The 60,948-nt window shown below is 51.9% G+C and overlaps 1 protein-coding gene across 4 annotated transcripts; it reads left to right on the forward strand.

Annotated features, from left to right (window-relative positions):
- Window positions 1-3,830: 3,830 nt before the first annotated feature.
- PAX8 (paired box 8) lies at window positions 3,831-60,709 on the forward strand. 4 transcript variants are annotated; one of them, XM_061210754.1, is made up of 12 exons: window positions 3,831-3,935; window positions 4,271-4,378; window positions 34,829-34,994; window positions 36,869-37,069; window positions 38,449-38,537; window positions 38,820-38,945; window positions 39,185-39,357; window positions 43,656-43,776; window positions 44,232-44,438; window positions 51,206-51,307; window positions 58,020-58,106; window positions 59,559-60,709. In XM_061210754.1, exons 1-12 carry the CDS (start codon window positions 3,839-3,841, stop codon window positions 59,633-59,635), a joined length of 1,554 nt encoding a protein of 517 aa, XP_061066737.1. In that variant the 5' UTR covers window positions 3,831-3,838; the 3' UTR covers window positions 59,636-60,709. The 4 variants fall into 4 exon arrangements, with proteins under 4 accessions (XP_061066737.1, XP_061066739.1, XP_061066738.1 ...); XM_061210756.1 differs by having other exon boundaries at window positions 44,311-44,438; XM_061210755.1 differs by having other exon boundaries at window positions 36,872-37,069.
- Window positions 60,710-60,948: the final 239 nt, after the last annotated feature.

The raw sequence follows: 60,948 nt of genomic DNA on the forward strand, positions 1-60,948 counted from the left end.
TGCCTTCTGCAGATGGTGAAGTCAGGGGGTCCGAAGCTCTGCCCTGGCACTGGCCCTTCCCCTCTGCCACTGGTTCTGTTTCCCTCTTTCTGGGCCAGGGACTATTCATTGCTCCGCTCACAGACACCCCCGTCCCACGGAAGCTCCCACACCCACCCTGCACCCAACGCACGAGCACACGCTCACTGGCCCTTTCCTGCTCAACGGCTCACCTGTCCATCACCCAGCAGCTCACACAGCTGTTGGAAGAACTCACGGTGCTGCTGGGAAAGGATTAAAGGAACCAACATCTACAACAAAATTTTAGAGGAGTGTTACCTCTACCCTTCTTGGAAGTATCGCCCTGCCTTTGTTGTCTAATAATAATTAACTTTTGTACAGAGCTGCAGTTTTCAAAGGGCTTTTACCATCATAATTCTATTCACCGTCACAACAAGGCTATGAGGTGGGTCTCACCCTCCCCACTCCTCACTCGCACCCACATCCTACAGAAGAGGAAACTGAGGCTCAGGGAAAGGGAATGGTCCCATTTCACACAGCCAGGGCTGAACCGCTTGTCTTCTAACTCAGAGTAAAGAGCTGCTGTTTCCTCCCCAAAGGATGCACTTTAGTCCCGGGATTGTTTACCATGTAGGGGAAGGTGACATGGCAGGTAAGCAGGGGGCAGGGATCTCCCCCAAGGCTGTTGGGGGCAGGGATCTCCCCCAGGGCTGGCCTCTGGGCAGTTGGCACAGAGAAACTTCTGAGACTTTATATCAAAGGGGATGAAGAGGTCCTGGGTCCCCTCTCCTGGGACACAGGGAGGTGAGGGGGAAAGAGAGGCCCCTGAACCAAGCAGAGGTTCAAGGGCCTGATCCAGAAGGAGGCAGGATTCCACCTGCACAGTTAAACACCCAGCCCAGAGACAGTGTAAACTCTGAGCTGCTTATTAAAAGACCCCAAACCCCTTCCTTCCCAGCTCTATCAGCTAACATGACCAACTCATACTGGTTTCCCTGGGACAGTTCGGTATTTTAGCACCCAAAATCCCACATCTAGGGAATGTCCTCAGTCTCAACCCTAACAAACCCTACCACCAGTTCGGTGGATTTCATCTGAACTGTGGAAAGAAAGACCATCTTTTGAAGCTTCAGTGGATCAACTTAGAATTTAAAAATCACAGAATAATCACTGGGGTTAGGCAGCTACCTGGGATGTATATTAAACTCTTTGACTGTTGAACTGCAAGATAATTCATTTCTACAAAGAAACACTTAGATCTGTGGCCAGATCTGTCAAATTTTTAAAGGAAACCAGAGTTACTCTCTCTTCTCAATTTATTTTCATATTCTTGGAAAAACACTGAGTTTAAAAAATCATAACTGGCTTTCAATCACAGGTTGCCAGGTGATAGTCTCAGCGTGAAAGGCTTACAGACATCAAATCTGAGAAGAAGGCAGAAGAAGGTGTTTTAGTTTTTAAAAGCATGTCCTCAATTTCCCATTGCTCTGAGTGTCATAGTCAGGATGCTAAATTTATTTGGAAAGTTTAATTACATCAAAGGAAGGCTTGAGATGTTTATGCTTAACTAAAAGGATCATGAATTTTTCTTGTTTGCAAAAAAACAGTGATAAAAGGCATTTTTAAAAATTATATGTATATAATTACATATGTATCATTTCAACCTCTACTTTTGCAAAGGGTTGGAATACTGGTTAATAACCGTTCTCTTGGCCTTAGTTGAAAATAATTAGGTCCTATTCCAATCCCACTGTAATTAGAAAGCAGGACCAGACCAAGAGGCAGTGGAGCTCCCTGTGTTCTTACTGCTTGTTGGCTTGTTGGCTTTGGAAGAAGTTCTCTGTGGAGCCCCCTACTGGCCATCAGCTGTCACCTGCAGTCTGGGGAAGGGGTGCTCTCAAGGTGTGTGGATGTGTTTTATGCATATTAAGTTTTCATATTAAAATGAATTTTTAAAAAATGAACTCACAATTGGGACCTGACTGTTTTGATAACTTGCTGTTTTTGTCCTTCGAGAAGTTTTGCTAAACGGGGGGGAGGGAGGAGGGGACCTTGTTTTGTTGAACAGGAGGAAAGCATTGGCAAGAACGATGCAGAAGTTTTCAAGGTTATGGGTATCTGTCAGCCCCTCAGCTTGGGCAGACGCTCTGAGGTTTGCAGAACTGTTTGGATGAGGGCTTGTCAGGCTCACCCTGGAGCATTGCCTCCGCAGTGGGAGGGGAGCCTGGGTGGACAGTCTCTGCCGTGGCCCCCGCACTCCACCGCTCCCCTACGGACAACAGGGCAGGCACCAGAGCAGCAAACTGGCCTGTGGGGTCCATGGGACCTACACCAAGGCCCACTTTCATCCCAGCACCTTTCTTCCCTCTCTCTCTGGGGTGCGGCAGGGAGGTCTGACCAGAGAAGTGGAATATCTGGACATTTTGAAACCACAGAGCGATTTTAAATAACAAGTTCTGAGACGCATTTAAAACAATAAAGCACGAATTGTTTTTTTGTTTAGAGCCACGTATGGGGTGGAGGATCCATTTTGGAACATTCATAGTGTTTTGCTTGTCATAGAATCATTAATTTCTGCTAAATCGAGAAACGAGCAAGGCTGGGTGGGAGGAGGAAGTGGATTAACCTGAAAGAGAGAGCTTTTGGTTTTAATTAAGAAAAATTGTGTGTATTCACACACCCGCGCACACATCCCTCTGAATCACCCCAGTTGCCTCTGCCCCATCCCTTCCCTCTCACTCCGGCAGCTCTAAGCCTCTGTACCCCAGAGCTGTCCCCACCACCCAGGCCAGGGACATCACACCTCTCAGATATAATCCTGAGTCCAGAGCACAGCCTGAGATTGGGGAGCACCCAGGCCTTGCCCCACCGGCCTGCTGGCGCTGCAGGACATTTGTTCACCAACACAATCTTCCCTGTACCCGCTTCCCCCGACAGAAGAGAAGACCTGTGAGGAAGGAAGGGGGCAGCTTTCACCCCCTCTAAGGGCTTCTCATTCCTACCCCAAGGGAGCCCTTCTTATCCACACCCAGGCCCACACGGCCCCAAGGCTGCTGATTCCTGCAGACAAGAAAGGGTTCAGCTCTTCCTGTCCCTTTCTAACACCCTTCCACGCTGAGTTGAAATCTAGGCCCTCATGGCCCGTCCTCTGGACTCTTCTCCCAAGTTCAAAATCCTCAGGGAGCAAGGAAGGAGGCTGGCGGCTGTGTGTTTAGAAGGAGAAAGGTGTTCCTGTGGAATAGGCTAGGTGACCATTTTCATTAACTTAACAATGTGAGGTGTGGATCCTGGCTGGTATGGAAGGAATGGGTCCAGGGGCTGTTCAGGATTTTGCCCTGGAAGAGGTCCACACCAGTGGTGAGAAGGTTAGACCATCTTGCCTCCAGCCCTGAGAATAGGCATCTACCTTAAGAACCAAGCATATAAAACAAAGTTCCTTCCCACAAAAGAAAAGGTGATCCCCTGAGCAGACTAGGGGTGAGAGGAGGGGACGCAGGGTGCACAGAGGTGGCATGTCTCTCACTTTTGGTGTCACTGACCCCGGGGGGACCCAGAGACCCTCATCCTCAGGCCCTGAGGCCTCCATCGCCCACTCCTCAAATCTTTCCAGGCCTGATGAGTTAGGGCCCAGCTGCCTCCCTCTCCTTTCTCTCCACTGGAAACAGAAGCTCCAGCGAATGTTTCTAACTCCTGAGTCCACTCAGCCATGTCCCCCTTGCAAAATCCTCCCCTTCCTGCACCCCCCTGCACCCAGCCAGCCAATCCGCGGCCTGCGAGCCTCTCCAGACCCATCTCTCCGGGCCCTGGCGGGATAAAACCGGTCGGCGATGCCGGGTGGATGGGAACAAACTTCGGAAGGAGGAGAGACGCGGGGCCCAGGGCACCCTCGCGGGCGGACCCGGGCAGTGAAGGCCTGTGGCCGGCCGGCCGGCCAGGTATGCCGCCCAGGGGTTGACTGGGAGAAAGGGGTGATTCGAGAAGGGAGAGGGTCCCAGGAAGCCCGGTAGCCTTTTTGCTCTCAAGTTAAACTGGCTAAGGCTGGGGCGGCAGAGGTAGAGGGCACCGGGCTGGAGTTTGGGGCTGCTCAGAGGATGCCAACGCCAGATCCTCCGGCCGGGCTCATGTGTTAGGCCGGGCTGAGGTTGGCCACACTTCACCTAAAATTCCTGCGACTCCTGCCTCGCGATGAGAGCCTCAGGGGTAGGGCCTGGGGAGGAGGTCTAAGGCAGCGGGCAGGGAGTCTCATGCCCCTGCCCCTGGGTCTGTGCAGGGCAGCGGCGTGGCGGTGGGCGCAGCGGCGACCTGCGTGAGGAAGCCCTGAGCCCTCGGCGGGCTGCGAGTGACTCCCCGGCGATGCCTCACAACTCCATCAGATCGGGTAAGGACGCGGAGTGGCCGGGACCCCCGAGCCTTCGCGTCGCCGTGCGTCCGTGCGTACGCTCGGGTCGGTGGGGCTGGGGAGCGTAGGCTCGCGGCTCGCTGGACCCCGTGCGTGGGGGGCGCAGCTGGGGACGCCTCCGGCCTGGCTCTCTCCGCGGCTGCCGACTCGCCGCTCTCGGGCCCTGAGATCCCTCCCGGCCCTGCGGAGCTGCCCTCCGCCGGCCTGGGTTTCTGCGGACCACCCGGAGCGGCGAGTACCTCTCCGTGGGGTCCGAGGGGTGTCCTTCGCGCCCCAGCCGCGTCTTGCCTGGCCCATGAGAGTGGGCATCCTGCACGCTCTCAGGCCCTGCGCCGCGGCCGTGCTGGACTTGAAGCTCCCCTGCCCCCGACCTCTAAGGCCTCGTCCCCGGGTGCGCGCAGCTCTTGCCCTTGGCTCCCCGGGTGGGACCGTGAGCCCAGCGCACCTCTCCAGCCAAACGGAAAGGAGCCCGCGGTCCGGGGCCTGGGAGCCGAGAGCTCACTGGGGGGGGGCTCTCGGACTCCTCCTGGCCCAGCACCGGGCAGGCGGCGACCCGCGCTCGGGGCGTCCGGCCTGCGAGGACTAAGCCCCCCACGGGCCGAACTCCCCTCCCCACCGGCGTCCGGGCCCAGGCCCTTCAAAAGCGCCCAGGGTCCCTGGCCGCGACTCCCGCTCTCTCCCACCTCCTGGCCCAGGCCGGGGTGGTCTGTGCCAGGAAAGCAGCCGCAGGGTCGGGGCCGGGCGGCGCGGTGGGCACGGCCGGCCAGGCGCTCAGCAAGTGTGGACAGCGGGCAGAGGCGCGGCCTGGCCCGCGGTGATGGATGGAGCTGGGCCGGCCGCGGGGAAGGCGATTTATGGGGCCAGGGCGCAGCGCTATCGATTTGGGCCGGTGGAGTGAGAGGAAATCAATATTTCAGATGAATTCTCGGCGAATATGAAGTCCCGCTCGGCAAACGGGACATTTGTTATAATAAGGAGGGTCGGAATCGGGCGCGGCGCGCGGCTGAGATCTCAATTTAGCCCAGAGCGCCGCGGGTCCGAGCTGCGCCCGCGCTGCTTCGGGTCTGGGGGCCGAGGCTCCACCGGCAGAGGCGCAGGGGCCCCCCCGGGGCGCCGCTAGGTTTCTCCTTCGGGTTCGCTCTACCACCGGAGACGGAGTCAGCAGCACGCTCCCTCCCCACCCCGGTGCCCCTAGGAGACTGGGGCCACCGCCGTCCTGGCCGCCCTCTGCGGGCGCCAGGCCTCCAGGGGCGCGGAGTGGAGACCTCACAGCCCTTCCCCGGGAGCGGCGGGGTCGGCGAGCCAGGGGACCGAGGGGAGCGCCTGGCACCCCTTACCCCGCCCCCACCCGCGCCCGGGCGCCACGCAAGCTCCTTGACCACATTTGGAGGCCAGGACCAGGTTTTAGTCCCTTAGTCTTTAGCCAAACGGGGGTATAACGAGAGACGTCAATCCCCTCGCCTCGGGATCATCAGGACGGTCTCCGAGGCCGAGCGCGCGGCGCCAGGTGCCAGATCCCACGCCAGGCTGGTCCCGGCGCTTCTGCTGGGCTCTGGGTTCCTTTCTCACCCCCAAGCCCCAGCCAACCCCCGACCTTCCCCTGACCTTTCTGGCGGTGATAGGAATGGGTGCTCCCGGACCTCGAATTTACCCCGTGCTGGACCAGACCCTTTCCTCTATGTCGCTGCTCGAGAAATAAGACGATGTCACGGTCCCTTGGGTTGGCTTGATTTTGTTTTCGCTACCGATTTTCATTACAGAAGCACTCGTTAGAATAAAAGGAAAGAAAGAAGGAAAGAAGAAAGGACACGATTATTTTTACTTTATTTTTAATCAGCAACAGACCCAGATCAGGAGACACAGCTTTTCCATTAGCTCCGAGGCAATTCGCCCTTGGGTTTGGGGAGGGAGCCGTCCACCCCTGGCAGGGCCTGGGACAGAGGTAATTTTCTGTCTAGAGGAGCCAGAGGGGCTTCTTCTAACCTCTCCCCAAAACAAATTAAAAAAAAAAAAATCTGAGGCAGAGGGAGGATGAGACTTTCTCCTTTACTTTAATTTAGTGCTAATGAAACAGAAGAAAATTGCCTAAAACATAGCTCAAAATGTTCAAGACTGTCCCCTATTTCTTTTCTAAATCCTCTCTAGGCAAACCTGAGCGAGAGACCCTCTGTCTTTCTAATCAGTTGACACCATTGCCTATATTTAGAGCTAAATTCATAAGCTGAGCCCTCCTGTTTTTATAAGCCCATTTCTCTCGTTAAGTCTTAGCGACGTCCCTCTTTTCCCCAGGCACTTCCATTTCTGAGTTCGGCTTTGCCTGGGCCTTGCCTGGAGAGCGCCCCTTGAAGCTTCCCCTGGAGCAGAATCCGGGGCGAAGGCGGCCGCGGGCCTTTTTTCGCGGGAGCGAGGCCAAGCGCACCGTTTCCAAAAATCCGAGACGCCCGAGAAAAGTTTTGCGCGGCCTCTGCCTCCCAGGCCGCTTGGGCTCACCCTCTGCGGCTCGCTCTCGGCTGATCTTGCTTCGCAGAGAGCTCTTTAAAGAAAAAAAAATATATTATATATATATTTTTTTTTCTGAAGGGATGTGGAGAGCGAAGAGTGAATGATTCTGACCTGCCGATGGTCAGCAATGAAATGGTCTGTAAAATCTACTGGGAATTTTGTAGCATCAGGGAACAAAGATCCTCTAAAGCAAGAACGTTTTTTTAAATAGTCAAAGATGCACGAGAAAAGCCACATAAATATTAAAATGTAAACAATACTGTATCCATGAAGAAGAGAGTTTAGTAAAAAGCAAGCAGGTTGTCATTAAAAGTTATGCGCAATAACTTCCGAGAAACCCTCTCCCCCAGCTCCTGAAAATAGGTTATTCAAGAAGTCAAAGGAGACTTTAGATCAAGGAGGAGCATATCTCTAACTTCCTTAAATCACAGATTTAAAACCCCTGTTCCCTCCTCTTGGTTTTAAAAAGAGGCAAAGGGAGCCAAAGATCTATTTTCTGCCCAGGTTTCTTGCCTGGGTTAAAAATAAGGTCTCAGGATGAAAAACAGTCTTGAGGAACTTGAAGACCATAAAGAGGTATTGGGGTTCCTCAATTCATCTTTGTTTCAAGATGGTCCCTCCTCCCACCCTCCTCAATACAAGTTAATTAGGAGATAATTTAGCTACCTTGTGAATTAGTTTTAAGATAAGTATCTTTTCAAGCTTTGTCACTTTAATTGCCCTACTGATTGATAAGAAGTAATTATTTCTAATTGACACTTTTTGATGTTTATTGGAAGCATTTATTTGGGACATTTTGGGGGTGGAAGGAAAGTTAATTAATTTTATCAGTCTATACCCGAAAGGACTCTACCTAATTTTGCTGAAGCGGACAAAGGAAGTGAAGAAAAACAACACAAAAATCAATCTCGGAATTTTAATTATTAAGAGATATTTTGGTTCAAAGGAAAGCATCTACTATTATAATAACAAGTCAAAACTTTCTATTTATGACCTCAAATCTTGAATTTTAATGTGGCACATGTTTTATGGGTATGCATTTTCCCAGGGATATACTCATGGTCCCTTTATATGCTGACTTCCTTTTGGAGGTTACTCAGCTTTGTAATTAATTTTTGTGAATAGTAAGATCAGTAGAACTCAGTACACTCAGAATAAATGCCATCACTTTTTGTAAGAGCTAACTGTAAGAAAGATTTACTAATAGTCATCCTTGTTCTGTAATTATTGATAGAGTTGGGTATAAAGGTGAAACTTTACTTACAGTGACATGCCTTTTCATACCTAAACCTCAAACCTCGGAGTAAACAGTTTAATCATTGACATCCTCCAGAATGTGTTACCGTGAAAGAGAAAGAAGGGAAAGACTAAAGAGAAAAAGAAAGACACTGAAAGGAGGCAGTGGGGGAGGGGAGGGGAGAGGGGAAGAAGGTGGCTGGAGAGAAAAAAATGAAAGAACTTATTTCAGAAACGATGGTAGCCTGGTGCACGGAAACTTTGCCATTCATTATAAGGAACTCAAAATTCTACCTCAAAACATGTCCTTTTGAATGCAATCTCAACCACAGTCCCTAAGCCACCCCTAACCATCACTGGAACCCCCCAATTTTCTATGCATAAAAAAGGCAGGATCCTTGGGGACCAGCTGGTCTGGATTTTGGGTGCCTAGATGTCAAAGTTTGGATTTGGTGTCCGTGAAAAGGAAGCAAGAAAATACACATTGTCCGCTGGCGGCTTAAAAAGAGATTGAAGTGTTGTTTATTTTTATTGTTCAAGCCCCTGTGATCTTCATTCCTAGTTGTGTACCCACAAGTCTTTTCGTGGATTGACTTGTGACTCACTGACATAGGAAAACATTTCCACATTAACCCAAAGTGGAGACACACGCTCCCGCAAACCCATGCACGCCTGACATCAGAGCGGCACCATCAGACAAGATGCTCTCCTGTGCCCGTTTCTTCAGCCAGTGCCTGTTTCCATCATTTATGTATAAAATCTTGTCTGCTTTTAATGATGTTTCTCCCAGATTACGTGGAGCTGCAAGAATGAGGAAACATTTTAAATGAAAAAGAAATTCAAGACGTACAAACAGCAGATAATATCGCATACCAACCTCACTATTAGTGAAACTGAAAAAAATATATAAATAATGCAAAAAAAAAAAAAAAACCAGCAAGGGAGAGTTTAGTAATGGAAAATTCCCCCGCAATTAAATGAAACAGTAATTTAGTGGAGATATGCCTGGATGAATTAGCATTTATTAATTGGTTCTCATAAAAACAATTTGTGTGTGTGTTTGGGGGTGGGAGTGTTTGAAGTATGGATTTTTTTCATGGGAAAAGTTCCTCAAATATTCATATCGAATTATGTAGTGATCACAGTCTAGTTTGTGAAAAATCCCAATTCTCTCACTGGCGAATTTCACCTGCACACGGGGAGTGCGGGGGTAAGGGAGAGGAACCCCCTTTAGATCCAAAGAAGGAAGCTGGTTCCCTCTTCTCTTGGGACATTTCCAGGCGTGAAACCAGTTGGCAGAGTCGGCTATGCTTAGGAACATCCAAACCGGGTCCTGAGTAGGCTCCCAGGTGACCCATCTCCTCTGGGACACAACTGACTGAGGCAGAGGGAGGCTGCTTGGGGGCTCTGCTCCTCCCCACCCCAGCTTGCTCCAGCATCCTTGCCAGCTCAAGCAGGAACTGCAGTTTGTAATCTCAGCGAGGCGCTTGCTAGGGTTGACTGGTGCGGGGATGTGTTTACTTTCTCTCGCCACAGTTGGTCTGTCTTCAGTTCTAAGCATTTTAAAGCTGCTCTATTTATCAATCCAAGAGGTGCCGACTTCTCAGTTGCGTTGAGAAAGCTTTGAGCTCCGAGGTTCTGAGTACACAAAGAGCCAAAAGATAAAAGACGCAATTTCGTTTAAGAAGGAAAAAAAAAAAAAAAAAAAAAAGATGATCTTAAAAGGAGAGGGCAGGGGAATGTGCCCCCATTTCAGATTGCAGTTTGCTTTTGTTTTAGTTGAGACTTGGGGAAAGACTGAGTTACCAGCCCCCGGGAGCCCGCACTCCCTTCAGAGATAGATCTTGGGGGGTATAATGCACTCTCTAAAAAGAAGAGAATGCAATCCCACACTCAGAGCTCTTTGGGGGAGTGATTCTTTCTGGAACACCTTAGCCCAGGTTCTTTTGGAGACGGGGCTAAAAGATAGTCTGCTTAGGAAGTGTGTACAATGCCTGCTTCCAACAGAGGTGCTAGGTGTTTCTCTCTGGGGGAAGGAGGACAGAGAAATACAGTCCAAGGGTCTCCTGGTTCCTGAAAACTTCACCCTCCCAGGCCAATCTCAGTTTCTCCAGTCTACAGTCAGTGACCCTGGGATAGAGTTTCTGGGTCAGGGTAGAGTGGGCAGGGGTATCCACCCTTCCTTATGTATCTGCGGTCATGGCACTTTTAAGTAGATCTTTGACCATTTGTAATTATGTCCTGAGGTCCAGAGTTAGGGCTGACAAGCCTGTTTGGGTTTCTGAAAACCCCTCCAGACCTCTCCCTTGGCCAGGTGGCCCAGATGAGCAAATGTCTCTTACCTGGACTAGGGATCAGAAAAATCTTCATGGGAACGTTTCTATTTTAAACCCACAATTCATGTCACTGAGTCTGGGCTTTACCGTGACTGGGGCTCCTTCCCCAGGAAGAACAAAGGGCCTGGGTAGAACCCAGTGTCTCCTTGCTGAGGCATGTCCAAGATGAAGGGGAGGGAAGTTCAGGAGTCCCCCAGGGATATATGGGTCCTGTTTCTGTGTTAATTCCTGAGGATCCTCCCATAGTCCTGAATGCCATATAAAATGCCAAGGATTGCCAAGGCTCAGCACAGCCAGCCCACAGCCGCTCCAGCTCCGCCCATGCCACGCTCATATCCAAAGACAGAGACCCAATACACAAAGTGCTGAGCACGCCCTGGCACTTAGTGAGCCCTCGGTAAATGGAAGCTCTGATTATTATCTCCAAGGGCTATTTCAGGTATGGGATTCTGCTGGGAGAGGGCACATCCATTGTCTCATTTAATTCTCAGGAGTCTACCAGGCAGGTTTGTTATGGACGTTTTTACAGCAGAGAAGAGAACTGATGCTCAGTGAGGCTGATCTGACTCCAGCTGCCTCCAGCTGCCTTTCCACTGCCCCCCTTCCCAAAGTCCAGCTCATCAAAACTCCCTGTAGCACTAGATGGGTTCACGCTTGCAGCTCCATTGGGAACTCGGGCCAGCATCCTTGGTGAGGAGGCTCAAGGACTCCTACCAATAGCAACAGGTAGGACCTTCAGTCTGTCAGCTTGGTTTCTTCATCAGTGTCCCTAAGGCTCCAGCTCAATTAAAACAGGCTGTCTCAGTCTTCCCATCTGCAAAATGGGAGCAGTGGTCCCTATCTGGTGTCCCTCCTGGAGGTCCTGTGAGGTGGAAGGAGATGGTCAGCCACTAGAAAAGGCAGAGAGAGGGAGCTTTCTTTCAACACATCCCCCCAGGCTGCTGTGTTTCCACCTGCACAAAAAAAAAGCAGTTACCCACAGGCACCTCAATAAATTGTAGGCCAGCAGGTGTACTCCCTTCGTATCTCCAAACCACACTGGGCCTCCCTGACTGGGTGCATTTCAGAGACTTTGGAGTTAGTGGGTGTGATGGAAACAGCTCCAGAGTTACTGGGAAGACCCACCCATGAAATCAGGGGCTGTCACCAGGTGCCCCATCCACAGGCAGCAAGTGGGGAGCACTTGAGGTGCTGGATCTCATTTCCCCAAGTTTAGGTTCATTCCCTCTGCTGCTTCCTGGGGGGTCCCTCTCACTCAGGGGTTCAAAATCAAGTCGTCTGCTCCTTTGGAGCCTCGGCTGAGGTTCCACTTGTACCAGTACCTGGAAAGGGTGTAAATTTTCATGTTGCCCCTTTAGGCTGTGGAGAGTAGCCCCCCAGCTCCTGGCTGGTTGCATTTCTTGGATGCAAACCCATCTTTTTTTTTTTTTAAATCAGGGTTTTTCAAGCTGTTTTTTTTTAATTAATTAATTTATTTATTTATTTATTTTTGGCTGTGTTGGGTCTTCGTTTCTGTGCGAGGGCTTTCTCTAGTTGTGGCAAGCGGGGGCCACTCTTCATCGCGGTGCGCGGGCCTCTCACTATCGCGGCCTCTCTTGTTAGGAGCACAGGCTCCAGACGCGCAGGCTCAGTAGCTGTGGCTCACGGGCCTAGTTGCTCCACGGCATGTGGGATCTTCCCAGACCAGGGCTCGAACCCATGTCCCCTGCATTAGCAGGCAGATTCCCAACCACTGCGTCACCAGGGAAGCCCCCCAAACCCATCTTTGATTTAAGCAGAGAGCGAGATGGAGAGAGAAAGACCACTTTTTCCCTCCCTTCTTTTTCAACTGTTCTTTCTTCTCCTGTCCTCAGCCCCAGTGCTCATCCGTGTTCTCTTTTGCACTTGTTTCCCTAAGTGGCCTTGGAGTGACCTGAGTCATTAGTGCTAATTAGCCCACTGCGAGTATTGCTGCTGTCAGACCAGCACAGCAGAGGAGTCGGGAGCTGGTTGGGTGATGCATGTAAGAGAAACAGCTTAATCTACTGTCATCGTGTGAACTGCATGTTTGCCCACTGTATGTGTTGCGTTTGATTCCTCAGCTTCTCTGGGAGAACTATTATTCCTCGGATCAACTCAGGGGTGGCCGTGAGGCATCAAGAGGGCAAAAGACTTTTGAAGTCACTGTGAAGCCAGGCCCTGCGGCCGCCTCTCCATCTCTACAGGCGGCAGGAGGGGCTACGCCTCAGAGGCTTTGCCTGTGAACCAGACCTTGCTGCTTTCTCCCTGTGTGACGTTAGGCGAGTCAGTTGTCTCTCTGGGCTTGAGTTTCCTCTGTATAAAACACGGGGATATTGCAGGGTTTCTAGGAAATACTGAAAGTGAAACCAGGATCCTCCCCTGGCACATAGCAGCTACTCAAGAATTTTTCCCTGCTCCAGTACAGGGGTCCCCAGGGAGGAGGGTCTCCCAAAATTCTCCAGCACAGATGTCCAAACATTACATTGTCTCAGTATTTCCTCTGAAACTCTCCATTAGGAACTTGAAACCCAGCGTCAAAATTTTGCTCCAATTAAGATTTAGGACAGACCTTTTAATATTCCACCTGGATAAAATAATAGGCCTACACCTAAGGGTGTTGGATTCAGTGAAAGAATTCATGGGAAGTGCTGACTCAGAGCCCTGTGGCTATGATCACCTGCTACACCAGCCCAGTCTGGAAAAGGATTCCTTATTTCATTTTACCAGAAAACCCAATCACAGGGGAATCAGTAGGCTCATGATAGAATGGGCTGCCCGTGGACTTTATGTTGGAATTCAGAACATTCTAGGGTTTTGGTAGAACTGGTCTTAGGAAAGATGAGCTAGAGTGGGCATGCATCTATGTTATGTGTGTAGCTGAGACAGGACCACAGGGAGATGTGCCTTGAGTACTGGTTCTTAGTTGACACAGAACCATATGTCTATTTAAAAAAAATAAAAATCCACAAATCTTCTATCTTCTTCTCTCTTCTCTCTCCTTCCTTCCAGCCCCACCCCTACCTCCTGTCTTATATTTTCCAACTTTGTGTAATAATAATCCAGCTTTGGCACGATAGCAAACCCTGGTTGACATTTAAAAGTCTGGCATTAGCTGAGCACCAAGTCCCTGACTCCAGCTCTGTTTTGCTCTTTCCCTCGAACCTGAGATTGCTCTTGATGACTGTCAAAATGGAGGTGGCAGGAATGGGGTGATCTCCTGACATGTCCTCGGGTGCCTGGCTGTGACTTCCAATTGGAGGAAGAGGCTGGGAGGGAGGATGCTGGGGCAGGAGAGGAGCTGGAGTCAAGCTGGAATCTGAGGGTCAGCGGTTTCATTCAATTTCACAAACCCTCATGGATGCCACCTGCTGTGTGCAGGGCATCACACCAGTGACGGTGGCATCCACTGCCAGGTTATTCCAGGTAAATGACAGGGGTGAGAGGCACCTTCTTAGGGCAGGGAGCTGAAGTCTTGTGATTCCCTTTCAAAGGCAGCAGACCCACAGCGCCGAGAGGGGAAATAATCAGACAAAACAATTCAGTGGTGGGACGAGGACTGCAAACTAACAAGCCAGGTGGTGGGAGCACCAAAGGTCATTTATCACCAACAGCCACCCTGGCACAACCATGTGGACACCGATAACAGATAAAACTCATCAGGCCTTCTGGAGTCTGGTTGATCCCTGGAGCACTCACCGTTCCAGAAAGGCAGCATGTGAGGCTGTGTTGGATCAGCCAACTCCACGATGGTCTACACTGGGGCTCCAAATGGCTGGCAAAATGTTGCAGAATTGTAGGTGTAAGTGCCATGGAGATGTGCCCACTTGGGCCAAGTCAGAACCCTTGCTGGACACATCCAATGCTTAATCCCCATGTCTCCAGAGATTTGCAGACTTTATAAGACATCTCCCTTTAGACAGTGTGACAAGGCCTGTGTCCTTCCAGTCCCCGTATTCTCTGGTGATATGACAATGCCCCAAAGATCCAGAGCCCTACAAGCCCCTTGTCTCCTGCTGGCCTCAGAGCTGGTTGGACAGGTACCCCCAACTGAGACAGACCTGCCCTGGGGCCTCGGGATTCACCCTCTTGTGAGTGTCCCCCTCTTCATAGTCCTGCTTGCAGCCACACAGTCGCTGCCCTGATGGCTTTGTCACAGTTGCTTTCCTCGGAGCCTGGCTGGGTCGGGTTGGCTGGAAGGCGTCCACCTCTCCGGGAGAGCTCAGGCAGGAGTGCGTCATGCCCCCGCCCACACGGCCCTCTGTCCCCACCTCCCTGGAAGTCACTCGCTGTCCCGCCGTGTACACGCGATTGCACACAGCCTTCTATGGTTTGCAGACTGTTTTGTGTGTGTTCATCAGTCTGCCCCATGTAGATGTTGCCCATCTTGAGGCCCGGGAGCCTCTTTCCCCCCTGGATGGAGGTGGCTGAAGAGGTGGGGCCTTGAGAGTCCAACACATGTGGTTTTGAATTCCCATTCAACCACGTGCACCTGTGTGACCTCAGGAGCCGTTTCCCTCACTGGTGAAGTGGACCCGTGGTCCCTGGCTCAGCGGGCTGCTGGGAGGCCCGACGGACCTCATGACTGTGATGCACACAGCCCAGCCATCCTCAGCCCGCCCTGCTCAATGCCACCTCCCCCTAAAGCCTTCCTGGATTCCTTTCCTCCTCCCCAAGGTCCCTAGCACTTTAGTTTTATGGTATGTTTTGCAGCCTACTTTGTGTAGGAATGCTCATCTCTGTGCCTCTCACCGTCTAGACTTGAGGATCACGTGTCACAGGAGCCTTATAGGTTTCATTACACCAAGTAGTCTACCTAGACCCGGAGTTGTTCAAGGCCAGAAAGGTGAGGCCCTGACACCACATTTTACCAACAAGGAAACTGAGACCGGGAGAGCTCTGCCTTGCCCCAGACCCCATGAGTATAACCAGGGCTCTCTGTGACAGGGTGCTGCCTTTCAGTGGGTGGCACGGGGTAGAGGGAAGGCTGACGCAGGCGGATGAGAAGGGGCTCCTACAGCTGCTGACGGAAATGGCAAAGCCCAGCAAGAACTGCCAAGACACACAGACACAAGTGCACACACATATACACTCATACACACACTCAAACGTATGCACATACATACACAACACACACTTCCATACACATCAATGTACAGAGATACACTCTCACACGTTCACACATACACACAACCAAGGCTGGGTCAAGGGTGAGGCACAAAGCCACCCAGAGTGCAAAATTTAAGGAGCCCCCCACTCTCGGGCTCATTAAGGGGCAGAATAGGCCCTGAAAGTAAGCGCTTCCTTTACACACGTGGGTGACGTGTACTCACACACACACACATGCACATGTGCATACAAGACTCACCCTCTCACACACATAAACACACGCGTGTGCACGGAACACTGTCCTTGGTCTGGGGGCGATAAAAAAGGCGGCCAAAGAAGTCCATACTCTCAGACACCCCGAGAGACACAGCCATGAAATTATAGGAGCAGCTGATGATCCCGGACTGAGTCCACGACACTGGACATAGTAGGGAAAGCGAGGTCCCAGAGGTCCGGGGCACCTGCTCTGTCTTGGGAATCAACTGTAGTCGGTCTAGCATGGGGTCACTGACTTGTGACCTCCCTGTTCTTGAAGCCTATGGTTTGAGGTCTGGGCAGAGAAACTCCCTGTCCAGCCATGACCCCCGCAGGCCCCCCACTTAAGTTATGGGGCGTCGGTAGCCATGGGGCCTGGCAGAGACCTTGTTTTCAAATGAACCCCTGGGACAGGTCACCTGTCTGGCCAGTGTGGGAGCCACTGGCAACGCTTGGGCTCTGGGGTTTATGGTGACTCTTCCCAGATGGGGACAGAGTTACCAAGAGGGCAGACAACAGCAGCAGGACTTGCCTGTTCTAGAATCTGGCCTCTTGGTCCACCGAGTATTACAACATGGAAGGCAGGTGGCTGAGGGCTGTCACCAGTGGGATCCTCTGCTCAGACCACGGGAATGTCCTCGCTCCAAATCCCGGGAGCCCTGCCCGGGGTCTTTAGGAACATGCACGCCCGTGCACTAAACCCACGGGGGAAACGTGAGCAGGAACCGCGGTCTTGTGGACACACGATGCCATGCTTGTTGCATCACTGCGGGAACTGATCATTACAAATAACGTGGTGCATCAGGAATACTTTGTGCATTTGATCAACAAATACTTGTATAACTTGCATAAATCAGTGATTCTCAAGCAATGTTTTTCTGCCTAGCGGGCAGAGGTGCCCACTCATTGATATAGTGAAACAGGGTTATGGTGGCAGGAAAAAGTACATTTGTGGATAAAATACCTTTGAGCTAAAGGTGTATTTTTTTTTTCCTATATGATGGCCACTACCACATGTTTTCCTTAAGACCTAGGATCGGATTTAGCAGAACATTCTGATTTTCGCTATGTTGAGCTTACTGTTTTGTGGTGTTCTCGGCAGAACACTTTGTGGGACGCTCCAGATGCCCCATTCCCTGGGAACAGCTGGACTGCATGTGAGGCTGGAATTGCCTGATGTCCACATAGTGGCTGTGATGCCCCAATTCTGTGAAATGATGAGGTCCCCATGCCTGCATCAGAAGGCATCCGGAGCATTTCCATCATGGAGAATTTACGTTGCCACCATCCAAAGAAAGGAGCCACATCCCTGTGCCCCCTCCTCTCATCTTTACTTTTCCCGACAAACCCCCTCCTTCCCAGGCACATGGTCCAATATAGCACATGAGCATCAGTCATTCAAGGAACCCAGTTGCTTTGTGGGTTGTAAAGACATACACAGAAAAGGTGGGCTACTGGATTCGGGTCTCCTGTCACTCAGCTTCACTGGGCCTGCATCCACTCGCCCATCACACTCTGAGCAGTTGCCCCTTTGTCTCATTCTCAACTTCCTTCGTGCACACCTAGAGCCATAACACCTCTGCCTGAGATTTTCTCTGTAGATCCTGTGACCTCTGAAATTTCCATCCCAATCACATGTCTTATTCAGCTCAGGCTGTTATGACAAAATGCCACAGACTGGTTGGCTTAAAATACAGACATTTATTTCTCAAGCTCTGGAAGCTAGAAGTCCAAAGTGAGGGTGCCAGCATGGTCAGGTTCTGATGAGGGCTCTCTCCCTGGCTTGCAGACAGTTGCCTTCTCGCTGTGCCCTCATATGGGCTTTCCTCAGTGCATGAGCCTAGAGAGAAAGAGAGCTCTGGTGTCTCTTCCTCTCCTTATAAGGGCACTAATCCCATCATGAGCGCCCCACCCTCATGACCTCCTCTAACCTTAATCAACTCTCAAAGGTCCTACCTCCAAATACTATCTCAGTAAGGGTTAAGACTTCAACGTATGAATTTGGGGGATACAAACATTCAGCCCATAACACCAGCCATAGAAATCATGATTTATCTTTCTCCAACTCGGATGCACAGACCACTTGGTCCACTATCCAGAGATGCTACTATTCTCTGCCCTCTACTGTCCTGTGATGAACCTGTCTCCTCTCCTCCTGGCCTCTTTCTCTCCCAAGTGGGTGCTCCATCTGGATGCTGCGCCTGCATCACCTCAGGTTTTACTCCAGCTCCTAAGGAAGCACTGGTGTCCCTTTGGTCTCTGGTCTAACTCCCTGGCACACCTGTACCAGCCTGGCAGTGCCCAGTGCACGTCTCTCAACGCACCCCCTCAACCATGCTCAGTTACTTCCAGTTCTTATGACATGCTCTCCCAAGTCATGCATCCCCTGGCCATAGAAACCTGGAGTTCTAACTCCAAGTTGTCTCAAAGGGCATCATTGCTCTAATATTCAGTTCAGTAAGTAAACATCCACCGAGCCTTTCGGTATGGCAGGCATGGAGTTAGGCTTTGGGGTTACAGCGTTCACCATGCTTCTGCTTTCATGCTGACATTCTAGAGAGAGAGGAAAGCAAATTGGACTTTTAGCCACAAGTAGGGAGAGAAAGGAAAGGCTTCAGTCCAGAGACACACACAATGCTGAGCTAGTGGGAGAGGGAGACGAGCTGGGCTGTGAGCGGGGTGGGGTAGGGGGAGCCTGACCTGAGCCAGGGGCAGGTATCCACCAGGGGACTCAGGAGGGGCCAGCAGGAGCAGAGACGTGACATCCTAGGAGTGTGGACAGGTTCCAGGGCCCAGGGTCTTGGAGACACGGGGGACAGCAATGGGCCGAGGGGACAGCAATGGGAAGACAATTGGGGTTCAGACACACTCTGGGGGGCTTGGACCAGAGAGGCCAGATGAAGAGGTCCTCTCTAACCCTGCCATCAGGAAGCCTGGGTCAAGTGCACTCAATGTGTATGTGGCGGGGCTTTTTGCTCACTATGCGTGGAAACTGCCATTCTCTGCCAGCTTGCCTTCACACTACCCTTGTCGCTGACTTCCATATTCCTTTTAGTTCTCTTGCTAGAGCTGTGTACCCACTGACTCTGTCCTCTTTGGGCTTTGTGGTGCTTTTATTGAGTGGAACAACTTGGCAATAATCTGTGATTGCTAGATGATTTACATTATCAAAATGTTCTGATTTCCCACCTTTCCCCACCCTGTTCCAGAAAATCCGAGCCTGGTGATTTTCCGAAATAATCTTAGAGTCCTGCTTGCCCTTCCTTTTAATCCAATCATTAACAGGCATTTGTGGGCAAACCGCTGGTGTACAACCCGAGAAGTTTCGATCCCACCCCTCTGACCCTATTTCCCACTATTTCCGTATGCAAACCCGTGTTCCAGCTAAGTAGTCTTGTTTCCAAAACACACCATGTACATCGCCACCTCTGTGCCTTTGCCCCTTCAGTGGCAGCTGCCTGGAACATCGTTCCCATCCCCACCCCCTTGACAAAGCCCTGTTCAGGTTCTACTTCCTTAACCAGACCCTCTCCGATACCCTCACTTTTAATGACCTAGTGAGGGCCCCATAAATCTCCATGATGGTAGTTTTCACGGAATTCTCCGATAACATGTTTCACTGTCATACTAGTTAACCTAACTTGTACATTTGAATTTTGTAAATGAAGTTTTCCCAACAAGAAGTACACTTGATCTTTTCCCATGATATTGCTGTAATTACTCTTATTTTCTTTATAATAAGTGGTCATTATGGGACTGAGGAAAGAAGGATAGAAGCCATTTAGGGAAACTGAGGCAGCCATCGAGGCCCGAGCTGCCCCACCGGGACGCCTCCCTGGTCCTGGGGCATCTTGCTGGCCTGGGCTCCGATACAGGGTAGCAAGGCTGGGCAGAAGTGACCACTGGGAGTGGCAAACACTGGCAGGCCTGGGCAAGACTCACCCGGTAGCGGGCCTTCCCGGTAGACACTGGGTATCAGCTTGGCAGGGCGGTTGACCAGATTTAGGATCCATCTGTGAGGACCAACAGTTACAAGCTTCTGTAGATTGGGAATAAAATTCCCCAAACAATATCTGGCACACAGTAGATATATGCTAGATGCTTAATAAATATTTGCTAAATGAAAGAACCTTTTTGAAAATTAGCTTTATACAAATATTTCTCAAGTGTGGTCTCTAGCATCAGAAGCTCCTGGGGCTCTGTTAACCAATGTGGGGTCCTGGAATCTTCATCCTTCACAGGCTCCCTGTGATTCTGCTGTAGATCAGCATCGGAGAACCACAGATCTGGAGTCAGCCCACCTTGAGTCCCAACCAGAGGTCAATCCCACGTGGAGTCTCTCATGCCAGCCTTCTGAAGAGACAGCCCTTCTCCCTGCCCAGCACCCCCTCCACCCAGAGATTTCCCATCTGGCAGTAGACAGGAGTGGGTTGGACTCAGGTGCAGTCTCGGGTCTGCTCATAACTGGCTGTGCACAAGCCATTAACCTTCCAAGATGGTGTCTTCATCTACAAGATAGGTTCAAAGTGCCAGCCCCTTCCCCTGCCATAGAATGATTGTGAAGATCCATCCTCGATACAGCCAAGGCCCAATTGATATTTTCTGAATTGAATTTCAGAATCACTTACCTGACAGCACTTTGAAAGGGCATTGCAAATGTTGGGTGAGTTCATAACCAACCTTTAGACTGGATCGAGAAGGTTCGTGAAAGGAGGAGAAGCCTGGAAGTCCTGGTGGACTTGGGGGAAACATGGCCTGGCTGGGCAAGAGTGATGGATGCCTACAGGAAGCTTTGCTGTGTGATGTGTTCATGCTCTTGCATTAAAGAAGAATTTGCTGCTTGATGGAAAGATCGGGAATGGAGCAGGATGGCGGCTCTGTGGGAGGATGACAGTGTCAAGGGAAGCAGGTGCACCTAGAGAGGGTCAGATGTTAGAAGGCGATTGCTCTCTGCCTGTGACGGAGCCTGCCTTATACTGGAAAGTCACTTGGAGGGGCGGCCAGACATCCAGGAGAGGAGCCCAAGGGGGGCTTCTCCAAGCCTCCTGTGTCCAGTTCTGAGCTAGAACTTCGTTAATCTGTGCATGCGTTTGGTGGGGCTACCGTAACAAAGTACCACAAACTAGGGGGCCACACAACAGACATGTATTGTCACGGGGTTCTGGAGGCTGGAGGTCTGAGAACAAGGTGTTGGCAGGGTTGGTTCCTTCTGAGGACTGAGAGGGAGAATCTGTTCTGTGCTCCCCTAGCGTCTGGTGATATGCTGGCCATCGTTGGTGTTCCCTGTCTTGTGACAGCATAACTCCAGTCTTCACATAGCATTCTCCCTCCCTGTGTGTCTCTCTCTGTGTCCACATATCCCCTTTTAAAAGTTCGCAGCCACATTGAATTAGGGCCCACGCTAATGACCGCACCTTAACTCGATCATCTGCAAAGACCCTATTTCCATATAAGGTCACATTCTGAAGCACAGGGGCTTAGCACTTCCATGTGTGAGTTTTGGGGGGACTCAGTTCAATGCATAACGGTCTGAGTGTTGCAGGTGGTGGGTCTAGCTCAGTCCCCCGTTTAGCCCTTTAGCTGCTTTGGGTCCGAGTAACACTAGTTGTAGAAGCCCTGGTTTGGGACCGACAGAGAGAGGAGAAGCGACACGTGTTCTCGAGAGCCTTTCTTGTTTCTCACAGCCCCATGCTTCCACAGAGGAAGGGACTCTGCTTCCCAGACCCAGAACCCCCAGAAAAGGGCTTCAAGACTGGGTTCACCACAGAAGAAAATCAAATGACAAGCAAACTGATAAGAGAATTAGGACTCTTCCAGGGTGTGCCTGGGCTCAGAACACTTTCTATCCAATCCCCACCACCGTTGTCCTTCACTGTGGCCAAGATGGCCCCAGCTGAGATGGCACTGAGGTCCCAAAGGGCCCCCCTGGGATGTGGAATGAATGGGAACTTGGGTCAGAAAATGTGAGCTCCGCCCTGGCTCTGCCATGAAGTGAGTCTATGGCATCAGGCAGGTGGCCTCCCCTTCTTGGCCAGGGACCCTCTCAGACATGCCCCGCAGCCTTGCACACATACACGTCCCCTCAGTCGTCTGTCATCAGAGCATCTCTCTCCACTGTCATGCAGGTCCCGCACAGCCCACGGGCCCATTGTGTGCCACTTCCCTCGTCTTTCTACATGTGGCCTCAGGGCCACCCCCTGGGGGTTTCCTCCATGGAAGAGTTGCCCAAAGTCCCCCCACAGAGCTCTATCTGCACCCCCTCCTGGTAGTTCCTGGCCTCTATTCGCAGACCTGAGGGCGGTCCCGCAGGTGTGGATATTAGGACTAAAGGGACAGTAGAGATGATCTGTGCCCTTCAAGCCGGATGAGGAAACTGAGGCACAGACAGGCGGGTCCCAGAGCGGGCAGGACCCAGGCCTCCTAGTTCTCAGCCTCCCGCCCCCCGTTTCCTCCCTGAAAGCACAGCCTGCAGGCTGAGGCTGCTCCTCTGGGCCTTCCTGTTTCTCAGGCAGCCGTGAGCGGCTGTCAGAGCGTATAACCCGCTTTGCTACCGTGCCCGCTTCTGGGGAACCAGCTGTCCACACGTGCGGGAGCCACAGATACGCAGTTCTGTCACAGATTCTGCTCAGTGTGTCAGGCTCACAAGAGCGGTTGTTCTTCATTTGTCCCTACCTGTTTGTCTCCTCATGGTGGCCAGGGCCCCCTCCTGCCCCCGCACCAGGCCTGAGGGCTCCATACCCACCACACACACACACAGGGACAGGAACAGACACACACACACACACAGGGACAGGAACAGACACACACACACACACACACAGGGACAGGGACAGAGAAACACACACACACACAGGGAAAGGAACACACACACACACACACACACAGGGACAGGAACAGACACACACACACACAGGGACAGGAACAGACAAACACACACACACAGGGACAGGAACAGACACACACACACACACACAAGGACAGGAACAGCCACAAACACACACAGGGACAGGAACAGACACACACACACACACACACACACAAGGACAGGAACAGCCACAAACACACACACACAGGGACAGGAACAGACACACACACACACACAAGGACAGGAACAGCCACAAACACACACACACAGGGACAGGAACAGACACACACACACACACACACAGGGACAGGAACAGACACACACACACACACACACACAAGGACAGGAACAGACACACACACACACACAAGGACAGGAACAGCCACAAACACACACACACAGGGACAGGAACAGACACACACACACACACACAGGGACAGGAACAGACACACACACACACACACACAAGGACAGGAACAGCCACAAACACACATACACAGGGACAGGAACAGACAAACACACACACACAAGGACAGGAACAGCCACAAACACACACACACAGGGACAGGAACAGACAAACACACACACACACACACAAGGACAGGGACAGGAACAGACACACACACACACACACACACACAGGGACAGGGACAGGAACAGACACACACACACACAGGGACAGGAACAGACACACACACACACAAGGACAGGGACACACACACACACGGACAGGGACACACACACACACACACAAGGACAGGGACACAGACACACACACACACGGACAGGAACAGACACACACACACACAAGGACAGGAACAGACACAAACACACACACACACACTCATACACACAGAAATGTGCACACACACCCCGTGGGTATTCCATGGGGTTGTGAAAAGAATTGAAGGAGATAGTGCTTGTGAATGGATTTTAATACTTTAAGGTTCTATAAGGTGTCAGGGATGATCAACCTGTAAGTTTCTCAAGGGCAAGCACGGTGTCTTCTACTCAGAAACCATCTCCCCACATACATATAGCCTGGAATATTATTAGACATAGAGTGGGAGCTCATTGAATTGAAATCTAATGAACTGAAAATTGCTTTAATATAGAATCATTTAAAAAAAAAAAAAACAGCATTAATATCCACAGGCCTCTGACCCCAGGGGGAGTTGAAGGTACAGCACAGTGATTTGTGCAGATGCTGGGCTTCCAAGGGCAGGTTCAGCGGGTGCTGACACACCTGCCTCATGCCCACTCTCCCCCAAATGCAGAGGCTCTGGCCCTTCCCACTGCAGCCCCGGGTGCGTGATGCCAGGAGTCTGGAGGCATCTAAGAGGCTCAGTGGGAGGGAAGGAGCCAAGAACGACCTCTAGGAAACCTCCAGCAAGCACTGGCAAGTTCCGTTTGCAGCCTTTGACTGGAAGTTCGTGTTTAATCAGTTAATTCATGCTTTCAATAAGTATTTATTGACCATCTAATGAGAGGACATAAACTCTGGGCAATCACCAGAGGAACTTTTTTAAAAACACAGACACCATGCCAAGAGATTATGGTTGAAGTGACCAGAGGTGGAAAGTTTCTGAATGCCCCAGGAAGCACCGCTCTCCTCTCCGTGATGCAAGCTTATACGGTCAGATAGGACACTGCACCTGCCCTCGAGGAGCTAGGCGTCCAGGGGACAGGCAGAGCACTGGCCCCAAGAAAGGCCAATAATGACACTCAAATGGAGGGCTGTGAACCAGGGCGGTCAGTGGAGAAGAAGGTAGGGGATAGTGAAGGTTCCTGAGAGGTGATCCTGAGAGGCTTCTGTCCTTGGAAACATGATGGCCAGGATGCGGGATGCGTTTCAGCCGCCCCAAAGCCACATCCGCAGAGAGAAGCCTTCCCCTCTTCAGGAAGAGGAGGGAATATGTCTCCAGTTTGGGAAACAGGGATGGAGGAGAGATGGTGCCCAATATTCATCACAGGGAGAAAGTGGCCCAAGGCTGCTTGGCGTCCTGGTACAATCTACGGGATCTGAGAAGCTTGCAGAGGCCTCCAGAAATCTTTGAGACAGCACCAAAGGGTAGCCCAGCCTGGGAAGCCTTGGGCTGGGTGACCCCTCAGGGCCCAGAACAGCATATTTCTTCCCACTTGCCCCCAGCTCTTCAGCCCCCTCATTACTGAGCCTTCCAGACTTTCAGGACAAGTCAGGGCCTCTCATCAAGTACTTTTCTGAGGGAGCTTAGAGATCCACTGACATTTACAGCAGCTCCAACCCTGGAAATCCACTCCCCGGGTCCCTTCCTGGGAGGGAAGTGACAGAGTTAATCTAAGGGCTGGGGGAGGTGGAGAAAGGCCTTGAAACCACACAGTAAAGCCAACCAGATTAATAGAAGAAGAGGAGGGGGGGTAGACCATTAGGAAGACAAAGAGAAAATCATGCTGGAGCAATAGAAAGGGAAATCTAATATCAACTAGGGAAAAATAAATGGAGATTAGGGCAAACAAATTAGCTTTAATGGGTTCAATGCTAATACAAGAATAACAGCCGAGCTGCGAATGCCTTTGAGGGGAAGATGGGATAAAGAACCAGAGCAGTCATGCAGGCGATAAAGACGATGCAGGGAGGGGGGACCAGCCAAAGGAGTGAGGGGCGGGGGGAAGGTAGAGAGGACGGAAAACTCAGGGTGAGTGGGTGGGAGAGAGGTGCAGGGGAGGGGTCTGCTGTCTTGGACCAGGAGTGGAGGGGACTGGGGAAGGGGCTGAAGGGAGCAGGGGCCATCAGCAAGGGATGGAAATAAAAGCCAGCAAGGCAGTGGGAGGAGACCGAGGACAGAGGAAGAAACACCCGAGCAGCAAAGACTGGGCAGAAAGGGAGTGCGGATGGATGGAAATCAAGAGAATGGAGGAGGATAAACCAACGTGGAAGAGGGAGAAATATAATATAATTCGGTTCATTCTCTGGCTAAAGAAAATCATAAAAAAGGAAAAATTCAGCCCCAACCAAATGAAAACCCAAAGAGGCTTCTGAAGTGGGCTTCGCAATGCACCCATGCTTCGTAGGTGATGTGAAGACACATTCGCCCTCAGAGAAGGGTCTGACTGTCCATCCGGAATAACCACACGCTGCCAGGGGCAGTGCCGGGACATCCGGGAGCCCTCAGCTTGAGTCTCAGTTCTGCCCCAGTGCAGCCTTGGGCAAAGTTACAGACAGCCTCTACTCTCATCTCTCCATCTGTAAAATGGGGGTAATGTGCTGTTATGAGAACTGAATGAGAAGATGCACTTCGAGAGCTCAGCCTGGCTCCAGAGTGAGCCCCTCCCACCATGCTGGCTGTCAGTCTTATTCCGAAGCATTGACTCCTGGGAGAAGGGGGGTGAATACTGAAAGTAGCCCTTCCTCCCTTCCTCCTTCCCTTCTTTCCTCTTTTTTTAAGTCCAATCTTGGTAAAATACCAGCCAAGTTTGGTTCTTTCCCACCTAGAGACTAATCCAGGGGAACCCTCCTTATCCCCCCTCTGTCTCCCTCCCTCCGTCCCTGCCAGCCCTCTCTACCTGTTGGACATGAAAAAATAGGGCTGAGCCCTCCTACTCTCTGGGCTGATCTAAGGCAAGAGCATCCAAAGAAGCCAGACTTCTTACCTATTATTCCAAGGGCTCTGGGGGACCCTCAGACCTGCCAGAACTTCAGAGTGTAGGGGGCTGGAAGCTGGTCCTCATGGCCTCACAACCTAGGGGCCTCTTGGGCTGAATGAATTAAAGTGCATGGAGGCCCCACAAGAGGGACAGTGGCCAACAGGCCAGGAGAACAAATCAACAAGAACAAGCCCAGGAATCAATGAACCCAGGGAACCCAGGGAACCCAGGGAACCCAGGAGGGGAGAGAGGAACTGGGATTACTTCCTGCCCCTCAGGGCATTCCAGAACCTTGCCCTTTGCTCCATCACTAAGGATTTTGGAAGAGGAAGAGCAGAAAATGACCCAGACAGGAAGATACGGTAGATGGGGTGGGAGAGCTTTGTCACTTGCTGAGAAAGTAAGCTCATTAAATTGAAACCATTCCCAGAAAACTATAACATCCAAGAGGGCGGAGACCCACCTGTCTTGATCCCTATGTATCCCCGGAGCTGGAGCCGTGCCTGGCAAGGGAGCAGTGATGGTCAGGTGGTAATGGAGAATGTTTGTCTGACTGCTATGTGGGCACTGTGTTATGTAGATCACACAACACACCTAGGAAGAGAGGCGGAGAGAGGTGAAGTCCATTGCCAAATTCAGAGGTGGAATAGGGGTTTGAATGTCAACAGTCTGTCTCCTGAGCCTGCTCTTCTAACCTTGACCTACACAGATTCAGTGCATGAAAGTAAATGAATAGATGAACCTCAGGCACTCATCAGGGTGAGAGGACAGATTTGCAAGCTGCTTATCAGCTTGGGCTTCTATGAGGGACTGATAAGTGGGCCACCTGACAGTGGGCAGAAGGCTGGAGGATGGTACAGGGCCTTCCTCTTGTTTCATGTGGTTCTTGTCAGTGTTGCCTCAGCAGCAGGTGATCCAGAGACCAGCAATCCCGGAACCAGCCTCCTGTGCCCCTCAGATATACCAGCAGCAGCCAGGAGGTGCCATCACCTCGGAGGTTCCAAGCCCCAGCTCCCTGGGCCCCTCCTCCAAATGTCAAGGTTCTGATAACTCCAGCCTCTTCCCTTTCTTCCCCAGTCCTACGAATGGTGGCTTCTTCCACAGTTACCGTCTCAGGGTTACCCCAGTGCTCCTCTGTGCTCTTACAGCCTCCAACGCCTAGAAAAGCAAGTCCCTCCACTAAAGCCCCTCTGTTGAAACCTAGAAACAGGTTTGTGTTTTCTGACTGGCCCCTGACTGATGCTCTACTTAAATGCTCTACTTAAAGGTCTGAAGAAACAGGATTCCAAGACTGGCTTGGTCGTGTACTTGGCCTTGAACCCAGAACACAGTGCTGAGCTTCCTGGCAGTGAGATTTGGGGTAGCAAATCTTTTTACTGAGAGGACCCTGGCAGACATCAAGGGGTAGCATCACCCTGCAGCCCTGAGTCAGAAATGTGTCAAGTGGACCTCTGAGTCTGGGATGTCCGAGTTCCCAGGTGGGATAGCTTTTGCTACTAAACTGAGGTCCTCCCTAGCTGGAGCTGTCTCTCGTGATTCTTTCCCTCGGTGCATGCTGAAATCTCGCCACCAGAGCTATAAATTCCTTGTCATTCTCCATAACCCTCTACAGCCAGGGTTAGAAGGAAAAGGCTTCCCAACTTAGAACCCAAAGACTCAAGTTGGTGACAGTTTTCTCATCCGTGTAAACTGGTGACAGTAGCACTCATCTCACAGAGTGCTCCTGCCAGACCAACATGGCAGTGTGTGGGCTGTAACGTTCCCTGCAAAGGTGTGAGCCCGACAAGTGTCACACACTTAACGTTGACCTTGAAGGTTGGATGCAAAAGCCAACAGGAAGGCCCCTGCATTCATCCCATGGCTCCTGCAGAAGGAAAGCAAACCTCTCTTTTCCTGTGCCATGATGTCTGGACTCCTTTCTTTTTTTAAACAACTCATGTCTAAGAGTATATGTCTTTGAAAGAGACAGAATTCTGCTGAGGGCAAAGAATGTGTGGGCTTCACTCAGCTTGCTTTGGACCTGCTTTCTTTCCTCCCTCCCTCACTCTCTTCCCTTCCTTTCCTCCTTCCTTCCTTCCTTCCTTCCATCCAGTAATTAACTTAACCAGCATTTAGTGGGTACCTACTGTGCATCAAGCACTATACCAGATATTAGGGTTTCAGAGATAAAAAAGCCAGGCAGAGGGAACAGCATGTGCAAAGGCCCCAGAGCAGGAGGATGCACCAATAGCTCCAAGGTCATGCACAAGGCCCGTGAGGGTGTGGAGCAGAGAGTGTGGCGGAAGGTGGCATGCGATGAAGCTGAAGGGCAGGTTTTATGCTTGCATGGCAGCTGGTGTCGTGACCCACCGAGACAACCCTAGAGGCGGTGCCTCTATCACCCGGAGATTTCTGATAGGAAGTTGAATATAAAAACGGAGGAAAGATCTGGGTTGGAGACACCTGGATGCCCACGATGCCATCAGTACAGGGGTGGTAATTGAAACAATGAGAGTAGGTGGGATCACCACAGATGATGGTGTAGAGTGGGCACAGCGCTGGGATTTGAGAGAAGCCTGGGAAAAGAATGGATATCACAGAACAAATGAGGAAAGAGAACTGCATTAAAGAGAAACACAAGGAACCGGGACCAAGGGCCAAGCCTTGTATGGAAGCCTCTTTAAGAGGGAGAACTTAGCACCCTCCACCACCTGCCGTCCACCTAGTTCCTAGCATCCGAGCACCTGCTAGGCATGAGGCATGTCGTGAGGTGACCCCTGAACAGCAAGGGAGGAAAGGAAGGAAATAGGAACAGCCAAGTATGACTACTTATTGAGAAATTTGGTTGAAAACAATAGGAAGGAAAAGTTTCATAGTCAAGGGGAGGTTTGGCTTTGTTTCATTTCGTTCTGTTTTGTAAGCAGGGCCTGGGGAGGCAGCATAAATGGATTTAATTGTGTTTGTAGGTCCAGGGGATGGACCTGGTAAAAAGGGAGACGTAACTCATATAAAAGACATGGGAGGATGGTGTATGGAGTAGGGTTCCAGAACAGGTGAAAGGATGAGGCATCAGTGAGAAAGGGATGAGAAGCACGAAGCAGCAGCTTTACCAACCGACCGTCTCTCTTCTCCAGTTACCCTTGGGAGAAGTGCAAGGCACAGAGACCAAGGTCATGCAGCAAGTTGAGGGTAAAGCCAGATGCACAATGCTGCTTCTCAGTGTGCTGGCCCCTCTGTCCTAATCCAAGGGCCTAATGTGCCCAGGTAACCTATCAATCACCTCATAGATGCTGGAGGGACCCGGAGTGTAGACTTGGCGTGGAAGGTGGGACAAGAGGTTGGAACACTGGGTTTCCATGGTCCTGGAGCATTTTCTTCAGGAGTGTTTTGAGGCAGAGGCCCTGGCCTTTATTCCAGAAGGCACCAAGCCAACGGGGGCTGCTGTGAGGTTACAGCGGGAGATCACAGGCCTGCAGGTGAGCATGCTGGGGAGACAACATCACTGAACTGAGATTGTCAGAGACTGGGTAGTGCTGGCACCGCCATTCCTTGGGGAGTGAGAGTAGGCGTGGTGGCGAGATTTACAGGACATCCCAAAGCAGCTGCTGAATCCCCCACTAGAGTCCTGCCAAGGCTCAGATGCTCACCTTGACACTCTTTGGGGCTGAAACAAAAATCCCCAGGTAGTTAAGTGGAAATTTTCACAGCACAACACATTGAACCATTGTCACTTTCGGACTGGGCAAGTGATGTGAGGAATCAGACAGAAGGTGAAAGGGGAAAGTATCCAATGATGGGACTCGAGGGTCCCGCGGTGGGGAATCCACTCACCAACCATCACAATAGCCCCTCACATTTGTAAAGCATTTTTCTGCCACGTGTATTTACTGAAACATTAATTAAACTTTTGTGACACGTGCTAGGTAGACAAAGATGGGGCCCCTGCCCTTGAGAACCCATATAGGAATCTAAAGAGATCAAGGTGCTGTTCGGTGCAACCAGTGCTGTGACTGAGACTTGGGCAAAGGATTATGGGCCACAGGGACTTCCCTGGTGGTGCGATGGTTCCGACTCTGCACTGTCACTGCAGGGGGTACGGGTTCAATCCCTGGTCGGAGAACTAAGATCCCGCATGCCGTGCACATGGTGCAGCCAAGAAAAATAAAATTAAAATTAAAAAAAGGATTATGGGGCACAGGGAAATTATCCTACATCTCAAGGGTCTGGGTATCCATACACGTAACAAGACTTTGGGGCAATGACCTCTCTCTTGTCCTCCTACTCTCCCTGCTCCTCAGAGCCCTGTAAGGAGTGAAGAATGACAAAAGAAAGGCCTAAGACCTCCCCAGATGGTCACTTTTCCAAGGTACACATTTCTGGACAGCAGGCTTCAGCCAGAGCTTTGCAGATTCCCTCGCTGTAGGCTCAGTGCTCTCTGCCCCCAGGCAAGTTGGCATCCCCTCGTGTGCGGACTTCATACTCAGAACCCACTTCGGTCCGGCGAGGCCGTCTCGTCTTCCTCCTCCACCGTCCAGACCATACAAAGGGCCTGAACAAAGGGCCTTTGTTCAGAAAGCGTCAAACCTCTTCCTGGGTGACACCTTTCCCCCCTTCCCACTCGTTCCTGGCTTCCGGCCTCAGAGCCCACCCTGTACACACGGATAGGTGGTCAGCACTGTGGGCGGCCGGGCCCTCCCTGGGGCAGGAAGGAAGGATGCACCCACCTCTGGGCGTTTGATGGTGACTCGCCCAAAGGCGTCTACTCCCCCGCACCGGACACAGGAGGGACAAAAGCCCTTCCGTGATGGGGACTGAGCTCCAAACCTCAAACCAGAGGGCCCGTCTCCCTCTGCAGCCAGCAGGCTCTTTCCAACTCCTCCACCCTGATTCTCCGATAGCCACAGTAAATGTCTTTCCATTTCTTGAGAGCACCAAAGTCTTGTGTGTGGATTTTCTTCCTGTGGAAGCTTCTTCACCTGGTTACCTCCTGGTCATTCCACCCTTCAGCTTCCCTCTGGCCGCTTACGGGCTCCCCTAGCATTTGACTTATCTCTTTCAAGAAACTTCTCCCTTAACGTGGTGATTCCCAATTTATCTGATTGCATCCTTCCAAAGATTGTAAGTTCCTCGAGGGCCAGGTTTCTTGTCTTGTTCAAGGCGATCTCCTCAGTGCTTTGATTCATGGTAGGTACTTGGTATATCTGTGTTGAGATCAAAAGAGATGAAAACTGTAATATACAAACAATCAGAATTATTATTCTAAGAAGATGGGGCTAAGGTGGGAGGTGTACATGTACTTAGTTATTCTCTGAAATTTTCTTTACCAGCCGTTGGCCTAGGTCAGCAGCAGACACTGCAAATAGTGTTATTTAGCTCCCATTCAGTGGATGGAAACACTATGGCTGAAAAAAAACCCCAAATTTCTCAAATGATAAAATTAAAACAGGAAGTAAATGGAGTGTAACCCTTAAAAAATTGTATTAAAAATATATGGAGAGAAAGACATATATCATATGATATCGCTTATATGTGGAATCTTAAAAAAATGATACAAATAAACTTATTTACAGAACAGAAATAGACTCACAGACTTAGAGAATGAACTTATGGTTAACAGGGTGGAAGGGCAGGGGGAGGGATAGATTGGGAGTTTGGGATGGACATGTTCCCATTCATTGCTATACTTAAAATAGATAACTAACAAGGACCTACTGCAAAAAAATAAAAAATAAAAAAGACTACACAATAAAAAAAATATATGTGGAGAGATAAACAAATTAAGAAGAAGAAGAAGAAGCAGCAGCAGCCTTGGCGAAAAAAAGAAATTACTCCTCAAAAGGAGATTTAAAGAATTTTTTAGAAGAATTTAAGCAACTTTACAGAATAAAAGAAACTGGTGAAAAAAAAATTAAAACAGGCAGAGTCAACACAGGAGCCTGGCCCAACGCCCTTTGCACATTAACACAAAGAACTCAGAAGCCAATAAAATAAAATAAAGCACCAGAGACTTCACAGTTTAGGAGCCAGAGCTATGAATACATCTTTCCCTTCATACCGATGCAGGCTGATCTAGTAAATAACCTTTCAGGAGGGTTCCTGAGAGTTTGGGTTTCTAAGGATCCTGAGCAGCCCTTCAGGAAGATTCAGGACGATGGCCCGCACGCTTCAATGGAGAAACAGGGTAGATTTTTGGGGGGGCACAATTCCCAGTTCATGCCACCAAGATATGGCGTTTGGTTTTTTAAACCTATTACCTTTCTAGGGGTGAAGAACGCCACCTGTAGGAACCCTCCTTTCTAGATGTAGAGAACCTAACACAACATCTAAGCTCGGTGGATCACGTGGAAGCCTGAATTCTGGAAAATGGGGACAAAGCTGGGAGGCCTTGTCTGTTTGGGTGGCTGTCTGGCGCCCCCTTGTGTTCAGTGTCCGGACCCAAAAGAGCCAAAAAGCAGCACGGATGGAGAGAGGGTCAAATGGCTGAGCCATTTTCCACCAACAGCCTGTGGCCAATGAGAAGCCAGAGGAACGGGCTCAGGAGTGGATGCAGGGCCCTCCGCTGACCATCTGGGATGTCTTCCCAGCCCTGGTGGAAACACACTTGCTAGGACAAGCTGCCTAGAATGGGACGGGTGGAAGCAGTGCCCAAGGTCACCCAATTGTCTCCACCAGGGAGATGGATCATCGTGTCCCTCCTGCTGGGTGTTTGGCCAGCGGGCTTTTCCTCTGGACTTAGTGCCCAGGCCAGAGGCGCTTACAGACTCTTTTAAAAAAAAAACAAAAAAACAGATATTCACTGCTTTGCTGAAAACAGCTTGGGCCCCTGAGGAGACATTGCAGGGGCAGTTTTGAACATGCTACGTCAGTGGGCCGTAATGGGCACGGTGTGCCTAGCAGAGGTACATCCCACCCTCGGCCGTAAATAGCCCTTAACGGGCTGACGCAGAAAGCCTGGCATTGGCTCTTCCTCCTCCCCTGCCCGCTCCCCCTGACTCCCCCTGAGCACCCCCGGGGCTCTGCCATCCCAGCCAGATCACCAAATCATGCCCCTGGTGTGAAAAGACGCCCTCGGCTCCCGGGCAGTGGCACCTCCAGTGTGGAACTGCACGGCTGGTGCCAAGCTTCCAGGGTCAGTTCTGGCCATAGAATGGGGCTCACCCAGCAGCTCTGATGGGAGCCTTAATCCCTGGTTAGATCCTGGCTCTTCCTCATATAAGCTGAGTCACATCAGTCACATAAATTGTCACTGAAAATCTCTAAGCCCCAGTCTCCTCATCGGCAAAAGGAAGCTCTCAGGCCTGAAGTTAGCCCAACCTGTATCTAGGGATTTTAGAGAGTTAAGTTGATAAATCGAACAGACACCTTCTTGCCTCTAAGCCTTTGCACATGCTGTTCCCACTGCCTGGAACAGTTTTCCTCCTCATCCCCTTCTCTAGTCTGACATCTCTTTATCTTCAGTCTCCACTTAGACTTCTTCAGAAACCCGTCTATGGTCCCCTGAGCCTGGGCTTGGTCCCCTCCAGGGGTTCCCATGACCCCCTGCATGTCCCCGGTCCCAGCAGTGACCATGTGGTACGGTCATTGGCCGGTCTAGATCCTTACTTGAACCCTATGAGCCCAGAGCAGGGATCACATCTGCATTATTCACCTCGACATCTGCAGGGCCTGGTGCAGCGTTTGGCACGTAGTACGCACTCAATAAATATGTGTTGAATAGGTGGATGGGCTCAGAATGAAACACAGGCTGGGGCCAGAGGGTAGAGGCCGAGTCAGGAAGGCAGCTAACGAGACAGGCGCACACCACAGCGTGTCCACGTTCTGTACCACCGCCCACAGCCCGACATGTCAGTCCTGGAAGCCCTGGAACGTGGGCCAGTGAGGTCTCTGCCTTTGCCCTTTCAGTGCTCCTAACATTGCTCGGGCCATTCAGGCCGGGGACCCACGGACAGGGCCCACTCTGTCCAAGCTCAACCAAAGAAGCTCGCCTTTTATTGTTTTGTGTCTGTGTTTCTCACCGTGACTGTGCTTAAAAATCTGGCCCTATGGTTCAAAAGAAGAACAAGAATGAGAAACTTAAATACCACTGATTTCATCCTACGCCCTCATTTTATAGATGAGGAACAGAGATGCAGAGAGGACAGGGGGATTTTCCCCAAGGTCACACAGCTCAGTATCAGAGTAGGAAGAGCCTGAATCCTCAACTCTTTAGATACTTTCTAGAGGGAGGGAGGGAGGTGGTGGGCTTGTTATTTGGAGTGAGGTGCTGAGGGTCTGAGAGGAGACCCCCCAAAAGGTCTCCAAAGTGGGATGTCCCCCCTCTGTGGCATCATACATGCCCCTCACCCCGCCAACCCGAGCTAGCCCTCCTCAGAGGTGGGAAGCAGGACGGGGTGCACCGGGAGCACCAGAGGGTGTGACCAATGGTGGGAGTTCAAGTTCAGGGGCTCTCAACATCCGATGTCCACACGCAGGCTGATTCTCTGCCTGGTGGCCCTGACAACTGTCCCCCGGACTATTGTGTTTCAGGCCACGGAGGGCTGAACCAGCTGGGAGGGGCCTTTGTGAATGGCAGACCCCTGCCCGAAGTGGTGCGTCAGCGCATCGTGGACCTGGCCCACCAGGGCGTGAGGCCCTGCGACATCTCCCGCCAGCTCCGAGTCAGCCATGGCTGTGTCAGCAAGATCCTTGGCAGGTAAGCACGAAATTCACCCCTCACCACCCTCCCTTTCGGGGACTCGTGGGGTGTCCTGCTTGGGCCCCTGAACAGGATGTGGTGGTGCTTCTGGGCTTCCCCCATCTGCTGCCCTTCTGTCGTTTCCTGCCCTCCCTTCCTCATTTGTCCATTTCTCCTTCCTTTCATTTCTCCCTCCCCCGTGGTCTCCTTTGCCCCATGTCCCATTTTCTATAGACTTCTTTGTTCCTAAAGCAGAAGAATCTTCCCCAAAGGCCCTCCCCCTGCTGAGACCAAGGGAAGGGAGCCACTGGGGAGGGGACACGCGATCAGAGTGGACTCCCGAGGTCTAACCCCGGCTTGAGGGACGTCTGAGTTTGTGTTTCTCAAACCGTAACTCCCAGAGTATCTGCCACAGAAGCACCGGGGTTGCTTGAGGAAATGCAGATCCCCAAGCCCCAGGCCAGGCCTACAGCAGCCTCTCTGGGAGCCAGGCCCGGACGCTGTGATTTTTATGAGCTGACCAGGTGACACTCACGGACACTAACTTCAGAGCAGCAGTGCACATCCTTGGCCGCACGGTAGAGTCACCTGGGGAATCTTAGTCTGAAAAAGAAATTGATGTCTAGGCCCCAGCCCACCCCAGTTAAGGCAGAACTTTAGGGGAATGAGTCCAAGTTTCGGTATAGTGTTAAGCCCTCCTCGAGTGATTCTAATTTCCTGCAGCCAGAGTTAAGAACTGCTAACCCAAAGGTTCAGGAGGGACCAGGAGCAGTGAAGCTCTGGACTGACGCAGCCGCGTAGTCTAGTCTGGAGGGCCACTTCTGGCGGGAAGTGCCCACACGCTGGGGATTCGGGGCTTCGTGTCAGCTCAGTGTACCCGTCTCCCTTACCCAACCTGTAAGTGGATTCACGAGGAGTTCTGGCTCAGAAAGACCAAAACCTGATCTGTAATTGAACGTGGAAAGCCCTGCTTTCCTGGCCGAAGTTGTCAGGGCAAAGCGTGGTCCCAGGCTGGGGTCAGGAGAGGGGTTACCAAGACGGGCTGCAGCATCCCACAAAGGGGATGAGTGCCGGAGGCTTGTGACACATAAAGGGAGTTTTAAAGAGCCAGATTTTATTTCATGGCAGAAGAGACCAGAGTTTCCCCAAGGAGGGGAGGCAGGCTATCCTGCTGAGGGATGTGGGGAAGGGGAGTGGAGACCCTGGGAGAATAGGCTCAGCTTAGGGAGCTGGACGTGGCCAGGGCTCCAGGCCAGACTGGGGTTCCAGAGTCCACGAGGAGCAGCTTCAACTTGAACTGTGTAACCTGGTGGAAAACCAGTGGCTGGGGGTATGGGGTGGGGTGGAGGGGTGGAGGGGTTTTATGGAGAACAAAGGTGAAACCAGCAAGACAGGGCAGAGGGCCCAATGACCCCCGCTGGCTTCCTGGGGAGGGAGGGGTAAAACCAGGATGGCCAAGGAGAACAGTAAGTCATGCTTCAGCCAAGAAAAGCTGGACAGAGCAAACCGCCACCGTGAACCTGTATGTACCTGCAGAGCACATGCGTCAAAGTGCCCTTTCTAAGAAGGGAGGTGCTTTGTGCCCCATAAGGTGGTTCCTGCAGGTTCTCAGACGCAGGAGACTGGCCAGAGGGACGACGGGAAAGAGAGAAGCCAGGTATCCCTGGGCGAGGTCTATCGAAGAGAGTTCTGGTTTGGCAGCGGCATAAACCTACCCATGCAAGGGAAACAGGCAGTGCCGGGAACACCGTGTTGGAGGCCGGCCCTGGGGGCACGATTCACCCACTGGCCCCTCCCCAGAAGCCTCGGAGGGGAACGAGAGTCTCTGGCTAAGTTCCTGCCCGAAGACCCCACCTGCTTACTGGGTACTTCTTTGGGGTTCTCTATTGGAGTAGGTACTACGAGACTGGCAGCATCCGGCCTGGAGTGATAGGGGGCTCGAAGCCCAAGGTGGCCACCCCCAAGGTGGTGGAAAAGATCGGAGACTACAAGCGGCAGAACCCGACCATGTTTGCCTGGGAGATCCGAGACCGGCTCCTGGCCGAGGGCGTCTGTGACAACGACACTGTGCCCAGTGTCAGCTCCATCAACAGGTGAGAGGGACACCGCAGCCAGGGGCCGGGGAACCTGGGCTTTGGGGGAATCAGGACGGAGACCTGGCTTGAGTGGAACGGAGCCTGGGAAGGGGCGGCATGCTGAAGAGTCAGGCCAGAAGTGCCCCGGGCCCAGGGCAGGCACCACCCCTCCAGCCTCCTCACTGCCATGGGGCATCCCCACCCTCACCCCTCTCCTCACCGCACCCGGGCCTCGCCCCATCCCCAACCCAGACTGTACTCACTGCAGTCTCCTTCCCCACACACCACATCCTCTTTCATTCAATAAAAGAAACTTCTTCTTGCATTGATCCTTTCTTGAGCGAGGCACAAGACCCCCTAACTGGGCCCTCATCCAAGCACCCACTCATTTGTTTAGTCATTCAATCATTCACTCACCATCTCAATCAATCATTCACTTGCTCACTCACTCGTTCATTCACACATAAGTCACTCACGTGTAGGCCCTGAGGACATACAATCCTTGTGCATGTGGCCCTTACAGCCCAGTGGGAAAACAGACACTAATCGAGTCCTAATCAAGTGCCCGTGCAAACAGCTGTAAGAAATGCAGCTCTAAGTTTGGCTAAGGAGAGAAATATGAGGCTATTGAGCTGGCAGAGGGTGACTTTGTTTAGGGAGGTTCTGAAAAGATGCCTGGAGTAAGAAATAACTAATAAGAGTTAACTAGGTGAAAGGGGGCGGAGGATGGTGAAAGGAGCTCTGAGACAACACGTGCAAAGGCCCTGTGGCGAATAGGATCTTATACAAGAAGCTGAAAGAAAGCCAGCAGGTGGAGGGAAGGGGAGCATGAAGTCGGCTGAGGTGGAGATGTGAAGAAAGGCTGCAGTTCAGAGGCTGGTGACCGTGCTACGTATTCTTGCCTCTGACCTAGAAGCAATGGGAAGAACCTTGGCAGATGTTAAGCCCGAGGCTGACTTGCATTTCAGAAAGTCCACTCTGGCTGCAATAGAAAGAAAAGATTAGAAAGGGTCAAGAGCAGAGAGGGGTGGGCCAGTGAGTGACCCTGGAGGGAGAGTTTGGTGGTGGCAGTGAGGGATGCAGAGAGGGATGGATGCTGGAGAGATTTACAAGGTCAAACCCGCAGAACCTGATAATGGGCTCGAGGGAGGAGGGAGGGAGGCAGATGCTGAGCCCCACGTGCATTTCTGCCTTGAGTGACCAGGGGGACTAATCGTGAAATGGGAACAGTGGGAAGGACCAGGTATAAGGAGTAAGGTCTCGGGTTTGAGTGTGGACAGGCTGAGGTTGGGGTGCCTTTAGATACCCAAGTGGGATCTCAAAAAGGCAACTGGATGTGGGGCATCCAGGAGCCCTGTTTCCTTCTCTTCTAAGGGCCTTTCTTGTCTCCCTTACAGAATCATCCGGACCAAAGTGCAGCAACCCTTCAACCTTCCCATGGACGGCTGCGTGGCTGCCAAGTCCCTGAGCCCAGGACACACGCTGAGTGAGTACCGAGGGTCCTGCAGGCACACCCAGCCCCTTGCACACACACACCCATCTGCGTACACACCCAGAGTCACACACAAACACGTCCACACAGGCACACCCAGGTGTGTAGACTGAGTCCTTCCGTTGGGACACAGTCTTGCTCTGAAGTATTCAGGGGTGGAACCACCTCAGGCAAGAACCCTGGCACCAGCGGCACCCCTGACCCCTCCACGGTGGCAGCAGGGGCTCTGAGGGGTGTCAGTTCCACGTCCTGACCCTCCGTCTCGCCCCACTGCAGTCCCCAGCTCAGCCGTGACGCCTCCAGAGTCTCCCCAGTCCGATTCTCTGGGTTCAACCTACTCCATCAACGGGCTCCTGGGGATCGCGCAGCCTGGCAGCGACAGCAAGAGGAAACTGGATGACAGTGAGTGTTGTGGGAACCAGAGGGCAGGCTGGGGGGCGCAGGAGGGCGGTTTGCTGAGGCTCTGATGGGACACAAGCCCCCTTCGGCCCAGGAGTTTCGGGCCTGTCTCTAAGCCACCCTGAGGCCCCGGGAGCCTGGTCCTTTCCCTCCCCTGAAGCGAGTGTGCTCCCCAGCTCTGGCCTGGGGGATGGGTGGACGGGCCCCTGAAAGCTTTCTCCCTGCCTGGGGACACCCGCCAGGTGACCAGGACAGCTGTCGGCTGAGCCTTGACTCCCAGAGCAGCGGCAGTGGGCCCCGCAAGCACCTCCGCACGGACGCCTTCAGCCACCACCTTGAGCCGCTTGAGTGCCCCTTTGATCGGCAGCACTACCCAGAGGCCTATGTCTCCCCCAGCCACACCAAAGGCGAGCAGGTGAGGAGCCAGCCGGGCGTGGGAGGTTAGCAGACAGGCTGGGGCGGGCGGGGGCGGGGGGTAGGGGCCGGGGGGCGGGGGGTGTTGCCAGAGCAAGGCACGGGCTCTGAAAGCTCCCTAATCAGCCTGCGGTTCTAGAAGCAGCTAGGAGTTGCTTGCCGGGGTCAGGCGCGTGCTTTCTGCAGCTCCAAGGCCGTCACAGGCTTTGTTTCACCAGCCGCTAAGCTTCTTCCTCCTCATCCTCCCAGCCCTGTTGCCTTCCCTCACCCACAACCTCTGAGCTTAGGGCAATGCAACCAGCCATGCCATGCCCCTGCCGCGGTGACTTCCCTAGACGGCGGGGTCAGGTCGCACAGCAATAAAGCCACAGCTCCGGCCTCTACAGCGTGCCCTCTACCAGCACCTCCAGCCCCGCCTCGGGCCACTCACGCCTGCCCACCCCTGCGAGCCCTGCTCACGCTCCTCACCACGCCCCTCTAGTTCACACCCCCTCTGCCCCAGCACACAGTGTGCCCTCCTCGCACAATGCCTTTCCTCCCACCTCTCTGCCTGGAAAAATACCACTCGGCCATTATGACTCAGCTCAAGCATCACCTGGTCCACGAATCCTTCCTTGCTCCTCAGGCACGCTTCATCTCGCCCGCGCCCCTGCTCCTGCACGTCCGGGTGGCTGCCCCGCAGAACTCACGGGGTAGTGTAATTGCCTAGTGGACAGAGATGTAAAGACACAGCAGATTTCTTAAGGACAGGGCGGCATCTCAAAACATCTTCTTTTATCTCCAGCACCTAACATTGTGCCCCTCTTATAACAGATGCTCAATTAAGGTAGATTGAGTGAAGGCATTGAGCAATCCAGCACAATAAACTACCAGCTACAAGGGAAGCTTTATTTCCGGTGCTCAGGGCAGGTGAAATGGCTTATCGTGGGTTGGCTTCTGTGAAAAGCTGGCAGAGACGTCCAAGGTCTCCCACAGAGCCCAACAAAGACTCCACACCTCTGTCTGAACTTCCAGGCCCGCTGGCCTCTCGGTTCATTATCTTTTATCAACACAGCAGTTGCAGTGTCTCCCTGCCTCACCCCACCTGGTCAACCAGCTGAGGATTCTCTAGGCCGGTGTCTGCTCACCCCTCTCTGCACACGCTGTCATCGGATCCAGGAGTGAGGCATGCCCGTACATCTCTAAGATCTGAGTAGGCCAATGGTGACGATGCCAATAATCAGCTGAACCATTGCCAGTGACCGTCTGGGCTGCTGGGCCGATGCCAGCAACGCAGCTGGGCAGGCAATCTGCGTCAGCGATTTTATCAGCCTGGGCTGTAGCAACCAGGAGGGCTGCAGAGAAGGCTGGCCGTCAGCAGACCTGGGGAGAGGGCCCGGGCACTCAGCCGCAAGGCAGCACATGGCTCCCGGGGCAGGGCAGGGCGGAGCGGGGGGGAGCCGAATGGGGCCACAGCGGTGGGCCTGCGGGAACCCGCTGTGTGAGACGGAGCCTGCGCAACCCAGTGTCCTGGTAGAGTAGAGAAACCCTGCTGCTGAGACCCGCTGGGTCGCAGAGCCATTTCCTGGCTCTGTTCCTGAGCCCCCCAAGGGGCCCTGCTTGATTACAAGGAGCCCGGAGACCCAGCACCAAGCTGGCATATGTACATGGGGAGTCATGCAATGGAGAGTCTTGAGCCAGAGGGACCGCAGGGCCCACCAAGTCCAGTCTTTCCATTTGTGTGGAGATGACCCAGGGCCAGAGAAGGTAGAGAGGGCTTGGGGAAGCGAATGGCTGTGGAGCTCGGACCTGCCTGCCCTGGTTTCATTCAGATCTGTTCACTTCACCTGCTTTAAATACGATGCTCCTATGTGAGTTCTTATTTGAAGACTGGAAAAAGAGAGCCTGAAAAGCATGGAACTACTCCAACCCCTCACCTTACAGATGAGGAGACAGAGGCTCAGCAGTGTCCATAATTGATTCATTCCCTCCCTCAGCCAATAATCTACACCCTCATTCATTCCCCGGCTCGTGGTGAGCGGCAGGGAGAACCCAGCCTGTGCCCGGGGCTCCTTACCTTTCCCGCCCTTGGCGCTGTCAGCACTGCTGAAGGAACACTCCGTGTTCCCTCACTGGGCACAGGAAGGCCCTCTGGCCTAGGGAGCCAGGAGAGAAGCACAGGTCCTCACACCTGACCTCAGGATGGGGCGAAGACATGGCCATCTCTTCCGTAAAGTCAACAAGGGGCAAAGCATTCAACAGAAACGTCCTGTGGCCTCATTTCTGGTTGCTATTTTACTGCCAGGCGTAGTTAGAAGTCTGCACAGCCCTTGTTCCTCTTTTTTACAAGTGCATCAAGAAGCAGATCAACAGAACGTGAATATTATGAAGACAGAGACTCAAGAATTGGGGAGCCTATGACTCTTCACATAACTCTGAAATAGCCATTTATTGAGCATTTGTGTTACCAAGCATTCTGGGCTAAGCTTTTAATGTAGGTATATAAGATCTCATTTAATCCTTAACATCAGCCTTGTGAAGCAGATTCTATTATCCCTGTTATACAGGTGAGAAAGCCAAGGCTCTGAGAGGTCAAGGAGACTAAAGCTACTTGGCTGGTCCTTGCAGATCCAGGGCTCAAACTCACCCAAGTCCTAAAGCATTGTGCCCTCTGCACCCCAATTCAAGTTCAATCCCAGTAAGAAATCCAGTCATCATGGGGATGTTTAAGCCATTCAGTGCAACATCACCAAAATGTCTGACCATATAGGTTGGTTTGTTTTTCACCGAATTGCCTAAATTTTAGAAAGTTATAGGATTTTGAGAAAGTATTTGGTATCAAATCAACATATCCATAAAGCATTTTAAACTTTTCTTACACTTTCTAGAAATTAGGCATTTTGTTCAATTTCATTAAGCCAGGCCCTAAGCAACTCCATCCTGCCTAGAAGCAGGAAGTCCCCTCGGAAGGCATGGAACCAGAGCGCCATTTCGTCAGTAATTGCTGCTACATGATAATGGTGCCCTTGTGGCCTCCAGAACTGACTGCAGCTTCCAGAAGTGCCTGGCACACAACCAGAAACTGCTGTGGCTCCTTGGAGAACCCAGCTCGATGGAAATCATTGAAAGCGATTGCCTTTAGAGGAGCCGTTATGCAACCACGGAGCAAGCCTTGATTTCAGTTTTGCACACTAATTCACATAGTGCATTTGTGACGTGTGTGATCCGTGTATGGGGAGCAGGTGTGTGCTGTCTCGTGCCCTGGTGGGAGGGAGTCATGGTGAGGGGTGATGTACCCTTGCCTTTAATTGAACAAGTTCTTCTTGGAGGCCATCTTAGGAGACGGCCTGCTCATGTGAGGGGAGGCCGAGTGCAATCGAAAATGAGGTCATAACTAAGAAAACCCCCAGGTACCTGATAAAGAATTTTTTAAACAAATTAACCCCTATAATCTTCAAGCTGAATGTGCACATTTATATTTGCTTGGATATGGGGCGGGGGGAGAGAAATCCACCTATTCTGCTGGGGTATCGGGTGTGTCATTTTATTGAAGGAGAAAATGCCTGGGTCAGGAACTGCTGTCCTCGATTTAGTCTCTGTCTCATACACACCTGGGACATTTACCTCTCTGGGCTTCAGGCTCTCGGCATATAAAACAGACATAATATTGCCCAGCCATGTCACAGGGCTGCTGGGGGCAACGGATCAGGATAACACAGGCAAAATCTAATGTCCGCTCTTTGCAAGTGTAAGAAGTGGTCATGATGTTATCCACTGCAGAGCAGCGGTTGAGAGCATGGGCCCTGGAGCCAGACCCCTGGGGTTTAAATCCTGGCTCTGTCCCCTATGAGAGTGTGGCAAGTTTCTTGACCTCTCTGTGTCTGCATTTTTGATCTGGAGAAGAATAACTTAATGAATGGAGCGAAGCACCCTGAACAGGCTCATGTGCCAACTGCCCCAGCCCTGCATCCTGTTCTCTGTGGGCCCAGACAGGGTGAGGAGACCAGGAAGGAGCCCAGCGTCCAGGCAGGGCGTGGGCCTTGGAAGGAACTGCTCTGTTCTGTGCCTGGCCTGCGCACCACCAGCCGGCATTGAATTCCAGGGCTGCAGAAGGGAAGGTCCTGAGCCTGGGACTGGGAGAAAAACAGAAGGGCTGTGAGTCAGAGGATAAGATCCAATTAAGCAGGCTAAGTGGAGTCGAGACTGAGCGGGAAGAGGGGACAGAGGAAGGGAGTGTTTCCTGGGGAGACTGGGCTGCGGGGTTTCTAGGTGGGCCTACGACCCACGGCCTCTGTGCACTGACTTCTTTCTGTTCGCCAGGGCCTCTACCCACTGCCCTTGCTCAACAGCGCCCTGGACGACGGGAAGGCCACCCTGACCCCTTCCAATACACCCTTGGGGCGCAACCTCTCGACTCATCAGACCTACCCCGTGGTGGCAGGTACGATGCCCGGAATCTCCTGGGCCATGTGGCCCCAGCTGCCAGGATGGGCTGGAGGGCAGAGCTGGCGGATGGAGAGAAGGAAGGTGTTAACGGCCCTGGGCCTGGAGAGGAGAGGGGGGCTATGCTGGCTGGGCCTCCAGGTGGGTCCAGAGGGTCTCGCCTTCTATCCTCGGCCCCTCTCCTCCGCCTGCCCCCCGGCGCGGGGCACACGCAGCCGCGTCTACATTCGCAGAGGCAGAGCAGGGAGGTAGAGCTGCCCCCTCCCCTCCTCCCGAGACCTGAGGGGCACCGCGTAGCCCCGCCCACCTCCCCCCTCCACGCCCAGCCTCAGGGAGGAGCCCGCCCAGCCGCCCCGCGCCGCCGCACCCCTCCCGCACCTCATGGCTTGGTTTGTGCATGTTCCCACCCCATCATCTCACACCCCTCTCTCCTTGTCTCCCTCCCTCCGGCAGATCCTCATTCACCCTTCGCCATAAAGCAGGAAACCCCCGAGGTGTCCAGTTCTAGCTCCACCCCTTCCTCTTTATCTAGCTCCGCCTTTTTGGATCTGCAGCAAGTCGGCTCCGGGGTCCCAGCCGGTGCCTCGGTCCCGCCCTTCAATGCCTTTCCCCATGCTGCCTCCGTGTACGGGCAGTTCACGGGCCAGGCCCTCCTCTCAGGTACGACAGGGAGGTCCCGGGCTGTGCAGCCATCGTGGGGGGAGGGAGGGGGGGTCCTCAGGGCCGGACGCCGGTCCCCTGCTGTGGGTCCAGTCCCCTCTCTGGCCCCCAGTCCTCTCCACTATCACCCCCATTTCCTGATTCCTCCGGCAACTTTTGGAGGTGCCAAGATGTGCCCCTTCCGAGCCTGCAGAGTCAGGCCTTCGGGGTGGCAGGCACTCTGGGGGTGCCCGGCAGATTTCCAGAACCTCCACCCAAGGCCCCATGGAAGGACAGGGACCCTAAGGCCAGGAGCCAGGCTCCGTAAAGCCCTGAACACTTGGTCTGGGTAAAAAATACAAAAGAAGGAAAAAAGAAAACTTTGGAGGGAGAAAGGCATTGGCTTTGGGAGCCAAATTCTGGATCAAATTTCTAAAGACAGAGGGTAAGCCCCAGTTGGGTCTCCAGAGTGTAACTCTCCTTGTGGCTAGCTTAAGAGTGTCACCCTTGGAGGACACTCAAGCAGAGTGACTCACCAACCCAAGAGAGGGGGGAGCAGGGACCTCCCACCAGGGACCTCATCCAACTCAAAACATTTAAAGCTGGAAGCATCTTAGGGGCATTTGGAGCAAATCTCTCCTTACACTGATGGGTGACAGGCCCAGAGAGAAGGGCCTGGCCAAGGCCCCTGAACAGGACCATGGTGAGGGCTCCGCCTGCATGCACCGTGTGGGTCAGACCCCAGCAGAGCTGGGTCTCCCTGGCAGAAGGACATCAGCCCGTCTAGCCAGGGTCTGAGCAGTGACTGAAAAAGTCAGAGGTGTTTGGCTTGGGCAGGGAGAAGGCCTGAGGTGGAGTGAGGGGTAGGGATGGGGGGCAGAGACCCATAACAGTCTTCAGATATGTGAAGGGCTGCCACAGAGATGAAACTGTTTCAGATGTGGGTCCAAGGCATTGAACCAGGACCCATGGGGGAAGCCAGGGGTGGGCCAGCCCTTCTGGACCAGTGGTTTTCAAACTTGCTGGACCTCGCAGCACTCTCCTGAAATGAAACCTTTGACAGAAGCCAGGTATCCAAACCAGACAAATGAAGAACTACTCTGTCTGAAGTAGGGGCTCTGCCCACGGAAAGCCCTTGGACTTGAAAATCACTGCACCAAAAGAACCAGACCTCTGCCCGCCCAGAGGGACCGCACGGTCCTCTTATTCAAGTTCATTGACCCTTTCTTGTAACTGTCTGTATGTTTTATGTCTGTCTGGCACCTAGGATTTTTTTTTCCCCCCTCTGTGCATCCCTGCGTCTAATGAGGGAGGTCCTCTTGGAAGAGGTGGGCATGGAGGCAAAGGATTCATAAAAGAAGCCCAGTGTGTGGGCAGAGAGGCAATGTTTAAGGGTCTGAAGCAAGGAGGAAAGTGTTGACTCAGTGCAGAATTTCAAAAGAGGGTGAAGTCAGCGGAGATGGGTCATTTGTTTTGACCAAAGTGATTAAAGAAGAAAACTCTGTGAGCTGAGTGAAGTGATGTCAGCCAGAGAAAATGGGATGGGGAGGGAGGGAGGAGGGGAATAGAAGAGACTCACATCCACTGCGGGGCGGACCGGCCCAGTCACCGGGCAAGACTGCCTGCCTTGTGCGCGTGGTGGGCTGGGGCCAGGAGGGCTGGGATGAGGCAGGTAAGGGATGAGGGTGTGGGTGAAGCATGCGGTGATGGGGAGCAGTTCTTCACTTACTGTGGGAGCTGTGGAGAGGCTTGGCAGGACCAGCCAGAGAGGAGCGGGAAGGACAGAGGGCAGTGGGAAGCAGATATATCAGAGCACAGACCTGGGTGGTGGTGTGAAGTGTGGTCGGAACAGCACAGTGCAAAGTCCCTGCCCCAAAGCTCCCACACTTTGTCCCCTCCCTGCCACCCTTTTAGGGCTTCAAGCACCCCCAGCCACCATGCAATCACATCAGGGGTGATGCTTCCAACTTCTGTGAGCTCTTAGTTTAATGGACGTGCCCTCTCTCCGAGCCAGCTGCAGGACTGGGAGGTCATGCCCCCGTGGGGCAAAGCAGTGGGCAGCAGACACCCAGTGGTCATTTAGACAGCTGGGCCCCGGAGCCAGGCCCAGGTGAGGCCGATGTGCGGGGTGTGACCCCCGTGAAGTCTGTGGAGCCCAGCCTGAGGGCTGAAGAGGCCCCCCCCCCCAGAGGCAGGGGCTCTGAGAAGAGCAAGCAGTGGCCAGGGTTGGAGGGGCTGGGTCCAGGAGGTTGCCAAGAACAGGAGGCAAGTCAAGGGCGCAGTTCACAGAGCTAGGCCCGCCCTGCGGATCAGGCACAAGGCCCATGATGGCAGTATCCATGCTGAGCCCACGGGTTGGCCTGGAGCTCCTGAAAGAGTGTCCCCCCTGCCACCTCTGGTCAAGATTGGACTTAAATACTTCCCACGTGGCTGAGCCACAGTGAGCGGACTAGGGGGACACGGCAGAGAGAAAGCAGCTTAGGAGGGGAATGATCTGGGAGTTCCCTGGAAGTCCAGTGGTTAGGACTTAGCTCTTTCACTGCCGTGGGCCCGGGTTCAATCCCTGGTTGGGGAACTAAGATCCCGCAAGCCATGAAGCGCAGCCAAAAAAAAAAAAAAAGGAGGGGAATGATCTCAAGAGTCTGGGGGCTGGCAATCTATTCAAAGGAGGAAGAGATGAGCTTGAAAAAAAGGAAAGGATGCCCCAGTCTGGGGTCCCAGCACACTGGCCGAGAGCAGTACTGAGGCTGTCCTTGTCCTGGCTGTTCCAGGGCTGAGTCCCGCTCAGCTGATGAGAAAGCCCTGACTTCGGTTTTATCATCAAAGAGCCCCGTTACCCGCCTCCATCCTTTTGTGCAAAATTATATTTAATCCTGCCAAAGAGATTTCTGGATTGCCATAAATTCTCCTTGCTATCAGAGCAAGATAAGGAGTTGAAAAGAGGTCACATAGAGGGCAGACATCAAAGGGAGTGGATAAAATGGTCTGAAATCACTTCTACCCTCAGAATTCCTCCAAGTTCTGGCTCTGATCCTGACCTCTACCGATATTTAGAACATTTACCAGTATTTCTGGGGTGCTAGTGTTCTCTTCTAAAACCCCATTTCCCAGCCAGTCAACATAGACCTGTGTCTATGTCAGCTTCTTAAAAATAGGACTATATTGGAAGTATATTTGAGTACAGAGGAGTTGGAATTACAAACCAAAGATAAACTTGTGGTGAAGAGCCTTAAAAATCAATTAAGTCCATAAAATAGGCTGTGAAAGAGCGTCTCCACCTTATGGCTTCTGTGGTTTCATTTCTAAGAAGGTTGCAAAGTTCTTGGCGTTGGGAGAAAACCACATATTTAAGGAATTGAAGCAGAGTCTTGTGAGACTGGTGGGAAAGTTGATGGTACGGAGTCTGGGTGAAGGCCGTCCTGAAGACTGTCTCAGCAGGCTTTTCAAGGGGGCCAGGCTTCAGGGGAGGAAGCCTTCAGGAGTTTGCTTCAGCATCTGATTCAGAAACCTCTGTCCCACTGGGAGAAAGTTAGGTGACTAAGGGGAGACGAAGATTAAAAATCTCAGAATACAGGGGAGTGAGGCTGGTGAATTCAGTTTCCCAAAGAGCAGTTTGGGAGCTAGTTCTCGTGGGATGGGACCCATGGGGGCAACTGTGACTAAATTAAATTGTGGCTTAAGGGGAGCTTGTGCCCTGGTGCTCTGCCCACTGAGCTGCAAAGCTCAAGAAGCAGCAGGACCAGGTGATGGAAAGGGACAGGATAAAAGTAGAATGAAGCGGAACGTGGGACCACAGGGCTCCAGGGCCGGAAAGAGCTCTGTAGAGCACCTAGGCCAGCCCTAGCCAATAGGTGGCCTGAGAGCCAAGATATACCACCAACCCCAATCACAGCAGACACAGATGCAGCCTCAGAATCCTTCTCAACACAATGCACCAGGAAGCCCCCTACCAATCAATCGAATATTAATTAAGGTGAGACCAATTTCTAATCTGTCATCTAGCCTAGCTCCTCATGAGACAGACGGGAAGATGCGGGTCAGGAAAATTAAGTACTTTGTTCCTCAGCCACAATCTGGACCTAGATGTCTGTCTGTCTGTCTGTCTGTCTCTCTCCCTCTTGGAAGTAGGGAGGGAAAAGGAAAGGGAAAAGGCATCAGGCCTGAATTAGCCACCACCCTCTTCCGTCACTCTCCTACTCATGTCACGTACACCCTGTGTCCTCATCCTGCCCACACAGGCTTCATGTCACTCCTTGCCTCTCATGGGCACTGGTACCTGACCAGGGGCTTCATCCAAGGGTCCAAGGGGCTGAGTCTGAGAGCTGATCGTATTGCAGTCTTTTTCGAAGAAAGATCAGATTTTTGCTTGGTATATCTTCTGCCTACTTCTCCCTCTCCTTCTAAATATACTGAAATTTCCCTTTCCTCACCTGTGTGGCCAAGCCCTCATTTGTTCAGGCCTGTGTCAAGTGAACTGAACCCATCTGTCGAACTCCAGCGGGTTCCTTTCTGTTTGGTCCAGCACCGACAACTGCTGGACATTATACTCAAACAAATTAGGAAATTAGGTGGTGGTGTTCATTTTTACCAAAACATTCACACAGTTTTAAATAATGAACCGATGGCTCCTTTCCAACAGGATTTATTCTATAAGGTTTCCCTTGACATGTAACAATTTATAGAATGTGTCCATTGCACGAATCAGTGTTCACCTGTGGCATGAAACCTTAGCTCTGAATTATGCTGATAACATTCTGGTAATAGTAATAAGGTGTGTAAGGCTACTCTTATTTTGTATCCCATTTTGCATGTGAAGAAACTGAGGCTTGGGGGTATGTAGGTGGCTGGTCTAGGGCACTTGGAAAATTAGTTGTAGAAGCGGAATGAGGGCCAAAGTCCTCTGGTTCCTAGACCCTTCCCTCCAGAGGAAGGGCAGAAGTCCAGTAGGCCTGGTCTTGTTTGTTGACCCCCCCAGACTTGGACTTGGCTGCAATGCCCATCCCAGTCTATCCCCATCTTGACTTAGCGCCTAGCCTTGCTAATTTAGCATTCTTGCTTACTGCTGTATCCCCAAGTGCTTTGAAAAGTGCCTAGGATATCAGAGTTACTCAATCAGTATTTGTCAAATGAATGAACTGTCTTCAGGGAATCTCTAGAAATAGAGGTAAGGAGGGAGTTACTGCTGTATTGACAACTTACAGGGTTCCATGCGAGGTACCTTCCCTTCCATTGTTACTAAGCACCCGCTGAAGGGCCCGACATATGAAGGACCTCGGGGGGACGGATGGGAGGAAAGTTGGACAAACAGTGCCATGGAGGGGGTGGACTTGGTAAGTTGGTTGACAGAGGCTCACAGAGAGCCTATGTTAAGTCCTAGGAGAGAAGGTAGCCCCCAGTGTGGAAAAGATAAAGGCATTCTGGTAATGGTGATAATCTAACACAGAGGTTCTCATTCAGAGGTGATTTTGCCCCCCTGGGGACATATGACAATATCTGGAGATATTCTGGGTTGTCACACTGGTTGGGAACTGCTACTGGCATCTAGTGGGTAGACCCAACATCCTATAATGCACAGGATAGTCCCTCACAGAGAATTATCTCTTCCCAAGTGTCAATAGGTCTGAGGTTCAGAAACCTTGTAAACATCACCAAGAACTAGGACGACCCAATAATTTCATCATTCAAACTGGGGCATTTTGAGAGTGGAATGGGCGTTATTCATAAATATGCTGGGACAGTGTTCATGACCTGGGCAGAATAGGATGTCTTGTCACCTGGCCAAGAATCCTTGGATGAGGCAGAATCTCATGGGCCTGCAGGACATGGGGCAATGGAAGAAGGGACAAGGGTGAAGCATTGTGGTTGTTGGCACGTGGTGTAGATGGAGAGAAACTCACCAGGTCAGGTGGGGTCTCCAGAATGGGAAGGTTTGACTACCTGATGTAGAGGAGAGGCAAAGCCAGGGAAATCAGGACTTCACAGAGCAGCCTCTGTGTCACCAAGGCCAGAGTATTACCCACAAATTATAGGTAAACAGAGAGATGGTTCTTTTCAGGAATGGCGTGGACAGATGTCAGTGGTTCACGGGCCTGTGTAAACACTGTCTGTCTGCCCACATCTCCTTTCCAGGTCAGGAAAAGGCAATATGTTTCACGTCTCTTGCAGTTCTGCTAGGTTGTATCCACCTGAAAGGCCAGGTCCAGTAGCAGGAACCTCCCTCTGGCTCAGCGGCAAAGAGTTCAGTGATTGATTAGCAGTATCTGCCACAGGTTCGAAAAAGGAGAGCGATGGGCCAACAGGCCACACCTTTGCCATCCCTTCATAGGGCCTTGTTTCCGGTTCTCCTCGGAGCTGGAGATGTGAGCTTTGAGTCCAGTGGCCTCTTAACATATTTATTTAGGTCAAGCTGTGCCGGCTGCTATGTGGATGCCATGGGAGACCACAAAGACCCAGAAGACATAGCCCTCAGCCTCCCTCCAATACCATGACATCTTTATGGATGAATAAGATTTGTGTAAATAAAATCATTGGAGAACAGGGAGCAATAGAGGACTGCAGTTACCAGGACACCCTGCATGGTGGAGCCTGTGACCTGGTCAAGGCCAGCTGAGGAGAGAGGAGCCTGGGCTCAGAGGAGGAGGAGGGCGGGGGAGGAAGTGGGTTTGGAGAATGACTTGGGAGAGAGCGGGAATGGCAGAGGGAAGGCTTGCTGAGCCTCAGGGGAGCCAGACAGTAAGTATAGGAGCCCACAATGGCCCACCTGATGACACGTTGCTGTATTTTTCCAGGGCGAGAGATGGTGGGGCCCACGCTGCCTGGATACCCACCCCACATCCCCACCAGTGGACAGGGCAGCTATGCCTCTTCTGCCATCGCAGGCATGGTGGCAGGTAAGGGGAGGGGCTGGGCAGGAGGGGAAGCATTGCAAAGAGGAAGTGGTGGCCCCAGGTGGAACAAGAGGGGACGAGAGGTGAGCTGTGCCCCTCGCATAGGCTTCCCGAAGGGCAAGGAAGGATGGACTGAGAGGTGCATCTTCTTATAAATGCCTGGAGAAAAGACTTCGATGCAGTCCTGGCTCCATAACTCTCTCCAGCTCAGCCCCCTTCTTCCCAGATGCTCCTGTATTACCCACCATGATGAAAAGGGAGGGGCTGAGACAGACTGGTGTTCAAATCGGAACTCTGCCATTTCTTCCAGTGATTCAGTGAGCCTTGATGGAGAGGCCGCTGGGGGCCATCGAAACACTGTGAGCTAAACCTAAGCTTAGCCTATAAGCAACCCGCGGTCTCCCAGTTATTTAACTCTGGTGAATCCCAGTTTACCCTTTCTGTAAAATCTGAGTTTGCATGGTGTTGGTGATGATGGCGATGAAGATGGTTGAAATACATCCTTCTTCACACCTCACACTCACTCAACGCTGCACAGGCAGGACCCGTGGCCTGAGAACTCCAAAGGTACTATAAAGTGTGAGATGAGCTGGGAGTACTTCTCCATCATCACTTGGACTGTCCTGGAATCCTCCCTGCCAGTCACTGGGGTCTCGTTGTCCACCAGTGTGGTCATCACCCAGCAGTGACCCGGGGTATCAAGGTTTGGACAAGTGAGGACAATGAGAGTTTCTCTGGGCGAGTCTCACTCTTTTAGGAAACATATAGGAAGGACCCCAGGATGGATAGGGTAGAATAGAGCCATTTGCACTGCCCAGAGAGGCTTGAGGACCTGGAGCTTCTGGAAGGGGCTCTGATCAATCAGGGCATCTGTGACCTTCCTGCCAGCCCTGGACCAGCCTCTCTGGCTCTGACTCCAGAGAGTCAAGGCATTCACCCAGGCCTGTTTCCCTCCCCCACTGGCAGGGGTTATTCTTTACCAGCCACCCACTCGGGTGCCCTGTGCGAGGCAGGTGGGCTGGGCTCTCCTGGGCAGAGGGAGGGGAGGGAGGAGTGCGGGAGGGAAGGAGGCTCTGCGCTCCCTGGGAACCCGCTGAGCTGGCACTTGTTGCTGCTTGGTTGCCCTGGCGATGTGCTTAATGCAGCGTTGAAAATACAGAATACTGACTCCTCTCTCCCTCCTGGCCCCAGACCCCCTCCCTCCCTCCCTTCCTCTTCTGGAGCGTGAAATGAGATTGGTCCAGATAAAAAAGGAAAAGATTTGGTTATTTTTTTAAGAGTGTGGATAATGGGGCCTCTCAATCAAAATCCCAGGCTCCAGTCGGCTCCCCCGATTCCCCTTCCAACCTCTCCACCTTTCCCTGCCGCCTGCTTAGAGGAGGAGGAGGAGACATAAAGCACAGGGTTTTTCTCTTAATTATGGATCATTCCCGGGGGCAGGCCCAGGGCAAGGGGTTCCTGGGGCCCAGAGTCTGACCTGTGAGGTAGCTGGAAGGCTTGGGCCTCTCATCAAAGGCCCCGAGGTTGTTTCCATAAAGACCTCACCCTGAGTGGGTGTTGTGGAAAAAAAAAAAATAACACAAGTACAGCATGGACTGCAAAGTGAATTCCAAGAGGGGGCTTGCCTGGCAAGGTGGATGGGCTCCCAGTAAGTTACATGCAAATCAGTTTTCAGAAAATGCAATGTTATTTAAATGCATCCCTGGTTCCTAATAACTCCATGGTGCAAATGAATTCTTAAGGAATTTTTTTGTAGAAAAAGTATTCGTGTCCATCTCTTACCAGTGGTTACAATCTCCTAGTTGACTGAAGCAAGATTCCTTCCATTAAAATCAAACCTTCTTTGAGTACCTACTGTGTGCTAGGTACATACAAAATGCTCAAAGCAAGGCATACCAATGACATTCTTCAATCAATTGTGGAAGGAAGGAAGAGATCATTTGTCAGGCACTTTCTGTGTGCCTGGCCATTCATAGGTATACGTTTATTTCTCATTTAATTCTCACCATAAGACTGGGAATCTGGTGTGATCTTAGTTTTATGTAGATAAGGAAACAAGCATAGAAAAGCGAAGTAGTGTGCTCGGGGTCATAACCATACTAAGTGGCTGGGTTGTTCAAACACAGTTTTTTTAATTTCAAATCTAACATTCTTTCAAATCTAGCACACTACACCATGCTGCTTCCCACCATACCAGAAATAATGACATGTGTTATAGGAGAGCGACATAGGAACCAGACCAGGGCACAGATTTCCCTTATCCATTCATCTTCTGTTGTGCCTTCTAATTGTTGTTGCTGTTGTTCCTGTCTCACTGATACAGTTAATGACCCTCTAACCAGTTCTGGAGCTGCACCCACAGCTCCGATAGATGGATCCATCCATCCATCTCTCCATCTTTCCATCCATTCATCTTTACACACATTTTTACATACATCCGTGTATCTTCTCATCTATTCTTCCATCCTTCTATCATTCATCCTTCTATTCATCCTTCCTTCATCCATCCATCCTTCCTTCCATCCATCCATCCATCCACCCATCCTTCTATCCATCATTCTATCCATCCATCCATTCTTCTATCCTTCCATTATCCATCCTTCCTTCCATCCATCTATCCATCCACCTTTCCATTCATCCATCCATCCTTCTATCCATCCTTCCATACATCTTTTCACGTATCCATTCTTTCATCTATCCATTATCCACCCTTTCAACCATCCTTGCATCCTACCATCCATTCACCACTTTTCACTTAACAGATAGTGGTTGAGAATCTATGGTTTGGGATGCTGGGGATATAGCAGTGAACAAGACAGGTCCCTCTATTTATGGAGCTGACAGCCTAATAGTGGAGAAAAAAGTGCAGTAAAAAAGTCAGTGAATGAATAAACAAGATAATTTCAGATAGTGATAAGCACTGGGAAGACAATAAAATGGGATGATGTAATAAAGAGCCACAGGGAGAGAAGGTAACTACTTTAGATTGGGTGATCAGGAGAGGCCTCTCTGAGAAGGTGTTCAAAGTGGTCAGCCAAGTGATAAACTGGGGCAGACCGACCCCAGCCCAAAAGAACAGCAAGTGCAAAGGCCCCAAGGCAGGAACTAGTTTAGCATGATGACACAAAGAAAGAGGGTGAACTATCCAAGAACAGTGAGTGAGTGGGAAAAGCACTACAGAATGAAGAGATGTTGTTTGTGGATGGGTCGAATTTTAAAACTACTCAGGCCACTGGGAAAACAAATTGTAGACAGTCAAAAGAGGAAGCACAGAGACCAACTGACCAATTGAAGGACAGTTTCAGTAGTTCATACAGGACATAACAGTGGTGTGGGCCATGGAGGTAGCAGGGAAGGAGGAGAACAGAGACACTGAGGATGTATTTTGGTGGTAGAGCCAACAGCACTTACTAGTGAATTGGCTGTAGGGGTTCAATGACAGGGGAAACAAGGATGAGTCCCTGGTTTGGGGCTGGGAAACAGCATGGATGATGGTGACAAGTATATATGTGGGAGGTTAGAAGAGGAAGAGGTAGAGTATTTGGCATGTGGAAGTCAAGAGTTCTATTGGGCCATATTAGGATTGAGACACCGCCTAGATAACCAGTTTAATACATCAGTAGGCACATGATGTGTGTCTGAAGTCAGGAAAGAATCCTGACTAGTGCATAAATTTCAGCCATTGTACAAAGCTGTTATTTAATGCCAAGGGATTACACAAGATCACTATAAAGAGAATGTGAATGGAAAATCACAGAAGGCTCACAAACCAAGCCCTGGGATTCTTCAACATTCAGAGACATAGCAGAGAAGGAACGAGCAAGGCCAGTGAGTCGGAAAGGCCCTTGGGTTAGGAGGCAAACCAGGAGAACTGGCATCATGAAACCCAAAGGCATGGAGGGAGTGATGAACTGAATCAAAGTCGGCTAAGAGGTTGAGGGGGGTGATGGACACGGAAGTGACCACTGGAGTGATCGGGGTAGAGGTTGTGGAGATTTGAAGAGATCAGCGTTGGCCTGATTGGAGGGGGATGAGGAGGTGAGGGCAGAGACCATGGAGCAGAGAAGGGCTGGTAGCTGGCGAGGAATGTGGGGTAAGAAGAGGATTTTTAAAAGAGAAGATGGCAGAGCATGTATGCTGGCTAAGGGAGTGATGAATTGGAAAGGGAGACGTTGATGAAGAGTAAGGAGAAGGGATAAACTGTAGGGACCAAATCCTCAGAAAGGGGAGTGAGGCAGGATGCAGAGCAAAGAGGATGGGTTGGCCTTTCATGGGTGCAGGGACATTTCATCTGCTTTGGCTGCAGGTGGGTTGACAGATCTGATGGTGGGAGGATGCTGCACCCAGGGGGTGTACCACCTCCTGAGCCCCATACCCTACTCCAACTTCTAAGTGACCAAAGCAGACAGGTACTCTGTAAGTGTGTGTTGAATAAGTGAACAAGTGAGCGAGTGAGTGAATGCATGAAGAAGTAACACAGCGAGAGGGCAAACACATTGGATTTTCCACCTCTCTTCCTGTCCTTTGGAGCCACTGAGGTTGGCATTGGGTGAGGTGGGATCAAAGCCCGAGGGCGTTGTGGGCAACCAACGTAGAATCGGCTTCTTCCAGGGTGCGCTGAACCCAGCAGTAAGCAGGACAGGTCGCATTGTGAATACAAGAAAAAGTACTGGGGGCTAGGGTCCTAGCAGGCTCTAAAGGAGCATGTGGCCTTGGGCAAATGTCCCTCTCTGGGCAGCAGTTTCTTCATTTGTGAAATGAATGGTTGGATGAGATCATTTCTTTTTTTTTACTATCTTTAATTAAAAAAAATTTTTTTCGATGTGACCATTTTTAAAGTCTTTATTGAATTTGTTACAATATTGCTTCTGTTTTATGTTTTGTTTTTTTTGCCACGAGGCATGTGGGATGCTAGCTCCCCGACCAGGGATCAAACCCACACTCCCTGCATTGGAAGGCGAAGACTTAATCACTGGACTGCCAGGGAAATCCCTGGATGAGATCATTTCTTAGTTTCTGTCTTTCTATATTTATCCCTTTGCTTTTTTTCTCCCTCCCTTCTTATACATGTATTTGTTGTGAGCCTGACCTGTGTTAGACTTAGTCCCCGCCCCTAAGGAACTTCCTGTTACTACTGCCTATCGCTGACTCCTTGGACAAGGACCCGGTAACCTTCCTCTGCTTCAGGCTCTTCCCCCTCGCTTCCGTTCCTGCTGTGCAATTGCCTTCTTCTCTGGCAGGGAAGCAGCCCCTACTGACCCCAGCTCAGGCTTTAACACTGGTTGGATGACTGGTGTGAGGCTCTACTGAGCTTTATTTTAGCGCCTACCTAATGGGAAAATCATAAAAGCTGGCATTTCTTGACTGCTTCTTATATTCCAAGCATGGTGCTCATAAGCATTTGACGTGTGTTATCAAATTGAATCCTCACCAAAACCCCATGAGATAGGGACAATAATCTGCCCCATTTTACAGATGAGGAAACCAAGGCTCAGAGAGGTTCAGTGACTTGTCCAAGGTTGCACAGCTAGGAAGTGGAGCATGGAGATTTGGCTCCAGGCAGGCCAGCTCCAGAGCCAGGCAGCTTCGAGCCTCTCTTCCAGACTCCGGGAAGGAGATCAGGAAGGAACCACAGAAAGCACGAGGCTCACAACAGCAGATCAGATTCTGGAAGGTGGTGTGGATTCACCGGAGCTCAGGATTGGCGGGAACCTGGCTTTGTGGATGAAATCGTCTCCTAAGTACATAAATGGATGATCTGGAATTTCAAGTTAAGAGCCCTCAGGTCAACTTCTGCTCTGCCATTTCCCAACTGTGTGATTTGAGGCCCCCTACTCACTCGTGCTATACTCCAATTTCCTCGTCTATAAATTGGCGCTACTGATGAGCACTTCATCGGAAGGTTATGAGAATAAAGGGGCTTACTGTGTGGGAAAGTGTTTTGCCGACTTTACTCTCCGTCCCAAGCCCCAGCAGTAATTGCGGTGGTCTGCTTTGTTATTTAAGGGAATTCTTAAGTAATTTTTTTGGTAAATAATTCCTTTGGTGAAGCCAAGAATCCACTCGCAGAAAGAGGTGATCTGATTTGCTTTGTGTAAATCGTGCACTGAATTTGCTTGCAGTGGCAGATTTGAAATGAGACAAGCATCTCTATGGAGCAAGTCCCAGGACACAGATGCCCTGCCCTCTCCTTCCCTTCATCCTCAGCAACCCCTCCACCACCAAACACACGCCCCTCCCTAACAAACCATATTTAGGGAGGCTACAAAGCTTATCCTTACTGAGTCCTTCCATGACCCCTAACCCCTCTCACTCCCATTGGCCCTTCCTGGAAAGACCTTTTTACAGAAGGTCCAGGCAGCAGCAGAAGTGGTTAGAACCTGGGCCCTGGTCACAGCACAGCTTCCAAATTCCACCAAACCCTCCAGCTGTGTGAGCTTCTGCAGATCCCCAAGCCTCTGTTTCCTCATCTGGAAAATGGGCACAATACTAACATCTACCTCCTGGGGTTCCTGTGAGGGCTGATCTTGATGGGGCAGTACCTCCAGTCCCTGATGGAAAAGGCACTGCCTCAAATGATGCAGACTGAGGGGCCCCCGAAGGACTGATGGAGGAGGACTTGCTCGATGCCAGCCCTGCAGACCCTTGTCCCCCATCCCCAGCCTTCCATTGGTGCGTCCACCTCATGGGTCTCTCACCTGTGTGCCTCCCACAGGAAGCGGATACTCTGGCAACGCCTATGGCCACACCCCCTGCCCCTCCTACAGCGAGGCCTGGCGCTTCCCCAACTCCAGTTTGCTGAGTAAGTTGCCTCTGGGGCCGCCCAGGCCCTCTGCTCTGTGGGGCGGGTTGGGGTGCAAGGCTGAGCCAAAAGTTGTCTGAGACCTGGGAGGCCCCAGTTAGACGGAGGGCCCGGGAAGACAGGTGTTTTCTGTAATCCAAGCAGATAGAGGGAAGGCAGGGTACCAGGTTGCCTGGGAGAAGAGGCAGAAGGAAGAGAGACTTCTGTGCATCACTCTCTCTCTTCTCCATCCCAAGGCCATGTCTATTAAATCTTTGTTTTGTGTAAGAAAGATTCAGGGCTCAGGCTTTGGGAGGGCAGTGGTGAGTGGACTCCAGAAAAGTCTTGGAGGGGGACTCCCTGCCTTCAGGGACTTAGAATCCCACAGCTGCAGACGCTGTCGCAGGGGCGCCCTGCGGGAGTGCCAACTGCCCTTCTGCTGGGGAGCACCCTGATTGCAAACAGTGCCATCCTGTTGCCCGCATTAACCATCTAATACTCATGATTCAGCACCAGAGCCCTTACACAGAAATCCTCTGTTCCACCGCATTCCCGTTATTTGGCTTGAGATATGGACAGCCTTCGGGATCGAGGAACAGAGAGTGAGCTGTGGGGCTGCTCATCAGCCCCTGTCTCCCCCTGGGCCTGGGCTGGGTAGAGAATCTTTTCAGGAAACCAGGCCCCTTAATGGGGAACGTGAGGGATCCCACTGGAGTCTCCGTGAGGGATGGCCTTAAGGGTCTCGGAGCAAACCTGAACCGAACAGAAGCCGCAGTGCAGTGCGGCCAACCGCAAGGGTGCCGTCGCAGGCCTGGCAGGACCGTCCATTCCCAAGACGCCCCCTCTCCTCCTGTTACCTCCTGATGTTCCAGAAATGACTAGGAGGCTGGCTGAGCTGGATTCTGTTTGCCAGATAAGTTCAAGCCACCCTTCTGTTCAGTTTAGCCGGAAAGGCCGAGGGCCTTGAGACATGCCCTTCCCATGGAACTTTCCCGGGCTGCCTATCCTGCAGGTGTGCAGAGCTGCCCAGTGCAGACCCTCAAATGTGCATCCCCCTTGACCAGTCAGGACCCAATCCCCCTGCTTCCCAAGAAGAAGATCCTCTGACCTCGCACCTTTTGGGCAAGGCTGGGGAAAGCCCCAGTGATCTCCCCGTGTGTACTTGGTTCTTCAGGGTTCCAAATGTAACTGCTCTCTCTTGCCCTCTCCCTGACACAAGGGTGTTGAAGGTCAAAGGAGTCATGGGGGGAGGGGCAAGAAGCCACTGTTCTCCTTCTGGCCAGAAACTCAAAGGTGAGGCCAGAGAAGGAGGAAATAGGGCCAGAGAGGAGTTAATCTTTGATGATCAGATAGGCCCGAGGGATCAATGATTAACTTGTGCTGTCTTAAAGGTTGGCAGAGGCAGGGAGAGGCTGCGGTGCAGTTTTCCCTTCTGACCATCAGTGTTGTTGTTCTTTTTTCGAACGTGTCCAGGTTCCCCGTATTATTACAGTTCCACATCAAGGCCAAGCGCGCCACCTACCACTGCCGCGGCCTTTGACCATCTGTAGTTGCCATGGGGACAGTGGGAGCGACTGAGCAACTGGAGGACTCGGCCTGGGACGGGCCCCAGAGAGTCACACAAAGGAATCTTTATTTATTACATGAAAAATAACCACAAATCCAGCATCACGGCTCCCTCCCTGTGTGGTTGATTTAATGAACCATGAGAGACCGGACGACGTTGGAGAAGACCACACTGTCCTCCAGGACTCCTTAATGAGGGGCAGGAGTCCCAGGGGGACAGAACCGTCCCATTCCAAAGAGACAAAATTGGAGGAGAAATGGGGAGAGAAGAGGGGACAGCCAGAGGCTTGAGAGGGATGGCACATGGGGCCCACGACAGGGTCAGGGGCACACAGAGGCACCTTTGTGGCTCCATCACCGACATGCTCTAGCAGCCGTGGGCTGTAAGCGCTTCCGTCCAGCCCACAAGCCACAGCGGGTGCGAAGGCTCTCCCGCACCGCCGCCCTGAGAGGCACCACCTTCTCTGCGCAGCTTGCTTGGCTCTTCCTGCCCCTCCCTCTTGGCCACAGGCTGAACACTGGGTCCAGCCAACCAGGAGCTCCACCCGGTGGTCAAGGTGGTCATCCGCCTTCCTTTTACCTGCTGCTGTGAATGTAGGAGCTCCATCCCAGGTGCTCCCCGCCATGGAACCACCCCTTGGCAGCCAGACCTCAGCCTGGATGAGCCTATTACAGCTTGAGACAGACATTCCAAAGCCCCCGGGCTCCTGGGGGTGGGGTGCAGCCCTGCCCAGGGCAGAGCCAGGCACAATGGCTGGGGACCCGCCTCCCCCTCCCAACAGCCCTGCCAAGCCCACGGCTACCCGAGAGACCCTAAGACAACCCCCCCAAAGCCAGCCATGGCGGTTTCCTCTCTGGCTCCCACCGTTCCTGCCTTCCCCTCCCCAGGCCTGACTGTAAATACTGTAAATGAGGCTCTGCTTGAGTCACGCTGCCCTTTTCCTCTCAGTGAACTGTCTCCCTGCCATGTTGGGCTTCTCCCCTTGACGCTTCTTTCTTTTTTTTAAAGACAACCACCATTGCCACATGACTCAATAAACCATTACTCTTGGTCTCCAGCTTTGGGGTTGTCTGGGGAAGGAGGCACCCCAGGACTGGGTTTTCTCCAGAGAACCTCAGAGCCCAGTGGCCAGCGAACTCACTTTGGGGCCGGGCATTGAAAGGACCACGAATGCCCAAGAGAGAGAGCCCCTGACTTAGCATTCGCCCTCTGCCCCAAAGAGATGTTCAGCACCGGGCAAATCACGTATCCCAAGCTTTGATTGTGCCAACTCTGAGTAAATGTGAGCATAAAATA

Source organism: Eubalaena glacialis, chromosome 14 (genome assembly GCF_028564815.1).
Source record: "Eubalaena glacialis isolate mEubGla1 chromosome 14, mEubGla1.1.hap2.+ XY, whole genome shotgun sequence".
In the NCBI taxonomy this organism is placed as follows: domain Eukaryota; kingdom Metazoa; phylum Chordata; class Mammalia; order Artiodactyla; family Balaenidae; genus Eubalaena; species Eubalaena glacialis.

What these genes read in the sequence shown, in the direction of transcription:
- PAX8 (XM_061210754.1), top strand. Translation starts at nt 3,839, where the DNA reads ATGGGAACAAACTTCGGAAGGAGGAGAGACGCGGGGCCCAGGGCACCC. An exon ending in GAGCCCAGGACACACGCTGA is followed by an intron (nt 38,538 to 38,819) that starts GTGAGTACCGAG and finishes GCCCCACTGCAG; the next exon opens with TCCCCAGCTCAGCCGTGACG. An exon ending in CATCGCAGGCATGGTGGCAG is followed by an intron (nt 51,308 to 58,019) that starts GTAAGGGGAGGG and finishes TGCCTCCCACAG; the next exon opens with GAAGCGGATACTCTGGCAAC.